This window comes from Anoplolepis gracilipes, chromosome 3, assembly GCF_047496725.1.
Source record: "Anoplolepis gracilipes chromosome 3, ASM4749672v1, whole genome shotgun sequence".
NCBI classification, from domain to species: domain Eukaryota; kingdom Metazoa; phylum Arthropoda; class Insecta; order Hymenoptera; family Formicidae; genus Anoplolepis; species Anoplolepis gracilipes.
The window spans coordinates 17,742,213-17,814,301 of NC_132972.1; the positions used below are offsets into that span (position 1 = coordinate 17,742,213).

The following is a 72,089-nucleotide window of genomic DNA, read 5'->3' on the forward strand; positions in this document are numbered from 1 at the left end:
AACAAGTTCATTGAATGACAATAAAAAAATTTGTTTATCCACAGATTCAATAAAATAATGCAAATATGGATATAATCCATTTATTTTCATGTTCTGAATCTCTTGTCGAGATTACATCAGAAGTCAAACTGACAAAAAAGACATAATTTAAATTATACTTTTAATACCTGTTCTTTTAGGTTTTATATACATGTTATGAAAACTTGAATACGAGTTAAGTCTGAACACGCCACGTAGCGGCAAACAAAAGAACACTATATTATAAAATGTTATAAAATATTATAAAATATTATAAAATTATATTATATTAGTATATTATAAAATAGATCTTTTTTGTCTTGTCGAAAAGATGATCAAAAAGACATCTTTTCGTCGACTAAAATTAATTATGACTTTTAGAAGACTAATATTTTAAAAAATTATTTTTTTTGTAGGTAGAAAAATATTCTTTTAGACATCTTCTAGCTTTGTCAGAAAGATAACTTAAAAAAGACATCTTTTCATCATCTTTTAGTTTTCTGTGCTATCTGGAGATCGTCTTAATAAGTACAGTCTTAATAATGTGTATATATATAATTTTGAATTAAAACATTAATTTTTGTTCTATTTATAGAAACGTAAAATATACGTTTTTTAAACCATGATTTTAAAAATGTTTCTGTTGAAACATTTCTTATTGGTGCTTGACGGTTAAAAAATATTGGATACGTTTAGAAAACGTTTATAAAACGAACATGTGCTACATGGGGTAACCTCAAATATGTTGTTTAGAGTTAGACAAAATTTTGTAATAAGAATTAATAAATGCATAGATGAGAATGGACAACAGTTCGAACATTTAATAAATTTTTAAAAATTGAAAAACTACGAAGTCTTTCATTTAATTTATGATTTTAGTCATTAATTTGAGTACCTTCTATTTTAAAGTTTAAACGTTCATAACGTTTGATGGAAGCATTTTTCAGAAAAATGTTTCAGATAAATGTTGCTTGTTTTTCCTGTAGAATCCAAATATGTAACCATTTATAGGGGGTACCATTTGAAATTATGAAGTTACCTCCCGCCCTCTTAAAAGGGGGGTGGGAGCAACTTGGTATTTATATAGTTAGAAAGATCCCTTGAATACATGAAACTTTGTCACGAACAATTTTTCGATCCGACAAATATTTTCTGAGATATTGCCATGTAACACTACATGGGCCACCCTGTATATGTATATAGCATTCATTTCATATATCTTTATAAATAATACAATTCGTTTTTGGTAATTATTTAGAATAAGGGACCACTTTCCGATGTCAATGACCTTGACATATATTATCAAGCTCATGACTCTGAGTAATTTCCAGTAAGAAATCAATTATTAAAAAGATATCGATTTGATGTCAAATTGACCAAATTAATCTGCAATCGATTTTTACATTAATTCGATCAACTGGTGGGCATAATTTCGATCTTTTATTGATATCCATATTTCGTTAATAATGATGTATTTTTTATTATTTTACTAGATTTTTAATATAAATTTTATTATATAGGATGATCCAGAACTCGCACATTAGCCGTTTTTGAGATCATTTTAAGAAAAAATTTGAATGCCAAAATATGTAAAAAAAATATATATATTATAATAATTTTTAAATAAGAAACATTTAAAGCTGGCCTGAGCGCGTGAATTTAACTTTTATTTAGGCAATCTCGTTAACCAACTGTAAATGCTTTTTGTATAAACATTATTATATACCCTTATAACAATTTGGCATTAGAATTTTCGTCTTAAAATGATCTTCAAAAAAATGTATGATGTGCAAGTTTTACGTGCAAATACTCTGTACATTTTTATAAATTAAAATCTAAGCAAGAAAAAATTAAAATAAATGTTTACAAATGTTTCCAACAAAAAATTAAAGATTAATAAAAATTATATAAAAGAATTTTAACAATTTTTAAAATTACTTATTAAGAAATTCACTGTAGAAAATTTTATTAGAAACAGCGAAAACATTTTATGATTACAAAGAAATCCAATCTAGTTAGAAATGAAACTAGCTAAAATCTAAAATTAGATGTTGTACATAAGATGTTTGCCTCAAAAATAATCTTGATAAATATTTCGTAAACTTATAATTACATATACTTACAATATGTACTTATATGTATACTTATATAAAAGAATTTTAACAAATTTTAAAGTAACTTATTAATTAAAATGTCATTGTAGAAAATTTAATTTAGACATTATAATTATAAAGAAATCTAATCCAGTTAGAAATAAATCTAAAATCAGGTGTAAAATGTTTGCCTCAAAAATAATCTTCAAATATTTCATTAACTTACACTTATATAATTACTTACAATATGTACCTATATTGTAGAAAATTCTACTCGATGTAAAAAGTTTATAAATGAATAAAGAAAAGATAAATAAATGTATGTCAGGAAATAAATGTTTATAAAAATTAAGATTATTCACCACCGCACAAGCGTGTAATAAAACAATGATGTCCTTGGAGTTGATGCTCCAAAATGATGCCACACTGAAATGTCGGATTGGTCGTCTTATAAATAATTAGCACAGTTAATTATACCAGACAGATCTTTTATTTGATAACTATTCAACACAACGCGGATTAAATGATACAAACGTTATCTCTCTTTTAATTCGGTTCGATCACCGTTACAATTGAGAGCCTCGCGATCTTCGTTTGTTAACAAAAGAACACGTCCTAACAGTATCGCGGCTCGAGAGAGAGTGCTCTCACACTCACTTCGATATCTCGCATTAGGTTTCCTTCGGCGCGAAGACAAATTGATGACGATTTATACGTCATCGCGGCGCAGATGCTCGATAACCCAGTCTTGTCGGTATACACCGGGTGTCGCAAATCTTACAGTGCGGCCATGCTGTCCAGTCATTCGTCCCTTGAATGACTCGGTTAATGAAGTACATAATATGAAATACAATTAAAGTTTACGCTATTAATATATAAAATTATTTACAATATTTACATTACCGTAGTTTTTTTTTATTTACAATTATCTGGTTTAACTTTCCAAGTCATTCTCGTCGGCCGCAGAAAATTATCAAATCACATACATGTAAAATTTTTTTTTTTTAATAAATAAATATCAATTTATTACGCAAGTACATACTTGTCTTAGTCATCGTTAGGTATCTTTAATTGGTTTAATCCACGGCTTCAATCTATCAGAAGACAATATGGTGTTGTAGGGTCTCGCCGTTATATTATGGCCAGGGATGTCCTGTACAACATATCGATTTTTATTAAGAACTTTAACAATTCGATACGGACCTTTATATACCGGCTTAAATTTTTTATTTTCACCTATTTTATTTTGGTTATCGCGAAACCATGACGAAGTCATTTTCTTTATACGCTGTCGGAGTTTTATGTTTATTATCATAGATTTTTTTATTATAATTTTGCATTTGTAATGTCGCTTTTTTCGCCAGATCTCGCGAATTCTCACGCTTGTTTTCGAGATTAACCTCAATATTCGCAAGGATTTTAGTTGCCTCTACCACAGAGAAATCTTTATGATTTCTCTGGTGATACCCTAATAAAATTTTAGAAGGCGTATTTTTAATTGAAGCGTGATAGGTATTATTTATCACGTACAGAGCCTTGCCCAGAAAACATTTCCAGTCTCGTGATTCAATTACGAGTTTGCTCAAAGTTGATCTCAAAAATCTATTTACGCGTTCTACAAGTCCGTTGGCCCAAGGGACCGCGACTGCTACCTTATGATGAAGAATGTTGTTTTTGTCGATGAAGTTCTGGAATTCTTTAGAGGTAAAAGTAGTACCTCTGTCCGACACGATGCTATCGGGTGTACCAAATAAATTAAATAATAACTCAAGATTTTCACTAACCTCTTTCGTCGCGGTGGTTCTATTAAGAAATAACCATGTAAAACCAGAAAATGCGTCCACAATTACGTCAAAAATATATTTATATCCATCATCCGTTTCTTTTAAAGGACCGAAATGATCCACATACCATTTTTTGCACGGTGCCGTCGGCATAGTTATAATTTGACACTCGCCTTCTCTCGCATTACTCCCGGTATTATGGGTCAAACAAACGAGACAATTATCAATATGGTCCCTTATTTTTTTACGCATGGATGGGAACCAATAATTTTCCCTGATACCTTGATACGTCTTTTTAATCCCGCAATGGGCCATGTCATCATGGTGCGCTTTTATAATGTTAATGTGCATCGAATCCGGCACAACAAATCGCGATCTATCTGTATCTTTTTTGTATACTAATCCGTCTATAAGCTCGAATTTATCGTTATCTTCATACTCGAGATTATGTGCAATTTCTTTTACCCTTTCATCCTGAAGTTGTTTAAACTCGAGTTCCCGCTCGATCGGAATCGAATCGATATATGCGACCTGCCTACTTAAAGCGTCTACGTGTGGCATTTGACGACCAGAACGATGAATTAATTTGAAACGGTAATTTTGCAAACAAAGAGTCCAACGAGCTATTCTTGGATTTAAATTAACTTTGTTAACCGCATAGACTAAAGCGTTGCAATCTGTCACTATTGTAAAATCAATGCCATAAAGGTAAACATGAAAACGTTCTATCGCACGTACAATCGCGAGCATTTCTAATTCGCAACTGTGATATTTGGATTTCGCTTGATTTGTCGTCTGGCTAAAATATGCAACCGGTAACCATTTATTATCAGTGGTTTTTTGCAATAGAATTGCACCTAGCCCTTGCGCACTCGCGTCCGTGTGCAACTGAGTTTCCGCCCCTGGATTATAAATATTTAAAATCGGGCGCGAACACAATTCATCTTTCAACATTTCAAACGCCTCGATGCACTTATCGTCAAAATTGAATACGACTGTTTTCTTTAAAAGATTATACAAAGATTTAGCCTTAATTGAGTAATCTTTAATAAACTTTCGGAAATATCCAGTCAGTCCCAAAAAGCGTTGTACTTCCAGAATATTTTTCGGCTGATGAAATTCTCTAATTGCTTTTGTATGTCTTGTACTAATCGTAATGGCATTCGGAGAGAGAATATAACCCAAATATTCTAATGAGGTTCTAAGAAACTTACATTTTTTATAATTAAGTTCAAAATTATATCTTTTCAGTGTAATTAACACTTCTTTCAAAACCCCCAAATTTGCTTCTACAATCCGACGGAATTAGAATATCGTCAATATAAACGATTAGTTTTTCCTGTCTTATTAACGGATGTAAAATACTGACTAGTCTTTTTTGGAATTCCGTGGGTGACTCACTAAAACCAAAGGGAAGACGCGTGTATTTAAACTGACCTTCCGTAGTCGCAGACGATAAGTACTTTGTTGAATCTGGATGAACTTTAATATGATGAAACCCATCTTTCAAATCAAGCAATGTAAACACGGATTTACCGCTCAATTTCGCGATGCAATCCTCGATAATTGGAAATGGATATTTTTGTTTCTGGACCCAACTATTAAATGGTCATAAATCCACACACATACGCATTGATCCGTCTTTTTTCTTAACCGAAACTATCCGCGCGCAATACGGAGACGTACTCGGCTTAATAATTTTTCTATGCAACAAATCATCGGTAATTTTATTAATTTGGACTCGCTCTGCCTACGCAAGTCTTCTTGGCGCATACGCATATGGTGAACTGTGTTTGAGATATATCTTAACGGAATAATCGTCATCCATCGGCTGAATTGTCATGTTTTCGATTTGAATAAACAACTTGGTCAAACGTTTTTTAACGGCATTGTCGAAGTCAACAGTAAAATCAAAATCTTGTTTGTCGAGACATCGACTTCGCTACACGCTATCATATTCAACAAAAACTGTGGAAACAGTTCGACTTTATTATTGCAAACATTTTTCTTCGGACGATAAACAGCTGTTATTTCGTGTTTTTCCAAGAAGTCACGACTCAAAATCAAGTCCGTCGACAAATTCTTATCAACCAAAACATGCAAAGAAATCTCAAAAACAATTCCCGGTATTTGTTCAAAACATATTATTGTTTGTGCTAAACCACATATATTTATGGAAAGGTTGTTGATTGCCTTATACGCAACCTTGACTAAAGTCAAATTTGAATTCGTATTAAAAAAAAACGTCAAAAACGTCCGCCCATATAAAAGAAATCGGACTACCCGTATCACAAAGAGCGCTCAAACAATAATTTGTATTATTTAAATTAACGATTTTTACAGAAACATTGTTAATTATGATTTTCCTACCGGAATCCTGCTGCACCACTGCAACCGTCTCTGTTGGACCCTGAGAGGGATGAACTGCAGACACCGCAGCCGCCACCGCCGGAACGACCGTTGAATGCTGCTGCTTCCTCTCCATTAGTTTCGGGCAACTAAAGCGATAGTGGCCCAACTCTTTGCAGTACGCACATGGAAACTTAGGCCTACGATAATTTTTTTTTGCGTGCCCGGGCTTACCACAGCTATCACACCGCTGCTGATGATGTTGATGATGACCAGAACCCGATGATTTTACCGCGATAGCACGTCGTCCCTCCGGCTTTGCCGTGACCGCCGTTATCCGATGCATCTCGTCCAAGAACTGGTCGACTGTTTCGACCCGTAGGGATGCTGCCAAAGCTCTCAATGCCTGGCTATTGATGCCGGACATCAGCATCTGCACTGAGTCTCGTTGAGATAGATTGAGACTGTGCGTCAATGCGAGCTGGTCCATGGTATATTTCTGGAAAGATTCCTTTCCAGCACTCCACTTTCTTGCCTCGATTTTCTGCAAGACCACGTTAAACTGGACGGTGCGATCAAACTTCTTCATGATCGCTTGGCTGAAGCCGGTCCACAACTCCAACATTTCTCCGAGATCGAACCATCGTCTGGCCAGCCCTGCTAATCTGCTTGTAGCTGCGAGGAGAGTCACGTCGTCTGATACCTGGTGTATTCGGGCACTACGATCCACCCATTGCACCCAGAGACGCACATTTTCCTCGTCTGTCCCTTTGAATTCGAGAATTTGTGGGGACAAAAGATTCACCGCATGAGCGGGTGAAGCGACTGCAATAGAACTCTGTGATGGTGAGTTTCTCGGCCCGTCGGCTCGCGCCTCTCGGCCGGAGTCGACGCTCCACGACGATCCCTGATTTCCGTTCATCGCTGTTAGAACTTGAAGCATCTGCTGAAGAAGATGCTGTTGACTGTTCATCTGTGTCTGCATGGTATTTGTGAACTTGGCCATCTGGGCAGCCAGATCACTTGATGCTGCATTAAAATCAGCCGTCGATGGTTGATTCAATGCTTCCGCCGCTTCGGCATTCATTTCGTCCTATTCGAAACTTAGCGAAGGTGCATTCAACTCGAAATAACCCATGATAATATCAATTAATTTTGATTTGTCATTTACTATCTTCAAATGATATTGAGCAGCCTCTTCTTTGAGTTGCTTCAACGTCAATCCGTCCAAGCGAGCTCGATGCATCTTGAGGTGCACACACTATTTCCGATAGCAAGAAGCACGGAAAAACCGTAGCAATTTGTTATAAATCAATGTCTCTAATGCACAAACTATCGCACGAGCGAGACACACAAATCAGATCCCATTTCTGATAAATCTGTAGGAAATTCTACTCGATGTAAAAAGTTTATAAATAAATAAAAAACAATAAATAACAAACGGCCTTAGAGAGCAAACCTGTGTACTGATAAACGAGTTAGGTGATAATTAACAAACCATATAATTAATCGACAAAGTAAAATATTATAATTAATATCAAAAACTTCAACTTTATCATACATATGTCGTGAAATCACCAATAATAAATCTATAATATCACAATTATATATCGCATCAATACCTAACCTTATATTAAACGATAAATGTTTAGAGAGATTAAATTAACAATTAAATATAATTCGAGTGCGTACGTTTCAAGCTCATTTTTAAGTCTTCTTCAGCGCAATAGTAAAAATACAATTTTAATAGAACGAGAATTTATAAAGTATTAGTAATATATAAAAAGTAATTTATAAAAATTAATTAGTAATTTATAAAAAATTTATAAATGTAAGTGTAATGAAGTTGTTAACTTCGTTGTTAAGACCGTCTCCGATGTGTTTTTTAAAAAATTTTTTGGCAGACAACAGAGTCAACATTACAAAAACCACTGACCTTATAATATTGTATGTGAATAGCAATGATCGTTGAAATCTGTAAATAAATGATGTTTTTACTAAAGTAACTTTTGCCATAATAATTACTAATCAGTAACTGATAGGTGCTCACTCACTCTTAACAATATATAGTGACGGTTGGTATTAAATTGTTGACTCGTGTACTGTGGAGTTCACTCGGATAATGTCAGAACACAATAACAAGTTACGTATATATATATTGTGTTCCCACCACTAGATTTTTGGAAGAGCATTAACAATATCATGATAGACACTCGGTAAATTTTCCGTGTCAATTTGTAAATTTAGACAGTTCCTTTGTCTTTTGATGAACAGCATCTCAGAGATAAGCCTCTTGTTATAAAATGGAGCCTTGTCAAGGATTCTAACGTTATCCCAGTCAAAATCATGGTCAAATTCTCTTCTGTGGTTAGTGATTACCGAGGTTGTGTTAGTATTATGATGTATATGTTTTTTATGTTCATTGATTCTAGTTTTTAACTTGCGGGAAGTTTGACCAACGTATGAGGCGTCACAATGTAGACAGTTTATTTTATAAACGACGTTAGTTTTTGATTCAGTAGGAATGATGTCTTTATGAACTCTAATTAATCTATTTATTTTGTTAAGACTAAACTGTGCGATTTTCACTCTCGAATTTTTTGTTATCCTATTAAAAATTCGAGAGTGAAAATCGCAGTTTAATCTTAACAAAATAAATAGATTAATTAGAGCTCATAAAGACATCATTCCTACTGAATCAAAAACTAACGTCGTTTATAAAATAAACTGTCTACATTGTGACGCCTCATACGTTGGTCAAACTTCCCGCAAGTTAAAAACTAGAATCAACGAACATAAAAGACATATACATCATAATACTAATACAAACTCGGTAATTACTAATCATAGGCGGGAGTTTAATCATGAATTTGACTGGGATGATGTTAAAATACTCGATGAGACTCAATTTTATAACAAGAGGCTTATCTCTGAGATGCTGTTCATCAAAAGACAAAGGAACTGTCTAAATTTACAAATTGACACGGAAAATTTACCGAGTGTCTATCATGATATTGTTAATGCTCTTCCAAAAATCTAGTGGTGGGAACACAATATATATATACGTAACTTGTTATTGTGTTCTGACATTATCCGAGTGAACTCCACAGTACACGAGTCAACAATTTACCAACCGTCACTATATATTGTTAAGAGTGAGTGAGCACCTATCAGTTACTGATTAGTGATTATTATGGCAAAAGTTACTTTAGTAAAAACATCACTTATTTATAGATTTCAACGATCATTGCTATTCACATACAATATTATAAGGTCAGTGGTTTTTGTAATGTTGACTCTGTTGTCTGCCAAAAAATTTTTTAAAAAACACACATCGGAGACGGTCTTAACAGCGAAGTTAACAACTTCATTACACTTACATTTATAAATTTTTTATAAATTACTAATTAATTTTTATAAATTACTTTTTATATATTACTAATAATTTATAAATTCTCGTTCTATTAAAATTGTAAATTTGTATTTTTACTATTGTGCTGAAGAAGACTTAAAAATGAGCTTGAAACGTACGCACTCGAATTATATTTAATTGTTAATTTAATCTCTCTAAACATTTATCGTTTAATATAAGGTTAGGTAATGATGCGATAGTGCGATATATAATTGTGATATTATAGATTTATTATTGGTAATTTCACGACATATGTATGATAAAGTTGAAGTTTTTGATATTAATTATAATATATTTTACTTTGTCGATTAATTATATGGTTTGTTAATTATCACCTAACTCGTTTATCAGTACACAGATTTGCTCTCTAAGGGCGTTTGTTATTTATCGTTCTTAATTTATATTTAAGAGAGCACTGATTTCATTTATTTATGTAATTTATAAATAAATAAAGAAAAGATAAATAAATGTTTGTCAGGAAATAAATGTTTATAAAAATTAAGATTGTTCACCACCGCACAAGCGTGTAATAAAACGATGGTGGCCTCGGAGTTGATACTCCAGAATGATGCCACACTGAAATGTCAGGTTGGTCGTCTTATAAATAATTAGCACAGTTAATTATACCAGACAGATCTTTTATTTGATAACTATTCAACACAACGCGGATTAAATAATACAAACGTTATCTCTCTTTTAATTCGGTTCGATCACCGTTACAATTGAGAGCCTCGCGATCTTCGTTTGTTAACAAAAGAACACGTCCTAACAGTATCGCGGCTCGAGAGAGAGTGCTCTCACACTCACGTTGATATCTCGCATTAGGTTCCTTCGGCGCGAAGACAAATTGATGACGATTTATACGTCATCGCGGCGCAGGCGCTCGATAACCCAGTCTTCTCGGTGTACACCGGGTGTCGCAAATCTTACAATATGTAATATTGGTACATATATGTTACTTATGTGTAACACATATAAGAAAATTTCTCTCGTTAATGTATAATAAGTGCATAAATACTAATAATCATAAATTATGCACTCATATTTAAAACAACTATATTTAAAATATTTTTCTTAAATAAAATTGCATTTAAATCACAGCAGCATTATATGACTTAGAACAGGCCTGTGGCCTAGTTTCGTAGAAAGAAATAAAAAGAATTAAACAATAAGCAAAAATCGGCCAAAAAATGCAAAGCAGTTACAAGTTAACTTGAAAAAAAAAATCCGTTTTTATGGTTAAACTGGCTGTATATCTTTTTCTTTCCAATGTAAACTCTAATGATTACTACTAATATAATTACTCAAAATGTTACTATTAATTCAAAATATTACTAATTATTTAGAATAAAGTATTAGTATTATAACAGAAAAGACATTTTTGTACTATAGTAACAAAATAAACAAAAACTTTAAATTTTTTGTCGCCAGTAACGATCAGCAATTTATATAAAGCTGTATTTCAAAATTACTACCAGCCAGAGCAGTGTCAGTTATAATTCACGTTACTTTACGTATACTCAAGTCCCTGGCACTATAGCTATTCTTCCAATACAAAAATATTATCCTCTGAATGTCATCAGTAATATACGTCACTATGCGATGCTGATAGTCAAGTTGATCTATATATGACGGTGTGGCCAGTATCGCTAATTTGAAATTATTTGATTATTGCTTTTATTTATAAAGAAATTCTTTGCAAATTTAATAAATTTATTGTTTACAATCGTTTATATTCTTTTTTAGTTTCACGATGCTTACGTGCGTTGTGCCTATAAGTTGTCCACAAAATAAACCGAGCACTTGACTAGCGGCGGACATTTAGAAGGATAATTTTACGGCTGTGCCAAGGACCTAATACGTATATAATACATTTGCAGCGTTGATAACAATTTTGCGTTGAGCACAGTCTAAGGAAATTCTTTATAGACCCAAAACCGGACTTTTGATTGCCTTTTCTTCGTTAGGCATTGATTGTAGTTATCAGTTTTTTTCTACACACTGCCATTATGTTGTTTACGCCATGGTGCATTTGCAAGTAAAGTATTAGCAACTTTGTCACATATTGTCAAATCTTTTGCTTCAAAGCGTGTCATTAGAGCACCTAAACATTGAAACAAAAAGTATATAAAATAAAAATATAAATAAGTACGACAAAATAAATTACGTGTGCAGTATAATTCTTCATACAAAATAAATCAAAAATAAAAATGACGTGTATTACCTAAGAAACAAAATGGAATATTAACAACAATAAATTCTTACCTTGTACTAGTTCCCATATCTTAAGATTTTTAAATCTTTGTTTTCCTCGTGTACCGTGGAAATTATAATTGCTAGCTAAAGAGTTACTTAAAATTTTTGATAGCAATTTTTTGACAGAATTTTCTATGCTTTTTGGATCAATAAATTTTGCAAAATAAAAGGTCTGGAAATAGAAAATTATTTGTCAAATAAAATAATCATAACTTAAACGTGCACAATAATGTAAACCAGGCCTGTACAACTGAAAAAAACATCAATAATGCTGTTTGCATAGGCAACACGCGATACTAAGAGCATTGGCGGGCACAATTTTCTTTTTTAATAATTTTCTTTTTAAATAAATTGTGTGGTATAAATTGATATAAATTCTGTCTGTAACTTATCTTCTCTTTTGTCATGTTACACTCTTCTCTTCTATATATTATTTTTATCTAAAAATTATCTTTTTTATCTTAAAATTTGATAACCACGGCCACAAGTATTATTTTTAACTGCCCGCAATTACCCGAGCAACTAGTTGTGCAGTTGGCTTTAAAAAAATATTAATTATATATTATTGATCTAAACTTACCGCTGTTATAAATTGTTATTATCTTTAAGAAATTCTTCCATTTGATTCAATTCAAGCTCAGTTTCAACTGGAAAAGATGGGAGACCACTAGGGCGTTTAACAACTTTTTCTTCAGGGAGTAAATAGCGGTGCAGTTTTTCTTGATTCATCATAAAAATATCCACTTTGTTGTTAATTTGTTTTGTAATTTCCATATTTTCATCTAATTTGTAAATACAATTAGCAAGCATAGTTTGTAGTGATGAATCCTCTGAAATTAATCCTAGAAAAAAATGTTATTTTAGAGATATATTATTTATTATTTAAAAAATATACAGGATGATTCAAAAAAACCTGATGTCCTTAAAATAACATTATATTTTTGAGCAAATTCTAAGACGATTTTTCCTTATACAAAATTTTGTCCGAAGCTTAGTTTTTGAGATATAATTAAAAATAGCTAATTACGAGCCGGGTACAACGGGCAGGCAGGGACGGCGCAACGCGGCATGGTCTAATGGCTTCCATAGACGATTAATACTATTGCATAAAATTTTATATTGCACAATATTATTGATTGAAGTTTATTGAGCAATTATTGCATTATCCAATACAATTATTAGACAATATTATTGACCGCCTAGGAGGCTGTAATGTGACGGTTGAAATCGTTAATAACGCGAGTAATCGTTTTACATAATTGACAATAAATTTGCAAGCGGACAAGCAAAAAATGAAGTAATAATTACGGTTTAATTAAATATTTTTACCTTTAAGAAAATCCACGAGTTTATGATCCTTTTGGTGATTTATTCGGCTTGTGAATGACAGCTTCTGAATTTCACTTCACAGTTCACAATTTCATAATAAATATCACTAGAAACATTGTGAAACTGTATTTACTGCAGTACTTCACTATCACTCGCCTAAATATTAAATTCCGCACAGATTGAGAGATCCACGATAAAATACGACCGATTTATTATTATTTACGAAGGTTACGATTATTTGTTTACTCTCTGACTGATCATAGTTCATCTACACTCACAAGATAGCACTAATGTGATCGTCGATAACAAAGGAATTGCACGAAAAAAATCTCGACGCGCATACCGTGACATACCTCGTGGAACAAAAAAAATCGCGTTTAATTTTTTTATTAAAAAATCTATAATAATAATATTGAAATATCTACAATTTAATCTTTTATTAAAATATGTAATAAATCAATAATATAAAAACAGTTTTGTTAATGTATTGTATCTAATATTTATTAAAAAGAAAAATTTACAAAAGGTGTTCGAAATGACCACCGTCCATCGTGACGCAAGCTCTTAATCGTTTTAATATATTAATTTGTACATTTTCCAACATATTTTCATTAATGTTCCAAATTGCTTCATGGAGTTTGGCGTCCAATTCTTCCATGAAGTTTCAGGAAGTTTTCTGTAAACGATTTCTTTACAGTAACCCCATAAAAAATCTAAAGGGTTGAAATCCGGAGATCTTGCCGGCCAACGTATTGGATCATAATGGCCCATCCAACGCTCAGGAAACTGCCGATTCAAATATTGAGTCACAACTCTGGCGTTGTGTGGCCCGGCACCATCTTGTTGAAAAACAAGATTATTCCTTTCGACTAGAAGAACGTCTTCTACAAATTCCGGCATTGTATTTTCCAGGAAGTCGAGATAATTTACGCCATTTAAAACGTCCGGAAGATAAATCGGACCCAATATTTGATGTCCCATAATTCCTGCCCAGACATTCCTCTTCCAACGAGTCTGAAAACTCCTAGGTCGAGTAAGGTGAGGATTTTCATCACTCCAATAGTGACTGTTATGCATATTGAAGATACCTTCTCGTGTGAATAGCGATTCATCACACGAGAAAGAAATCTCGGATCTTTTCATCCACCTTCCTCAAGATATCTTCGCAAAAGATCCTTCTCCGAAGATAGTCTCCTGGTTGTAATTCCTGTACGCGGGTATAATAATATGCGTGTAATTTTTCGTCGTTTAAAATTCTTTGTACAGTAGAATATGATAAATTGTGCTCTCGAGCAATGATTCTAATGCTAGTTTCCGGTTCTTGTTCGACAGCATGAATAACTGTTTCCGTATTTCTTAAATTTCTTGCCTCACGCATTTTTCCAGCATCATGTTTATTTATTAATACGCTACCCGTTTCAAACAATCTTTGAGCTGCTGCTAGTATCACGTTCGGCGACGGATGTCGTGCTCGGTTCGGCGTACCTTCTTGCAGCTGGATGATGCTGCCCTTGACATTCACCGAGTGCCATCAGCATATCATAGTATTCTTGCGTAGTATACAATGCCATTTCTTTCTTGCGTATTTTAATGAAAGGTGAAGATTAACGCAGATATCGATTAATATTGTATTATTTACACAATATGATCGTTGCCTTGCAACCGCAAAATAACGCTCTGTTTTTTTTTGTGGCAAAATTTTTAATGCTCAAACATTGTATGTAATCGGCAAAATTTTAGCAAATAAAAAGGATAAAAAAAATTTGCAAATTTTTTGTCACAATTTTTTTTTTGTATTTTTACATAATCATACCAATTTCATACAATTTCTAAACATTTATTTATTAATATTTTAATAACACATAATCAATAATTAACACATTAGCAATAATTTTAATGCTAGAGTAGTAATGGGGCAGGTATGGCCCGTCAAAACAAACCCCCACCACCGCGCCCTCGGGCACCGCGGGGGGTGTCTGGTGTTTTCCCCCACTACCACCAGGACTGACAGAAAAAAAATTGGCGGTTGGAGAAGGAAGGGTTAGCGCTCAGGTAAGAAAAATTTATTTTTTGAAAAAATTTTCTGGTTTTCTCGGGATTTGAACCTGGATCCTTCGTATTGCTGATCCTGGTCCTGGTATGCTGAGCTAAATAAGAACTTACTAGAGTAAAGGTTAGATAAGGCATTTATGTTATGTAGTGGGGCAGGTATGGCCCGTCAAAACAAATGACGTCACATGGTAGGCGACCGTGTATAACGTCATGCCTGTGAAGATGAAAAAAGGATAATAACACAGGAATATGCAGGTTCTATCAAACGCGACGGTATGACGCAACGAAAGAAATAGTATTATCGGTGGCTTATATTATACTGCGCGCCTATTGTTGAAAGAGGTTGCGGAATATCCTCTTTCAACAATAAAAGTAACGGAACTACTTACATGTAAAATGGGAAAGAGGAGTGGGTGAAAGAAATAGATGATTAAAAATAAAATTGCTCACATTTATTGATGCAGATTTTTACTACAAAAATCAATATTCTTATTACATATAATTAAGGTAATAATTAATTTTTATTAAGTAATAGTACAATGTATTTTTTTATATTTTATTACACAGAGGTTTACATGTTTAAACATTACATGTCGGTATGTTTAATACGGTTTTCGTGAAAGAAAATTTTATTAAATCATCGTACAATCAAGCGATCGTTACGTTCGCAATCTTCGGTAAAAAGAGTAAGAAACTGATTAAGATCGTAACCACTACACATATAATATAAAAATACGCAGCAGTATTGCCCACAAGTTTGAGAAAAAATTCCTTGTAATTGCTGGGTATTCCAATGGTGGATGGTGGAATTTCGCCGCAGTCGGAGTAAAAATCCGGAATACAAAGAGGATAATCCGTAGCTATCGAAGTAAGTACCTGTACCGTATTTATCGAGGAAGAAACCGACCCAATGTTCTCCAGGTCGAGTATGGTTGTCGGTGTTAGCAACGATGGCCGTCGACCTCGTCCACACCCTCAGAACTCTGTCGGCAGAATACACTCCCACATGTCTGGCATCGAGATGATGGAGTGCTTGCAAAATTTCGCGAGAGTTTATTTTTTTCCAACAAAGGCGAACGAACGTACGGTATTATTTGAATAACGTCGGTTTTTACCTTTTTTGATAATGCGATTTTATCAATATCTTTCAGGTTTTCAATGTCGGTTTGCGTAGAAATGTTAGTAATTTTGAACTTGTTTCCATCCAGTAACGTCTTTGATTTCGTCAATTTCGAATCCCTCTTCTTCTTTTTCAATTAGATGTTCGATTTTTTGCAGGTTTTGTTTCTCTATTTCATTACTCGATTTAATATTTTCATTCATGTCACAAAAAACATAATCTTTGCTTTCGATTTCCTCGGCGATTTCGTCGTCTGTGTTCTCGGAGTATATTTCACAATCTTTCTCAGTACTACAACTAACTTGTTCTCAGTACTACAACTATCGAACTCTGCGTAAACAATACAGTTAACGGTCTCGGCGAGAGCTCTCTCGAATTGCACTTCTAATCGCAAACTTCCATGTTTCACAAGATTCCAATAGCCGGCAGAATTAGCGGACAAATCGAGTGTAAGGTCAAAAGCAAATAACGTATATCCCTTGAAATAATCCTCTCTGTTTATAGAATTTCCTTCATTCAAAAAATGGATACCTGTTCCCGAAAAAAGCGATTGATAAGCTTCAACATAAAGCGGTTCTTCAACCGAGAAAACCGACTGTAACGGCCTACTTTGAATTTGCATATCATCGACATACATCGAGAAAAAATTTATACCCCAATTTTTAAAATTAAACGGATTTAATTTTCTATTACCATTAAATGCTTTATTATTGACGAAGCCGACTATTATTCGTTTCGGTAGTTGACCTAATATTGCATTATCTATTGATTCCGCCATTACCCCACTATGAATCGTAAAAGTTTTAACCTCGACTCTCGTAAGTGGATACTTGGCAGTAACTTTACTCAACATTCTAGCGTGTGCGAGTAACACCCCGGCACTTATTTTCGCTCTTCTCACAAGTAAGCTGGCATCCAATATATGAATTTTCGATAAACTGTTACTTTCCATGAGACAAAATGAATCTTTCGAGCGTACGAGTCGTAAGCGTACTTCTACGCCGTTAATTAAAAATTTGTCTTGATTGAAAACGTCGCAATGAAGATGTCCTATAAGATCTAGCGCTCGTTCTCCGTGAATGTATCGAGCTCGTCTCACGAGCGCGGCGTTGCCTTTTGATTCCAATAGATCGTCCATGTCTCCAGGTGTATCCGCGTCCCACAGACTCGAGGTTAGATGGGTACCCAGGTAGCACATATTCGTTTTTATAAACGTTTTCTAAACGTATCCAATATTTTTTAACCGTCAAGCACCAATAAGAAACGCTTCAACAAAAACATTTTTAAAATCATGGTTTAAGAAACGCATTTTTTACGTTTCTATAAATAGAATAAAAATTAATTTTTTCATTCAAAATTATATATACATATATATACACATTATTAAGACTGTACTTATTAAGACGATCTCCAGATAGCACAGAAAATTAAAAGATGATGAAAAGATGTCTTTTTTAAGTTATCTTTCTGACAAAGCTAGAAGATGTCTAAAAGAATATTTTTCTACCTACAAAAAAAATAATTTTTTAAAATATTAGTCTTCTAAAAGTCATAATTAATTTTAGTCGACGAAAAGATGTCTTTTTGATCATCTTTTCGACAAGACAAAAAAGATCTATTTTATAATATACGTGTTCCTTTGTTTGCCGCTACGTGGCGTGTTCAGACTTAACTATAATTCGTATTCAAATTTTCATAACATGTATATATAGCCTAAAAGAACAGGTACTAAAAGTATAATTTAAATTATGTCTTTTTTGTCGGTTTGACTTTTGATGTAATCTCGACAAGAGATTCAGAACATGATAAAAATAGATGGATTATATCCAGATATGCATTATTTTATTGAATTTGTGAATAAACAAATTTTTCACAAATAAAGGAAAGAGACTGTATTTTGACAGTTTCTTAAACGTTTGTTTTTGTTAGAAAATGACGTTTCCCTTAACGTTTTTTAAGTGGACATTTTAACCAATCAGAAACGTTTTTAAAAGCCGGTTGTAAAACGTTTCGCAGAAACATTTGTGAAACGTTTTTGACGAATATGTGCTACTTGGGTAGTTTTTGCGGGTGAAGAGTAATATAACAACGCCTCGATGTACGCGCGGTACGCGTAAGCGTTGTTCGGAGGCGACACGAACTTTTGATTGAAATACACGTCGATCTGATTGAAGATGGAGTGGAGTAAATTATTTACGGGCCCTACTTTGACCTCTGCGGCGGCGGCGGTACCTCCCGTTTGCGGCGCGAGGTCGCCGTTGGTTTCCACGCGCACTCGAAGACTCAGCATGGTATGCGTGAGATCTAAATATTCTTCTCCATGGCCTGGGATGACGAATTCTATCGGCGAGTCGTCCGAGAGAGAACTGACGGGTTTGTAATAGATCCATTGTGAACTTTCGATGCTAGTCTGCGTGGGCGGTAAAGAAAAAAGATCGAGTTCACTTTTTAAACACTCGAATGCGTATGAAGAAAGACATGATTATTTACCGTAAATTTTTTATCAATATCTTTTACCGATATTTTCGTTGTCTACTGTGTTTAGCGTGGTATCGTTTAAAAAAATATGTCGGATACGGTGCGCTTTCTAGAAGTTTTACGACGCTCCGTGGACGAATTAAGTCTTTTCTTTGACTTGCGATTTTTCTTTCTCCCCTTACTTTTTAATGTTTTATTCCTCGTTTTGGTTTTTTTCGGTAATCTTTTCTTATTTGATCGCTGACGTTTACGTGATGACGTTACCGCGGATTTAACAATACGCGCGTTAAGCCCGGCGAAAGGAAACTGTGCTGCGTGCATTTTCGCATCTATCTTATATCCCGAGCCTTTTATCAGACTACTTATTTTTTCTTTAGCTTTTCTCTTAAGATTGTCGCGCGATTCTTTAAAACGGTTTTCGGCCGACAGCTTTAGCGGTATATTATTTTCAATATCACCGATTATATTAACGTCAGCTTGTAAAGCTTCTTTCCCTACTGCACGCGCTCCTCTACTTAGATAAGGTGGTATACGTCTAAATAATCCTCCTAGAAAACTTCCGATTCCATGACCGCGTTGATAAGGTGCGCCGACGAAAACTCTCGGAATTCCACCACCTCTGCTGCTTTGTAAATTGTAATATTCGTAGTAGTCTGTCATGTCGCATTTGAGAACTTAATTTTTATCTTTTTCTCTATGACACCGACGTTCACAATACTAACGGGTTCGCCTAAAGTGTAACGTCACAGTCGATGTTCCGGATTGGAATGCTATTTTTTTCCGAACTGATCTCTTATATCGATTTCAACCCTACTGAAATTTGTTCGTCGTAACAGGATATAATGCAGAGAAGAGAAATATTTCACTTGATTCGTTTCGTACTCGTAATCGTGACCATGCCCCTCGACCGACACTATTCAGAGGAGAGGAGACTGCACATCGCCTGTTATGTAAGATTCGCAAATATCACAATAAACGAATAGTTTATCGGGAATACCGCAAGCCAAACTACGAGGTTCGTAACTAAAGAATCCAAAGTGTCCCTTTTCAAAAGCATAGTATAGTATCGACCTTCCCGCTTAGAAGCATTATAAAGTGCATCCCCTAAACCGAGTATTCGTAGAAGTTTATCGGAAAAGTTTACATAATGATTTAGTTTGCATTTATTTTCATCACACTCGAGGTAAAACTCTATACTACCGGCGGATAACTCCCGTCGATCCAAACGAAAATGCGAATCGGCTCCTTTACATGTCGTATTAATCGCGGCGATAAGTTCGTCCATATTTTTATAAATGCCAGCCCGTATTTCGTCTTCCCTCGAAGTTATCACAGAATCTTTTTCCTCGTTACCTTGAATGTCAACATCGGCGAATGTGAGTATATTCTCACCGCGTTGTATATGAAAAAAAGTATTGGGGAATTGAATTTTGCTGAGCGCGACTTTTCATTCGCTGTGTAACTGTATCGATTGAGGCAATTCCGTAATAAATGACGAGTATTGTCCGGAAAATAACGCATACTGCTATTGCTCGGAAGAACCAGTAGAAATTGGTCCTCCCTCATCTCAAAGATTTGTTAAACTTGAAGCGGGAATCCAACTATCGAACTTGCTAGGATAACGTCAGCTAACTAACAGCTGTTTATTATCACCACGTCCTCTGCTCTTTATTACGCGATCGACGATAAATTCTTCCTCCTGTAAATTTTTTTCAACTCGGGCTAATTCTTGCTCGTAAAAAATATATAAATTTAGCCGTCTATGACCTCGCCGGCTAAATCACTTAGTTCGTACACTCGCGGTTTTCGCCAATCAAGAACCCGATGAATTCGAAATATCTCCTCACTCCACTTCGTCTCGTATCCTTTCTCGAAGGTGATTTTTGCTCTACTGATCCGTACGAGTTCGCCAACGCGATATTTAGCCTTTTGTTTTTTTCGCATTTCTCATTTTTCCAACGAAAAGTTATATTTTCGCGCACAATGCGGGCATTTTCCCGCGTAACGACCGCAGGTTGCATTTTGATATTGGAATGACGCGCGTGATTATAAGCGTGAACGATATCCTGCAAAACATTTATGTAACGTCGTGTATTTTTATGCGTAAAATAACGTCACATATGTTCCTTGAGTGTTCTATTAAAACGCTCCACTATAGCTGCTTTAATATCGGGATTGCGAAAGCAAATGTCTTTTTTTTTTAAGAATTTTTGTACAGGATGCGCAATAAATTCTTTACCTTTGTCGGTCTGTAGGTAAACCGGTAGACGACCATTGCTTCTCGAGAATATACGCTCAAAAGCTCGTATTACACAGATACCTGTTTTGTCACGTAAAGGTTCAACCCATACAAATTTACTAAACACATCGATTACTACAAGTAAATAGGAATAACCGTCATTATAGCTCTTGAGATTACGGAGATCAATCAAATCAGCTTCTCATAAATCATCGATATTTGTCACATATAATGTAAACGAGGAAATTTTCGTCGTACCAGTCGATGCAGCGTGTTCGTGTCTTGCGATTTAAGCCAGTCGAGAACATTGTTGCGACTAAAATTCGGTTTAACGGCTCGCGTTAAATTGTCCACCGCGGAATATCCTGTGTAGGGGTCGTAATACAGTTTTTCGAATCCCGACATTAGAGTCTCATCCAATCGAGTAAACGTTTTTTCCCTTTCGACGGAGAATCTTCGTTATCGTGTGTTAATGTTTCATCGGCGCTGTCTTCGCCGGCGGATACAAATATCGTGTCTGCGTCAGACTCGTTTAATTTACAAGTGTATGATTTTGAGCGCAAAATTTTCTTCGGAGTAAAGCTCCCGCAAGGTAATGGATTTTTAATACGATAAACTCGTAACAAATCGCGATTACCTATGAGATTGGAAGGCGTGTTTATATCATGCAGTAATCGAGCAAACTGAATTCTTCCGGTTGCTTTTACGGTTTTTCTTTCCCGTATCGCGTCGTTTATGAGATCCGAGATATTCGATCCCGTTACGACTACACCGTCTATAGTTACAACTCCGCGTCTATCCCAGCTAATCTTAGATTTCGGGGTGTCTACCAAATATTTCAATAGAGCGCGTACTTTGTCACGATAAGATTTTGGCGCGGAGACAACTATTTGTTTTATCATTTTCACCGATTGAGTGCGTTTTTTTCCGAAACTGCTACTAGCATTACTATTACTAATGTTACCGTCGCTGCTAATTAAAGTTTGCGTTTCCAAAAGTTCATCGTTATCGTCATCATACAAATTTTTCATGTCTTCGTTCTGCTCTTCATCTACCTCGCCATTATTTTTGCGTAAACGTTTTCTCGCAACTCGATCAAAATGAAGATAACGTTGAAGTACTTCCTTATACATTTTCCATCTTTCCCCCTCGTCGCGGAGAGTTGCGAGATTAAGAATACGACACATCTCAGTATCGAGTCGCGATAAAATAGTTCCAGACGTCTGCACCGAATTATTATTTTCGTTAACATTTTCCAGATTTTTTTTTATCGAATTATCTGACGATGATGCGCTGAGTGCTATTTCCGGATGATGTTGATGTTGCATGCGCTGCATTCTCTCGAGATTTTCCGTAGAAATTAAAACCATTTTTTAGCTCTTTCCATTATTCAAATATCATAATCGTTAATACTTTACTTTATATTCTGAAAAAAAAACAGATATAAAAAGTTGTATAATTTTTTCATTTCCCGATAATCCGTGATAATATAACTTCGAGTAAAGGAGCAATAAGATAGGATAAGAATCCTCCCCGTTGTACCAGTAGCTTTCTTCTGCCTCTCCAATTACCTCGTTTTGTCGCGACGCGTCGTAGAATGGTTTTATGCTTGGCTAATCGTCTTTTTTCGTTACTTCCAAGCGGTACGTTTCCTTTGAGCGTATTATAAGCGCATTCTTGTATGCACTTTATTAGTTTATTATCTGTACTGCGTAAGAAAGACACTCTTTGATTTTTTTTCAGATAGCACAAAGTTTTCAAAAGACATGCGTTTCGCTCGCCGATTGATCGTCTAGCAATTTTTATTGCTCCGTCCGACGAATTCCGCGACGTCAGTGACGAAGGATATTTATTCTTTTTTACCATTACGATGTAATAGCGCGACTGGCAAGATGCGTATGTAATCACCTTCCTTTTATATACCCCCTCCTCTATTGCTCGATCTACAAGGTACGTAGACGTAATGCAGTGAATTGTCGGGAAAGATACACGTCCGAAATCGATATTCGTCTGGAGTCGATTGTTTCAAATCAAGCAATAAAAACCCGTGCGGTCTCGAAGTTGCGTCGTAGTATGTTTCTTCCATAAACTTTGGGTCGTCGGGATATACTTGACGTGCTAAATGACAAATTTGGGCACGATCACGCGGATTTTTGAAAACAACTATATAATTCGCGTTGAGAGATATGTCACGCTGTCCACGTCCCTGATGGAACAGATTTTGCGAGATAAGAATAACACTGAGATTCTTATGATGACTTCCTTTTGTAAATAGATCCACGATAGCGTCGCACGATGATGATTCTCTCATAAGATCGTCGATTATTACCAGTTTCGGAGAAAGCGGATCGTTGGAATAATCTTCCGGGTGTGGCAATCCCTTTTGAAATTCGATTATATTTTTTTTCGCGTTTTTCAAAGTATTATTACCGCTAAAGTATCCGCTTCTTCGTGCGCTTTTCTCTTCTACTTCTCTTTCACTCACAGCGTGTTGTAAGCGCTGATACGCATCTTGCCACTCGGCGTAATAAAATAAAATTCTCTCGAATCGTACATCGGACATAATTGATAAACATCGAAGGAAAGTTTCCACGAAAATCGTTTTTCCGCATCCCGTAGGACCGCAGACGATCGACGTCTAAGGATGTTTCCAGCGTACATCCATTTTACAAAATGAGCGATTGCGCATTTACACACAAATTCATAAATGAAATAAGTTCAGCGTCACTCTTACAAATAATAATAAGCTTGTTAAAAATGTGCATGCGCGATAGATTTTTAATGTTAAACGTTGAAATGCAGAGGAATAAGCTTATCCACGCTTCGGAGCCCTCCACCCGCGGCGGTCGCGTGCTCGCGCTAGCGAATATCTTGGTGAGCGTAATGACGCGGTGATAAGCTGTATCTTTAGTAAAAATGCTCTCACTAGCATATATATGCTCGCAATAACAAGTGATTATAAATTTTACTACCGCATATGGTGCTAGAGCTGTGCTAGTAGCGTATCGCGAAAACGTACAAGAAGATCTTCCTTCCGAAAACATCGAGGATACGAACGCAAACGGACCTACACCGAAGAAACGGAAAACTTACAACGTTGCGATAGTAATGCAGAGAGCAACCTTTCTGGGACTGGAAAATATAGTTGGATGTGTAAACGTTCGTTTGAATCAACTAAATTTAATTTCCAACAGTGTCAACGAATGTGCGCGATATCTAATGAACGAAATAGAGATAAATCTTCCTATCAATAGTAACATTAATAGCAGTATTATAAAACTTCTGATCAAGAGTAATAGCAAAGAAATAGAACGTAACGTTCGCATTCAGCTAAAAGATTTATCATTTCTCGATATATACTTTGAAATAACATTTTTAGAAATAACCTTGCTTTACCTCAATCAAATTGTACATATGATAGTAACAAAACGAACATTATAATCATTATCCCAGGAATATTTTCTTCAATTATTCATTTTGTAAAAACTTCTTGAATAATTTTGATTTTATAAAAAAATTTTAAATATAAACGTTACATATTTGTTTATTTTTAAATCTATTGTCGATTTCTTTCACCCACTCCTCTTTCCCATATAAGTAGTTCCGTTACTTTTATTGTTGAAAGAGGATGTTCCGCAACCTCTTTCAACAATAGGCGCGCAGTATAATATAAGCCACCGATAATACTATTTCTTTCGTTGCGTCATACCGTCGCGTTTGATAGAACCTGCATATTCCTGTGTTATTATCCTTTTTTCATCTTCACAGGCATGACGTTATACACGGTCGCCTACCATGTGACGTCATTTGTTTTGACGGGCCATACCTGCCCCACTACATAACATAAATGCCTTATCTAACCTTTACTCTAGTAAGTTCTTATTTAGCTCAGCATACCAGGACCAGGATCAGCAATACGAAGGATCCAGGTTCAAATCCCGAGAAAACCAGAAAATTTTTTCAAAAAATAAATTTTTCTTACCTGAGCGCTAACCCTTCCTTCTCCAACCGCCAATTTTTTTTCTGTCAGTCCTGGTGGTAGTGGGGGAAAACACCAGACACCCCCCGCGGTGCCCGAGGGCGCGGTGGTGGGGGTTTGTTTTGACGGGCCATACCTGCCCCATTACTACTCTAGCATTAAAATTATTGCTAATGTGTTAATTATTGATTATGTGTTATTAAAATATTAATAAATAAATGTTTAGAAATTGTATGAAATTGGTATGATTATGTAAAAATACAAAAAAAAAATTGTGACAAAAAATTTGCAAATTTTTTTTATCCTTTTTATTTGCTAAAATTTTGCCGATTACATACAATGTTTGAGCATTAAAAATTTTGCCACAAAAAAAAACAGAGCGTTATTTTGCGGTTGCAAGGCAACGATCATATTGTGTAAATAATACAATATTAATCGATATCTGCGTTAATCTTCACCTTTCATTAAAATACGCAAGAAAGAAATGGCATTGTATACTACGCAAGAATACTATGATATGCTGATGGCACTCGGTGAATGTCAAGGGCAGCATCATCCAGCTGCAAGAAGGTACGCCGAACCGAGCACGACATCCGTCGCCGAACGTGATACTAGCAGCAGCTCAAAGATTGTTTGAAACGGGTAGCGTATTAATAAATAAACATGATGCTGGAAAAATGCGTGAGGCAAGAAATTTAAGAAATACGGAAACAGTTATTCATGCTGTCGAACAAGAACCGGAAACTAGCATTAGAATCATTGCTCGAGAGCACAATTTATGATATTCTACTGTACAAAGAATTTTAAACGACGAAAAATTACACGCATATTATTATACCCGCGTACAGGAATTACAACCAGGAGACTATCTTCGGAGAAGGATCTTTTGCGAAGATATCTTGAGGAAGGTGGATGAAAAGATCCGAGATTTCTTTCTCGTGTGATGAATCGCTATTCACACGAGAAGGTATCTTCAATATGCATAACAGTCACTATTGGAGTGATGAAAATCCTCACCTTACTCGACCTAGGAGTTTTCAGACTCGTTGGAAGAGGAATGTCTGGGCAGGAATTATGGGACATCAAATATTGGGTCCGATTTATCTTCCGGACGTTTTAAATGGCGTAAATTATCTCGACTTCCTGGAAAATACAATGCCGGAATTTGTAGAAGACGTTCTTCTAGTCGAAAGGAATAATCTTGTTTTTCAACAAGATGGTGCCGGGCCACACAACGCCAGAGTTGTGACTCAATATTTGAATCGGCAGTTTCCTGAGCGTTGGATGGGCCATTATGATCCAATACGTTGGCCGGCAAGATCTCCGGATTTCAACCCTTTAGATTTTTTATGGGGTTACTGTAAAGAAATCGTTTACAGAAAACTTCCTGAAACTTCATGGAAGAATTGGACGCCAAACTCCATGAAGCAATTTGGAACATTAATGAAAATATGTTGGAAAATGTACAAATTAATATATTAAAACGATTTAAGAGCTTGCGTCACGATGGACGGTGGTCATTTCGAACACCTTTTGTAAATTTTTCTTTTTAATAAATATTAGATACAATACATTAACAAAACTGTTTTTATATTATTGATTTATTACATATTTTAATAAAAGATTAAATTGTAGATATTTCAATATTATTATTATAGATTTTTTAATAAAAAAATTAAACGCGATTTTTTTTGTTCCACGAGGTATGTCACGGTATGCGCGTCGAGATTTTTTTCGTGCAATTCCTTTGTTATCGACGATCACATTAGTGCTATCTTGTGAGTGTAGATGAACTATGATCAGTCAGAGAGTAAACAAATAATCGTAACCTTCGTAAATAATAATAAATCGGTCGTATTTTATCGTGGATCTCTCAATCTGTGCGGAATTTAATATTTAGGCGAGTGATAGTGAAGTACTGCAGTAAATACAGTTTCACAATGTTTCTAGTGATATTTATTATGAAATTGTGAACTGTGAAGTGAAATTCAGAAGCTGTCATTCACAAGCCGAATAAATCACCAAAAGGATCATAAACTCGTGGATTTTCTTAAAGGTAAAAATATTTAATTAAACCGTAATTATTACTTCATTTTTTGCTTGTCCGCTTGCAAATTTATTGTCAATTATGTAAAACGATTACTCGCGTTATTAACGATTTCAACCGTCACATTACAGCCTCCTAGGCGGTCAATAATATTGTCTAATAATTGTATTGGATAATGCAATAATTGCTCAATAAACTTCAATCAATAATATTGTGCAATATAAAATTTTATGCAATAGTATTAATCGTCTATGGAAGCCATTAGACCATGCCGCGTTGCGCCGTCCCTGCCTGCCCGTTGTACCCGGCTCGTAATTAGCTATTTTTAATTATATCTCAAAAACTAAGCTTCGGACAAAATTTTGTATAAGGAAAAATCGTCTTAGAATTTGCTCAAGAATATGTTATTTTAAGGACATCAGGTTGTTTTTAATCATCCTGTATATCCAATAATTATTTTAGTAATATATATTTTTCCATATTAAACATTTTGCTTACTTTCATTTCCTTTACGTGTTACTGGCTGTAATAAACTAGGACTTAAGTGAAGCGGTATAACTTTCGCTCCCTGAACTTTTTAATGGAGGAATTATTATTCTTCTCTGGAGTTTTAAATAAATGACAATAAGGTCTGTTGCTATTGTTACAACAATTTGGACTAAGCATTTGTAACGGAGAACGTAAGCTTCTATCTGAAATAATACTCTTATTAACAGATAATTGTTTACACAGTTGGATATTATAAATTTATCTACAGTACCATTCTTCTGTGCAGTTTCCTTTCCTTTTAAAGGAGATAGTATAATTGCTTCTTGTATCTCATATATATTTTGTTCTTGTAGAGTTGCATAGAAGATAAAGCAGCTTTTCCTTCATGTTTATGTAATTTTTCATGTCCATGTTTTTTTAATCTTTCATATAATTGCGTTCTCTTATCTGACTCTTTATTCTTTTCCCTTATATTTCTGAGAATATTTATAGTGTCTGTATGGCTTTGCTTTGAAGATTCTGAGATTTTAATATTTAACGGTAACTTGTTTTATGTGCTGTCTTGTTTTTGACTGCCTTTCTGGTGATAACATGCATGTACTTTTACAAAAAGATGCAGAAATAGAAGGAGGTGACGCTATCTTTTTTGTATTTTTTGAGACATTAGTATATTTTTTGAATTGTTTTTTATTATTTTTTTCAATTGTATTAGATTTTACAGGAGATTTGTTATTGTCTGATTCCTTTTCTGATTCTGATGAATCAAGAAAATAATTTTTCTTTTTCTTTCTCATACCCTTACCAAATTCCTTGTCTGTTTCGTAATTTGAATCATCTATGATTCCCTTACACGAAATTATGGCATTAATGCGTGTATCTATAAAATTAGAAATACAATGTATGGAAAAGCGGAATAAAAAAGAATATAAGACATTATAAATATTTAAGAAAAAATACATAAATATGCTATGATTCCTTTATAAAGAAGCAATAATCACATAAGCAAAGTTTTTGTGTTTTCTGTACTTACCATAAAATTTTCTAATAATTATACGTTCTTCTATCCAATCTAAAGATGCAGGTAATTCTTTTTGGACAAATTTCCCTGCATTACAAGGAGGCCATTTGATTTTTGCTTTCATATTTTCATCTATATCCGTAATCCATTCCGTACGGCCAACATCATAAAATTCATCATTTTCTTGTGTCAGCTCGCGGCCTTTATGAGTTAAAAATTTGAACACAACAAACTGAAAAAAATGTTAAACATACATTAAAATAAAGCCATATACCGTAAAAGAACAAACATATAAAAATGTATATAATTATAAAAATAGCGAACCTAAAAGTATAACATACAGCTGCAATGATGAGAGAAATAATCTTTTTAAAATCTTTTGAACTACTTCAGTAAAGGAATGGTATGCAAAAGAGGAACACATTTTGCATAGAAAGAAAAACTTGATTTTCTTCATTTTCAAGAATTTTGTGGTCCTTTTTCTAAGTCACGATAAGCAGCCTGCTGCAATGGTTTATAACCAGAATGGAATAATCTTTTTATACCTTACAATTTATTTTCAAAAATAAATGCGCTAAAGTTTTCCAGATGGCCATATTGCTGACACTCTTCCTCTAAATGGCACATAGAATGGACATTATAAACTATAAATCTTGCATCATAAATAGCAACAGAATGTTTAATGAAAGTCCTTAACAATTGACCTGCATATTTGCAATGAGATTTTACTAAAACAGGGCTGCTTATAGATAAAGATATAATATATTCCACAATGTAAAAGAAAAAAATTCTTGTAAATGTTTTCATCCAAATAATCTCTTAGTACTAATATTCCATCATACAACAAGAATCTTCTGAACTCTGTAGCTTTATAAAAAGATATTTCTGCAAGAGATCTTGGAGGTCTATTAAAATCTTGAAGACATGAAGGTTTCAATAATATTAATTCCGAAGAAATAGCTGCAATAATATTCCGATGCAATTTCCACGGCCCATTGCACATCTTCCAAGTCAAAAGTAATCTCTTCATAACACCTAGGAAAATCAAATGCATTCCATCAAGACGAAACTGTGATACTAGGCCAGTTCCAATTTTTTTCAATGGTGAGTGACCAGTATGGTGGTGTGGTTGCTCTTGGTTATTGTATGATTCATCTGTCTTCAAAGGCTCGTTAAGCTCAACAAAGGTCATCCTATTATCAATATATTCGCCAATGATTTCACATTTTTTACATGTGCAATATCCTGCGTGATCTCTACAGCATTTAATTTTTGCGCGAGCTGGGGCATCTAAAATATAATGCCTTATAGAAAATGTATATCGAATGCCATTACGTATATATCCATTTTCTTGTAAATATTCAATCTCTCTGATAAATGAATGTAAAAAGTCCTGTATATTAGGATCTTTATTTCTTTTAAATATCAAGATAATAAAGGGTTCATTTTTAGATCATACAAATCTTCCCAGGGCCAAAATCTACTCGAGGAACTTTTGGATATAGGCAGACCATCAATATTAATATCAATCAATTTTATTGAATCGCTCCAGATAATCATTTAAATTCAATGATTGCAATTTACGCATTGATAACATACCTTCATCGCATGCCCATTCTTTTATTTTTATAGCAACACATTGGCCTAGCTCATTTATATGTAGACAATGTATTTGCTCTTTTTCTATATCTGTTCTCATCACTTGAAACCAATTCTTGAACACCTATTCCTTCTGCGCCACTTTCAGTGCAAGTATGAGTAGACTCTGTATCATGAACGCTGGAATTCTCATTGTCAGAGAAATTTTCGATACTCAGTTCACTATTACTAGCATCATGTCTTGATAGTTCATTATTTTCAAGATTATCACTTTTATTATGATTATCTTCATCACTGTTACAATTAAAAACATTCATGTTATTATCTCCGGTAACATCATTATTTTTATTATGATTAGCATTGATAATATAGTATTGATTGACAATATTTTCACTCTCATTCTCACTCTCGTTATTGCTCTCACTTTCACCATATCGTTTATAAAGAACGGACGCTATTCTTTCCAATTTTGTCCTTTTCGCAATTTCTCTCTCTACCCTGCGATTTAATGCTCTCTTAAAAACTCGAAAGTTTCTCTTTAAAAAAAAATAATAATTACAATAATATAAAAGATTTAAAATGATTAAAAAATAATAGTAAAATAATAATTTAAATAGACTGTTAAAGTGTAAAAATAAAATTACATTCTAACAATGTAGAAAGTTAATCACTGTAGTAATCACTACATTTTTTTATAAATATATATTATTACAGTATGGTAAAAGTTGCAATAAAATAGACAATACGAGCAACACAAGTAATACAATTATCAATACATTAGCAATACTTTGCAATAAATAAGCAACACATTTTAGATTCTTTTTTACATAAACAATTAAAATATAAATTAATTAATAATATAAAAGGCTCTATGTATTATAATAAATAACGAATGTTAGGAAAAAGGGCTAAAAGTCATAGCAGGATGTTCGTGCAATGTAAATTTTAAATATTAATAAGAATTAATAAGAATTAATTTTTTTAATACAATTTCATTTTGAGATATATTTGTACCAGAAAATTTTACGTACATTGTTCTCACTTTGGAGAATCAGAATATTCAAATTAAATATAAGGAAATAGGAAGGAGATAAAGAAGGAAAAATAAAAAAAATATATCGAGACGAGTGGCTAAGCCGAGATTTTCTTATTTTTCCTTCTTTATTTCCTTCCTATTTCCATATTTAATTTGTAATATTCTGATTCTCCAAAGTGAGAACAATCTACGAATAATTTTCTGGTACAAATATATTTCAAAATGAGATTGTACTTTAAGACAATTAATTCTTATTAATGTTTAAAAATTACATTGCACGAACATCCTGCTATGGCTGTTAGGCCTTTCTCCTAACACTCATTAATTAAAATATTTTTAAATATTGTATATTCGAGATACTTCAGAAGTATACAAAAATTATGTACATCGTTTTCATATCAAGAAATAGAACGTACAAATTATGAAAAGTTTAATGAGAAGGAAGGAAATGTTATATAACTGTTATATAACATTTGTTATGTTTATGTTACATTGATATTATGTACTTTGAATTGTGCGGGACTCTAAAGCCAGAAACATGTAAATTCCGTAATTTTAACTATAATCGTAAAAATCAACCAATAACGAGCGTCCATTGATGGCGCCCTAGCGGCGTCGCCGTTGAGTCGCCGTCAATGGACGCTCGTTATTGGTTGATTTTTACGATTACAGCTAAAATTACGATTACGGAATTTACGTGTTTCTGGCTTAACCTTTTGCATTGCGATATAATATTATATACGTGTTCCTTTGCTTGCCGCTACGCGGCGCGCTCAGACTAACTCCATATTCAAGTTTTCATAAAATGTAGTTACTCTATCAGCACCCATGTTCAAAAGAATAATAATAATTTGGGAACGGTGTTATGTGTGTTACGGCGCGATGTCGATGTCTTCGAAGACGCTATCTAAAATGCTGAGGAGAGCGGAATCGGATATGGATGCAAGTTTTGATTCTAAAAAGGGGAGCGCAGAGGTGTCGGAGTCTGCTGGAGAGTATTCCAAAGAGGAGTCGGGTAATTCTATCGTGTGGTTCGATGAATTATCCGAGAGGATTACGGACGAGGAATCGGAAAATGTTAGAGGAGACGACGGCGGTGAGTCATCAGATATATCGATGACTGAAGGTGAAAGGGGTACGGGGGAATACGATGGGGAAGGAAAATCTACTTCAGGGTAACTATGAGTAGATGGGAAAAGGGTTTTTAACGGGGTGGAGCAGCGCGAATACTGCGGTGAAGAAAAGGGGGAATCTAAACTGTTGATTTCGTTCTCGGTTATGTCGTCCGATCTATTGTCTCGATTTGCTCGCGAGAATCGGCGGGTCGGCGCGATTTTAGGCACTTTAAATAAAGAATAAGGTTGAATAAAGGGGAAAGGAGACGATGAGAGAAAAAAAGAAAACAAACAAAGAGAAAGAAATTAAACTTACTACTTAGGCAGATTGGCTGCGTTTTAGCTGCTGGTGTAGTTGTGGTCTTACTCGGCGGGTCGTCTTGTTGAGCACTGACTCTAATAGTTTTTGAGACGTAAACGGAACTCCCGTAGTGTAGATGAATTGCTTGAGTCAGCGAGCGACCGAAATGAATCTGATGTACTGTCAACTGATTTTAAATTTTGGAATGATCGTAATGCGCGAGTCTTCCCTTTTTATATTAAATCTTGAGGGCGTGTTAACAATTTGGGCGGGAGTATTTTTGGGATTTTGATGTGTAAAAGCTGTCGTTCGGTGAGATCCTTCTCCTCCTTATTTTTTATTGTTGCTGATTGGTAGGCTCTGTACGGCCTCTTAGGAAATTTGGAGATTCTTCATTTGGTTATTTCCTGGGATTATGCGGCTGTTTTTATCCATTATTTATTTAAGGGATCTTGCTTTCGGTATTTTTCGGTCATTTCTTTGAACATCGATTTCAATGTTTAAGACATTTTTCATTCCGCAGCCCTCTTATGACTGGTCGGGCAATTATTGCTTTATCTTTATAGAAGGTAAAGACGTGGAGCCGACAGTGCGTAGCGGCATTATTTGTTTCTTTCTTAGGATTATGTAGCTGTGTTTGTTGATTTATTCATTTAGAGGATCTCACTATCGATCCTTTCCGGTCGTTTCCTTTGAACATCGATTTCAATGTTTAAAAATATTTTTCGTCGTGCGATCCCTTTTATGATTAGTCGGGCGATTATTGCTTCATTTTCGTGGGAGGAAAAACGTGGAGCCGACAGTGCGTAGCGGCATTATTTGTTTCTTTCTTAAGATTATGCAGCTGTGTTTGTCTGTTTCGTTGTTTAGAGGATTTCGTTATTGATCCCTTCCGGTATTTGTTTAGATATCGTTTTAGTAGGTCTAAAAATTATTTGATAATAACGGTTCTTTTCTATTGCGCGACCCGTTTTTTTTGTGACCGATCGGACGATTATTGTTCATATCGTGGGAGGAAAAACGTGGAGCCGACAGGACGTAACAACAGCAAAAATTTCGATTTAATCGTCAGAATCCTGTTAAACAACAATTATCCATTAAAACTAATTTTAATGTCATCCAGTCACGTTTAAATTCTATTATTAACAATAAGATTCTTATTAGTGACACACCAAATGCTGTGAAACCGGTTTATTTCACGATTCCATATTTACAGGGAATAACAGATAAATTCAGGGGTATAACTAAAAATTCGAGAGTGAAACTCGCATATTATAGCATAAACAAATTAAATAAAATAATTAGAACTCACAAAGACACCATTCCATCTGAATTAAAAACGAACGTCGTATACGTCGTAAAATTAATTGCAACCAATGTGAGGCCTCATATGTTGGTCAAACATCCCGAAAGTTAAAAACTAGAATCACAGAGCATAAAAGACATATACACCACAATACTAACACAAATTCTATAATTACTAATCATAGAAGGGAGCTTAACCATGATTTTGACTGGGATAACGCCAAAATACTTGATGAGATTCCATATTATACTAAAAGGCTAATCTCTGAGATGCTATTTATCAAAAGACAAAAGAAAGGTCTAAATTTACAAATTGATACGGATAATTTACCAGCTGTCTATCACGATATTGTTGGTGCTCTTCCTAAAATTTAGTGATGGGAAAACATTACATATAAACATATAATTTGTAGTATACCTTGACATTTACGATCGAACTCCACAGTACACGAGTCAACAATTTGGTCACCAACCGTCACTAATATTGTTAAAGAGTGAGTGAACTTCATAACAGTTTTTGAACAGTGATCATCAATACATAATTTAATTAATTATATTAAAAACATCACCCATTCTTACAGATATCAACGAACATTGATATTCACACACAATATTATCAGGTCAGTGGTTTCTTTTATTGTTGACTATGTTCGTCTGTAATAAACATCTATCGGAGTAGGTTCACACAACTAAGACAATAGCGTTTTACATTTATACTCATAACACATTAGTAAATATTCTCGTTTTAATTTAAAAATTTTTATATTTGTGATTTAATTTTTGCACTGATGAAGACTCAAAGATTGAGCTCGAAACGTACGCATCCAAATAATTATATTATTGAATTGTAAATTCTTGTTAACATTTGTCGGTTTAATATCTTCGTATGAGTAGAGTTACGTAAATGCGATATAAAGATTCTCTTAACATTTGTAATTTTTGATATGAGGATTGATTTGCGTTATGATAATGCGATATAGAACACCGCTAATAGTAATTTTATTATTGAAGATTATGCGACATATGTAATAATTATTATCATTTTTGATATTATCTATAATATAACTTATTATTGTGTTTTAATTACTATATGAATGTTTAATTAAGACCTAACTCGTTTAACACGACTTAATTTTTGCTCTCTATTGCCGTTTTTAACTTATTTAATAATTTATATTTAAGAGAGCACTGACTTTATTATTTATTGTTTTATTTAACTTTTTAACTTAACTTTTAACTATTTAACTAGTTGCTACCCAACCCTAAATATACACCACAACAGAATGGCGTCGCGGAACGTGCAAATAGGACGTTAGTCGAAATGGCGAGATGCATGTTACAATCCGGATTACCACAATCTCTGTGGGCCGAGGCGGTGAACACTGCGACGTTCATAAGGAATAGATGCCCCACAAAATGTTTAAATGATAAAACACCGTTTGAGGTATGGAAGGATGACAAACCATACGTGGGCTTCTTTCGTATCTTTGGAAGCAAGGTAATTGCACTAAATAAAGGCCCTAAACGCGGAAAATTCATCCAAAAGGGAGATGAATGTGTTTTAATTGGATACTCATGAAGCCAAAGCATACAGATTATGGAAACCAGAAACGAAGACAATAATAAAATCACGCGACGTTAAATTCTACGAAAAGCTTTATTCAGGCAACAATGATTGGAATGGCTCAATTACAACTTCGAATAATCCAAGCAATTTAAGTAAAAAGGAAATAACCAAAACTAAATTGCCTTTACTAAAGCCTCCTCTACAATGGAGTTTTAAAGTCTTAAATATGATCGTACAATCGTTATAAATTATCGCTTGAAAGATTATTTTTGGTTGTAGAATACTAATAGTCGCAGTCGCTCGAGTTGGTTCAATTCCTATCTAGTGACCATGATATTGCGAAAAACCAATCAGAAAAAGGAGTGTCGTGTATAAGAGAATGCTCATGTATAAGGATAGACAGAGAAATACAGAAAGCATCTCTCTGTCTATACCTTATACATGCGTGACACGAAGTAGCAAGAACGAAAATCAGTTCTTTCAATATTCATAGAAAGGCTTTGAAGTTATAAAAAATCGATTTAGATGAATACGATATGCAAAATGAAGATATGCTTATGCCTGAAGATGAAGATGAAAATTTCTTAGACAAAATTCCAGTAGCAGAGCTGGAATATAGTGTACGAGATAAAATTCAAGAAGACTTGGATTTGATTGCACTTGTAGAAGGTAATCCTAAACTTTACATGAAAGGAAAAGCGGGTTACCGCAATACCGCAATACACAAGAAAAAGACATGGCATGGATTTTAATCGGAAAAGCCATGAAATCTCCAATAAGTGGTGAGTTATAATTTTTTGGTGTAGATTATGTGTACAACATTATTTGTCATTTGTAGTCATATTCTATTTTACATTCTCTATAGGACCACAAGCGAAGCACAGATGGGAAACATTGCAAAATATGTATGGTCGTTCAAGGCGAGAAATAATGGCACTTAAAAACCAGCAAGAACTATCAAGTTCAGGAAAAGATGATGTGTCCTATGAGGATTTATTGACACCACAAAGTAGAGCTATTCATCGTTTTATGTCTCGTCTGTATGTTCCACAAAAGTGAGTATTTTGATATTTATATTTAATTCTTTGTTTCCAATTGTGCAACTATTGTTTCGTTAATTCAGGGAAATAATATTATAGGACTGTTACGTTCTATAGACTTCACGATTCTTTCTTTTCGAAAGGAATGCATAAACATTTAGAGATAATGATTCTAAGAATACTTAACGGCGAAATATCAAACCGTGAGAGCTGTCACTTTAGTCACTTTAGTCACACTCCACGAATATTACGTTACGTGGATAATAAAATTTTTAACAAACCTCCGTAAGGCGAGACCAACTCTAAATAAGACAACCAAAGAAGTCTTAGAACTTGAATAAAGTATAAACACTTGAACGGCTCTCTAAACTCCAAAAGAATTTTAAATAAAACAGAGTCACCGTAACTCGAAGCAGTTGTTTAGAACTGCAATCATAAATTTGAAACGGCGACGAAAACTTAAGAAGTATTCGATAAGAGAGCTCGCCTGACGGACCACCTAAAGTGACAGCTGTTTATAATAAATTTTTAAATAGCGATAAGCGACTCTGACGGTACCAAACTCCTCATTGGCTAAACGAAAAAATCTCTTGAACCAATAGAGAAGAAATTTCTGAGACTCGAAGTCGAAAGAAACACCCCCTAAGCATATGAGGGCGTTAATTAAAATTCTAATTCGTCCAATGGAGAGGAGGTACGAATTTTAGTATTTAATGCGAAGAAATATGCCGCGATCACGACTACTGTTCTATATCTCGTCCGGTACGAACTATTTTCTTCGACCTCGCTTCGAAATGCGGAATTGATACTCCATCTCAGTATTTAATCCTTCGGGTGTTAACACTTTCGAGTATTAATACTTTCGAATCCGCGATGTGCGTTTCGGCTCATAATAAACCCAGACTCTTTGTGAAGTGGTTGCGTGCAAATTAAAAGTTCAAAACGATAACCAGTGTCAATCATTGTAAGTGGTTGTGCTATCCAACAGGAAGGATTCGACCGCTAACCAGGGTTCTTGCCAAATTCAGACCGACGCCGCTAAATCCGCTGCCGAGGTCCTCAACAGCTTTTAAAACCGACCAACGCCCTCAACAAGTAGTGAGCCTCTAACAAATAATTTTATATGATTGCTACCCCTCTCAGACTTAAAATCATTGAAACAGTTCTTGGTCTATCAGTAAATAATTTAAGTATTAATATTTTAATTTTTGTTTACCTATGTCCCCTCTTCCTCGCCTCTGCTTTACTCTCATTTTTATTTCTCTCTTTACTACTGTATTTACGTGTACCGATATTCATACGTCCGGTTACTGAATACAGTTAAAGGTAAATTTCTTATTTCTCTCTTTACCACTGTTTTTTCGTGTACCGATATTCGCACATCCGGTTACTGAGTACAGTTAAAGGTAAACTTTTTATTTCTCTCTTTATCACTGTATTTATGTGTATCGATATTCACACGTCTGGTTACTGAGTACAATTAAAAGTAACCTCTTATTTCTCTCTTTATCCGTGGTTTTATGTGTACCGGCATCCACACGCCAAGTTACTAAATTCATTTAAAAGTAATTCTTCTTTTTCTCTTCATAACTGTATTTATGTGTACCGAAGTTATCGCTCAGGTTACTAAAAATAGTTAAAGGAACTTCTATCCCTTCCTCGTTTCCCCTAATACCTACGATAAACCCTTGTTAATTTCTACAGTCGTACTGTTACTACAACCAATCGAACACCTATTACTTTAATACTATTGCATTTATTATCGATAACATTCCATATCATTTTATTCTCGTTTTTCTCATTCTTATTAGTTTTGTAATTTAACATATAAATTAACCAAGAACCGTTTCCCCAAATAAAAATAAAGTATTAACGTTTCCTCGTGGGGGTTTCTTAGTGGATCCTGCCACTCTCAAGAAAATTAAGTCGAGCGCCAGAGTAAAGAAACGGCGTCGTAACCATCGAACAGTCAGAGTCGCGGCTAGGGCTTTAGTAGATAAAAATTTTGTAGTAGATTTTTCAAAAGTAAATGTAGAGTTATTTAATTCACTTATAGCTAAGCAAACAAACTCACAAAATAGCACTGAAACCTCCTATTTTAATAGACATTCCTCCTCCTCCTCCTCCCCCTTCAAGAGACCCGGAACCATCCCGCTCACCTGCCCCTTTTCTTCGCACCTCAGTCGATTCCCCTCCCCCTTCACATCCCGTAGTATCATCCTCTCACGTATACCCCTCCCCACCTCCTCTCGATTTACCGGACCCTTCCAACGAAACTCCCTCTACCTTTGAACCCCCTCCACGTCCACCCTCAGCAGCTTTTACCATCGTCTTGGGTGATTCACCCCCATCTTCCTTCCACAATTTACCTAATTCTCAAGAAGAATCGGATGAAATTTGGGAGACCCTTCGAGGTCGTCGTCAACCTCGAGAAAGAAAACGCAAGTTCCAAAAGGGAACAACCCAATAATTCCCCAAATACCAAGAACCTCCTCGTCTCCCGCCTCTGGATCCTCTCCAATATTTAATCAATAACCTCCCAAGGATCCCGACATCCCCTCCCAGACGGCTGTTGATTAGAAACATTGTACTCCGTCCTTACATACAATCCTGCGGGATCCGTTATCCCTGGTGGTCATAGATATCCCCTCGCCGTTGCAATAGATGCTCTCTGGAAGAAATTTCCCCCTTCCATGATTACTTTTGAGGAATTATAATTCCTTTTCTGCCCATTCCTTTAAAATTTTAAGTATTATTGTATAAATACCAGTCAGGTAATAAGTCCTTTTTTTTAATCTCCACTTCCAATTTATCTGACTGACGTCCCTCCGAATTAATGTAACACCTGCGAATTCCCACACACACACACTCACACACTCAACTCATTAATAAGTTAAATTAATCCAATTATAATGTTAACAAATTTATAAATCTCATATATATATTTTCAATTTATTTTAATAAATGCATAAAATTAAAATCTTAATCGATTATTATAATTTATTAACCCTTTCAAAAATACATTCCCTGACTCCCAGATCGCACAAGGTCCCGTCCCGCGTAACAGGGATTAAATTCCCTTACCGAAAAGGGATCACCGAACGAACGGCCTACTGACCTAGTAAAAGAGACCCTCGAGGTTTTTGACCAGGTCCGGCCTTGCACGGTTCCTTCGAGTCGCAAGCGTTAAGATTTAACGTTTCGACAAGGGTAAGTTCCGTCCTTCCGTTATCTCATTCCTTTTTCCGAGTCTGGACATAACATATCCATAAATTTTGGGGGCTCGTCCGGGATGATTTGTGCGATCTATTAGAACAGGAATGAGTTAAGATATTAGAAGTAAAACTGATAAAGATAAAATAGATACTCTGTATAAGTCTGTTATAGAAAAACAGAATAAACCTAAATCTAAAGCTACGTTACCTTTAACCGAACCTTATACACCTACACCAATTACATATTCAAAAACAACACCTAGACAAATCGATTTTGATTTAGACGAAACTTTATCAGATAGTACTTTAATTGCCGATACTGTTGATACGCTTGAGCCAAACTCTGACGATTCTTCGATTGTTACGGTGACCAAACCAATTAAGGGGATCCAACAGTGAATGTCGAATTTCGACGGGATAGCGTCCTCATTTAAGCGGAACTAAAATTATCGGTAATACCGACTGAATCGATAATACCGATAATTTCAATTCCATCGTTATCGACTAAATCTTTATACATATAATAGCGATTTCTGCTATTGTTTTCAATAATCAGATAACATTTAACATTTTTACTCGTCTTGTACATGTTTATTTAAACATATCTCAGCGAATAGATAATAGAAAAATAGATGTGTATCTGCCTTTATAGCATTTTTCTATCTTTATATATTTCAACACAATTTCGCAATATTACTTATATTAGTTATATGCTTTTCTAAGAAAAATGAAGTTTAACTATATGTGTATATGTGTATATATATATATATATATATATATATATATATACATATACACACACACATATACACCCAGTAAACACAAAGCAATAGTAATGTAACATCAATGTTATAATTTTCCACTCAACAATGTAATTGCAATATAACATGCTTTGTATATAACATTTATATTGTTGCGTGAAAAAATATAACAATGTAATATTACTGTTGTTTTGTGTTTACTAGGCATATAGTCACACTTCATTCTTTTAAAGCAAATAATTAATATAAGAAATATTGTGTTCAAATATATAAAAGCGGATAAAGCAGATACATCTATTTTACTGTTATGTATACGTTTAAATATATTTAAATAAACGTATAAAAAACGATAAATCATCAAAAATGTGATATGTTTTGAATATTAAAAATATGGAATGGGCCCCTCCATCGCCCATTCCCGTGAGAACGCAACCAAAATATTTTATTTATCTTTACGTCTTTCCGATTTCAATTCACGAACAAGATTGAGGCATCTTTTTCTGCAGAGTTTCTGCAAGATAATGATAAATCATTTAGGAAAAGGCAGCAGTTTATTGCTTTCTATGTTAAAAAGATGCTCTCTCATACATTTAACATTGTTCGAGTAACTTTCTTCACAAGGATTGCCTCCTAAGGCTATAGTTGCGGTGAAAGCTGCAGCATAAATTCCACAACTTATGCCATCAGGTTGTGTTTTAATTTTTTCAAAAATAATATCACTTTTATTTATTGTAGGATAACGTAGATGTATATAGTTTTTCTCTTTAGCTACCAACTTGTATGTACAGCCACCTGGCTGTAGACTGTCATATACGTGAAGTTTGATGCCATCAAAGAAAATACATCTCCAGTGATCACTACAATTGCCTCCAATGATTTGTAAGCTTTTCTTACTTTGACTGGCTGCAATCATATGAGGGAACTCCAGATATTGCACACTTTGTGTTTCATAATCTGAAGTTTCTCTAACAATACGCAAAAAACGATCTAATGATTCATCGTTTATTTTGCTATCGATAGGCAAGATATTATTCATTATAACAAAGAGAGGAGCAATCGCATTTAAAATTTTTTCATGTCTTGCTAAATCATCTTTAGTTATATCACGTTTGTGATTTGAATAATTAACTATGATACAATCATCATCTTGATCTGTATCCAAAGCAGTAGCATCAGTAGCAGCAGCAGCAGCAGTAGTAGTAGCAGTAATTGCTGCTTCTGTGGGCAAAATATTAGTTTTATATCTTTTTTTTTCTTGGAGATTTTCGTTTTCTATAATATTTTGCCGAACAGATTTTCGATTAATTAATTGTTTAGCTGCTTCTACTTTAGCTTCTGTGATATAATTTGGATCTCTGATTGGCATATGCCTATTATGGCGACTATCCAATATTTCTGGAAGCATGCATTCGTGATAAAAGCGTGTTAAAAAAGGCAGCATTTGATTTTTCCAGAACGTATTGTCTGTACTAATCTGCACTATTTTAATACTTTTCGGCGTCCAAACAGCAAAAATGCAATATTCTCGCTGTGTTATATTTAATTGACCTTGAACTTGATAAAAATCGGTGATTCCGATTCATTTTATTAGGATCTTTTTTATCAAAAATAGCTTTTAAAGAAGGAAATGTCTCTATGGCTTTTTCTGCTGTTAAATGTTCAGCCGACAAAGGACATTTAATTTCCACAAGACCATTTTCTTCAATAAGTCCGTCAGGAGACGCACCCAAGAATGGATTATTAGTATCGATAAATAATCCGCAACGTTTTATCTCTTTATTTAATTTCATCGCCAGTTATTTCCTTGCTATTTCCTCTTTATCGCGACCATATTTCATAGTCGCATTATCAATAGATGGAGGATATAAAATATTTTTGACAGTCGCAGCAAAAGACGTTGTCGGTCTCATGCGACATACGGTTCCAAAATTAGATGCCGTTAACATTTCACGTCTTAATGACAACCATAATTCGGATTTATTTTGGTCTCTGGTTTCAAGTTCAATTTTTTGCCAATTTTTTCCATTTTCGGACAACTTTTCTAAATTATTTTGTCGAAGTTGTTCGAACATATCGAATGGAAGATCCGGTTTTTGCGATTGCGGACCGTAATAACGATCTGACTCTTGTTTTAATTTTGTCTGCCTTCCCTGTGTTTGTCGAGATTCTCTGGTTTTTGCTTTTATTTGTCGTTTTTCCAAATTCTCGATAATAGGCGGAACAGTTTTACACATGCTTTGATGCAATTGTGTAAGGACTTGTTGCGTATTGTATTGAACTACTGCTCCCGCAACTCTTGCATTGTAAGAGCCTCGTTTACCAAACATAATACGCTTTCCACCTATTTCTTTGTAGATTATCGAATTGAACGATTCTGCAGGATTATTGGTAAAATTTAGCAACAAGCTGTCGGAATAACCACTGAGATATTTGATGGCACCTTCTATTTTTTGATGCAGACCGTATTTTTCTAGAAATGGTACATAATTTATTGTTTCATTACCATTCTCTTTGCGTATATGACCGCGTGCTTCGCATCGCTTAAGTTCACCAAAAACATGGCTAGGAATGTTCAATATATCTGTTTGCAATTCCATAGCCTTATGATGTTGAGATGTTTGTTCCTCTTTTCCCGTAGCTCGGCGGCCTTTTCTATTTCTTTACGCATATTTAAAATATTGTGCTTTACCACATTTCGCAATTTTACAAAACTATGCCGTCTCTGCATGGTTTTTGGCTGAGTCGTCTCTGCCACAGTTTTCAGCTTTTTACATAAATTGCAAAGCAAGTGATTAGTACTTTCTATTTTTTTTACTATCACATTATGTTGAGTGTATGGTCTGTTATCAACAATGGCCTGATATACACTATTGTCACCATCGGCAACAACAGTTTTGTAAATCAGTCCATGCATTTCGAGGCTACATTTGAAACCTTCCACGATCGCATCGCTTTCCATACTTGTGGAGCTTGCGTTGCGATCAAAGTTTTTGTAGCATTTGTGAGCTCTTGGTCAATACCTTTACGCTGTGCTACATCACATAATGTGCAGTACTTATTGCGGATACCGACGAAGAGAATCTTTCCCGCGCGGTAACCAATTATGGCTCCAATACCGGAAAGAGAGTCGTAGGCGGTGCCGTACGATCTCTTCATCCAACTACCATCTGTCACGACTGTTATATACGGAATACCGTTTATACGGTATATATTAACTTCGTTTTTTTCCAGCGCGAGCTGCTTTTCAACTTCGGCAGCCATTTTCATATTTTCAATGGCTGTCTTTTGAAAATCGTCAACCACATTCTCTCTGTATTTGACGTAAGTCGTTTCAGATATGCAAGGAACATTTATGGCTGCACACAGCTCTTCAAGCTGGGCATAACCAATTCCCATTGTACAACAGTGCCTGCTACAACAGCTGTATTAATGTCCAATGTTTCTGATTTTCTGGGTTCTGACCAAATGTTGGCTTTATAATTGCACATTTGGCACTTGAAAAATAATTGCGTCATGAATCCAATGCGACGAGAATTTATGAGTTTCCAATCTTTAAATTGGCACTCTATACCTCGCGCATGATTATTGAATGTTCTGTGGATTTCATTCCACATGAAAGAAATATCGACAATGCGACGGCCTTCAGGCATGCTTTCCTGGATATGATTTATATCCAGAGGGTCATTATCGATAACAAAATAGTTATCTTCGCAATGATCGACATTTTCATTACACATACCTGTATGTGAGGTTGACTCCAGGCACTGTATTGTCTGGGTACTAACGTTCGAATCCGTCACATCAGGAAGTGATTCTGTCGATTTACGAAAATCGATGGATCCGTCGATAGTACCCGTACTAATGTTAGTGCTCTTGGAGTCATCTTCGGTCTTCATTAGCTTCAATAATTGTCGCCTGCAAAAAATAAATTAATATTATGTGAAGTTGATGTAAAAAGATTTATTTTATCACTATTCTTCGAAAAATAAATGTACAGTCTTTTGTTTACAAATATTTATCTAATTGGTACTAAAAATTAATAATTATATATTTTTATAACAAATGCGTTTTCAACATCTTGAAAAAACTGTAATCCTCATGCAAACCGCATTTGATATACAATATTTTTCAACCAGCACACGAATAGATCGTCTCTGGGATAAATAATTTTTAAATATTCAGCACACGGAAATCGCCTCTGGGATAAATAGTTTCAGAGTGTTCATGCAAACCACATCTGATATAAAATATTTTTTCATCCAGCACACGAATAGATCGCCTCTAGGATAAATAACTTTTAAATATCCAGCACACGGAAATCGCCTCTGGGATAAATAATTTTTTAATACCCAGCACACGAAAATCGCCTCTGGGATAAATAGTTTCAGAGTGTTCATGCAAACCACATCTGATATAAAATATTTTTTCATCCAGCACACGAAAGATCGCCTCTGGGATAAATAATTTTTAAATACCCAGCATACGGAAATTGCCTCTGGGATAAATAGTTTCAGAGTGTTCATGCAAACCACATCTGATATAAAATATTTTTTCATCCAGCACACGAAAGATCGCCTCTGGGATAAATAATTTTTAAATACCCAGCATACGGAAATTGCCTCTGGGATAAATAGTTTCAGAGTGTTCATGCAAACCACATCTGATATAAAATATTTTTTCATCCAGCACACGAAAGATCGCCTCTGGGATAAATAATTTTTAAATACCCAGCATACGGAAATTGCCTCTGGGATAAATAGTTTAGAGTGTTCATGCAAACCACATCTGATATAAAATATTTTTTCATCCAGCACACGAATAGATCGCCTCTGGCACTAACTACTATAATATATATATATATTAAATAAATTTTTATTTTAATATTAGATAAACAAAAGACTGTACTTTTATTTTTCAAATATAGTAACTGTTTCACGATTATTTATGCACGCGCGCGTGAGTGTGCACATAAATAATAATAAGAAATAGTGTAATAACGCAAAAGGTATTTTTGCAAAAAATTTCAATTATTCAAAAAAAGAGGCAAAATAAATCAAATTCAGTTAATTTTTTTTTTTTCAAGAATTGGGTATTCAAGACAAAAAATGTACTGCTACAATTATGATTCAAAGAATCGCCAATAATTACATACAGATTTTAGTTCTCTAACTATATTTTTATTAGTTCTTCCTCTAATGTCCCGGAAAAAAAAGTTGGCCATATATGAATTTTGTCAATAACTATCATGTCTTACCAAGTATAGTCATATATGATATTATATGATAATTAAATAAAATCATATGATATCATATATGATTTTATTTAATTATTATATTATCATATATAACTATATTTGGCAAGATATGCTCCGATATTGACAAAATCCATATATGGCCAATTTTATATGGACCTTTTTTTCCCGGGGTGCTATTGAAGAATTTCAAACTATTTAAAAATTTATGTGGACATTTTCCAAAAGTGCATAACTAAAAAAAGGACAATTTTAATTGACATCTGATATAAAAATTATTAATTATTTTTTGAAATTATTAATTTCTGTAATTTGATTTTTAAATAATATTTTTTTTTAAAGTAAAACAATAATTTTTCGTCAAAATATCTTTTCCGAACATTTTATATAAAAATAATGTATAATAGTAGATATATATATATATATAGTGTTAAAAAATTAGACAGAGAAACTTTGAAAAGAAATAAAAGACTATGAAATTTTCTTTTAGTCTAGTATTATTATTGAAGTCACGAAACTTTAATTTTATACTATATAATATTACAACAAAACGTCGTACAGAGAAAACTAGTATATCAAAAAATGTTTATTTTGAAGTCATGTTTTTTCTTTCAAAGTTCATCTAATCTTTCAATAGCTTGTATGTAAAAGAAAGAAAAATAAAAAGAGAGAGAAAAAGAGTATGTATATATTTTTTCATTTGCAAGTATCACTGAACACTGACAATGAAGAGAGAGAGAGAGAGAAGAGAGGAGAAAGGTATATTTTTCTATTGATACTTTTCGAATATTCACTAATGCCAAATATGAATAATATATTGTTTATAATGTGAAAACACTGTATCTCACTCATTCTCTCTTTCTTTTTTTATCTCTGCTTCTCTTAATCGTCTTTTTCTATCTGTTCATTAATTCCTTACGTTATGTCGTATGTGCATAATAAATAAACATCTCTCTCTCTCTCTCTCTCTCTTTTTATGAATATAATAAATAAATAATATATTATTTGTTAGCACGTAGCGAGGGGTATTCAAAAGCGGCTGCCCCGGTGACTACGGCGACGATGACGTCGGTGACGATGGCGAGGACGGCGACGACGGCGAGGAAAAATAAAAATGTGGGTACATCGCCCCAACCAACGTCAAATATACGAAAGGTAATTTAAAAAAATATTTATGCATTATTACATACCAGGGTTGGGAAAATATCAATTAAATTTTTCAAATTCCTTTGAAATCATATAGCTTTTGTTCTGAAATACTTCTTTTTAACTTTGCTTTCTTATATATTGTATATATACAGGGTGTTCCAGAACAACCTTCCGTCCGTAAAATGACGTATTCCTGACGCAATTTTAAGACAATTTTTCCTTTACCAAAATTTGATTTGAAGCGTAATTTTTAAGTTATAAGCAAAAATAGTTAGCAAATCACACGTCGAGTATAGAAGGCAGGCAAGAGCGGCGCGGCGCACTGCGAGCGCGGGCGCAGCTGACCGTCCGACGAGTGATTACCGCCGCATGGTCGCTAACTATTTTATCTTATAACATAAAATTATGCTTTAAATAAAATTTTGGTAAAGAAGAAAATGTCTTATAATTACGTCAGGAATAAGTGTTCCTTAAAATAACGTCGGACGCTGCGATCAGCTGATTGCTACACGCGATGTGTCTCTCAGCTGAGCCGGAAAATTAATATATCGATCGGTCTGACGTCGTCGACGACAATGTCGATGACAATCGAAGGAGCGTCGCCGTCGCGAAGATGGTTATTTCTCTCTTTCTCTCACTCACTCTGTCCCTTTCTTTTACGCACACACTCAGCATACACACATCGCTTGTAGCAATCAGCTGATTGCATCATCCGACGGTCGGCGATCCGGAACAACTTTTGGTCATTAAACGTTATTTTAAGGAACACTTATTCCTGACGTAATTATAAGACATTTTCTTCTTTACCAAAATTTTATTTAAAGCATAATTTTATGTTATAAGATAAAATAGTTAGCGACTCATGCGGCGGTAATCACTCGTCGGACGGTTAGCTGCGCCCGCGCTCGCGGTGCGCCGCGCCGTTCCTGCCTGCCTTCTATACTCGACGTGTGATTTGCTAACTATTTTTGCTTATAACTCAAAAACTACGCTTCAAATCAAATTTTGGTAAAGGAAAAATTGTCTTAGAATTGTGTCAGAAATACGACATTTTACGGACGGAAGGTTGTTCTGGGACACCCTGTATACAGGGTGTCTCATAATTAACGAGCCAACGCTCGTGAGCGAGTAGAACGGGTTAAATGGAATAGAAAAGTCCTGTACCATTTTGCGATTTTCAGAATAATTATTGAGAAATTAATTTACAAAGATCGGCAAATCCAACGTGAGTATCAGCCCGCCGCAAAAAAGATGGCGAGAAAGACGACCCACCGCTAGGTCGGTCGCTAAATAATAATCGCTAATCTATTGTTCTTATCAACGCTTCTCGTCTATGCCCCTGGTAACCGCGAGGCAATGGCGCCTATTTATGCCGCGCGCACTTAGCGACCGTCCTTAGGGCCGTCCTTCTCGCCATCTTTTTTTACGGCAGGCTGATACTCGCGTTGAATTTACCGATCTTTGTAAATTAATTTCTCAATAATTATTCTGAAATTTGCAAAATGGTACAGGACTTTTCTATTCCATTTAACCCGCTCTACCTGCACTCGAGAGGTGATACGGTCATTCTGAGACACCTTGTATATATATATATATACAGGGTGTCTCATAACTAACGAGCCAACGCTCGTGAGCGGATAGAGCGGGTTAAATGGAATAGAAAAGTCCTGTACCATTTTGCGATTTTCGGAATAATTATTGAGAAATTAATTTACAAAGATCGGCAAATCCGGCGCGAGTATCAGGCCGCTGCAAAAAAGATGGCGAGAAGGACGGCCCTAAGGACGGTCGCTAAGCGTGCACGGCGTAAATAGGCGCCATTGCCTTGCGGTTACCAAGGGTATAGACGAGAAGCGTTGATAAAAACAATAGATTAGCGATTATTATTTAGTGATCGGCCTAGCGGTGGGCCGTCTTTCTCGCCATCTTTCTTGTAGCGGGCTGATACTCGTGCCAGATTTGCCGATCTTTGTAAATTAATTTCTCAATAATTATTCTGAAAATCGCAAAATGGTACAGGACTTTTCTATTCCATTTAACCCGCTCTACCTGCACTCGAGAGGTGATACGGTCATTCTGAGACATCCTGTATATACACGTACACATATAAAAATATTAAATATTTTTTTCTTTTCAGCGTATGAACGATGCGGTGCGGCAGGCCGTCAACAAAGAAAGAAGGAGGCACAGAAAATACGTCTCCGGTATGCAAGCACGTACGTACATGCCGGCGACGTATTTACAATCTGGAAACGTCCTCGCGCCGCCCGCACCAGTCGTTCATGTCCTCGCACCGTCCGCACCACCCGGATACGTGTCTGCGCCATCCACACCAGCCGAATATGTGCCTGCGCCATCCGCACCAGCCGGATATGTGCCTGCGCCACCCGCACCAGCCGGATATGTGCCTGCGCCACCCGCACCAGCCGGATATGTGCCTGCGCCATCCGCACCAGCCGGATATGTTCTCGCGCAGCCCGCACCAGCCGGATACGTTCCAGCGCAGCTCGCACCAGCTGGACACGTTCCCGCTCAAGCCGCACCAGCCGGATACGTTCCCGCGCAGTCCGCACCAGCCAGATACGTTCTCGCACACCAGCCTGCACCAGCTGGATACATTCCCGCACCTCCCGCCCCAGGATACCCTTATTATTAATTTTATAAATTTTATTTTCTCTATTTTTCACACACACACATACACATACGCACACACACATTTATATAAAAAATGACCTATAAATAAAAAAATTTAATTCATAAATTTATTTATTTATTCTTCCTTTCCTCTTTCTTTTTCAATTTATATTCCTACATTTATATTCTTTTTTTTCTCTCTGCTAATTCATTATTATATTCTTTTCACGTTATCTTTCATTCGTATGGCTTTTCTTTTTCCTTACATACAAATAATTTATGTATTTCCATTTTATAATTTTCGTGAAATACGCAATGAGTTATTTTCTCTTTCTATTTTGCTATTCTAAATATCTCTACATATAATTGTTTACTTTGATATAAAAATAATTCTTATGACAATTGATTTTATTTATTTATATTATGAAACATGTATATAAAGTGGTATATGAATACTTCACTTTTATGCTATTTTGTATATATGTTTCACAACATATATTTATATATATATATAGTTATGAAATATATATACAAAATAGCATAAAAGTGAAGTATTCATATACCACTTTATATACATGTTTCATAATATAAATAAATAAAATCAATTATACATAATTGATTTTATACATATGACAATATATATATACATTAAGTTATTTTATTGAGGGATGTGAGGAGGCAAAATCTATGTTGCCTAGAGAAGTCGAACCTCAATTTACAAAGATATTGCGAACTAGAATTGTCGGGAAAGCTCGACGTACAATACAAGATCAAGATTTTAATACCGTATCGCAGGTAACCTCATACTTAAAACAGATTTATGGGCCATCGAAAAATGTTTATCAGTTACAAAAGGAATTAGGTTGCATTTATCAAAAAATTGACGAGGATGTAATTACATATGCAAATCGAGTTAAACTTCTCGGTAAACAAATTTTAGAGGGACATAAAGGCCCCGGAAATACTCTACTGGATCAAAATATCAAAAGTTCATTAGAAAGAGACATAAATAAATGCTTTATAAGGGGATTAAAACCTGAAATAGAGCGAAGAATAACGAGAAATCTAGACATATAAAGTACCGTAGCCGACGCTCTAAGGATAGAAAGAGAGCTTCGAGAGATGACCGACTTGCGAAAAGAAACAGGAGATCTCGCTAGCAAAAATAAGACCGTTAGTCTAGCACGAGAGTCGTGTCAAATCTGTTTAAAGGACGGGCATGTGGCTACTAATTGCTGGAAACTTACTCAGTCCCTCCCGCAAAATTATAATAAATCCGGGCTAGGAACTGAGATTTTAATATGTCAAATTTGTAAGAAACGGGAACACAGTGCCGACAAATGCCGTTTAAGAGATCCTCAATCTCGCCAACCTGTAAATGCAATTCAAGAACAGTCAATCATTTGCCAATTATGCTCAAAATCTAATCACGAAGCAAAATCGTGTCAACAAAGTAAAATCGAAAACCAAGGCAATAAAACCACTATAACCCGTCAGTGGTGCGACAAGCCAGGTCATACGGCTAATAATTGTTGGAAAAAACAAAACGCAGAACGTAGAGCGGAAAATAAAAACAAAACTGTCTACCAAATTTGCAATAATTTTGGACACATCGCCAAAGATTGCCGATCTAAAATGAATCAACAAGCGGGATCAAAAGATTCTTCTTTCTGCCGTTATTGTAAGGAACAAAGGCATCTCCGAAGATTGTTAAAAACACCTTACTCATAATCGAAAAAATAATTCGGGAAACTACAACGGTCCCTCGACGTCAGGTGCACCACAAGGGACCGAAAAGGGAACGCACCCGTCCAAACCATAAGCGCTAAATTAGACAGCCCTGAAAGAAAAGTGCGACCTGTCACGATAAATTTAGACAAACACAGTCGCGTGCCTACTATTCAAATCAACATCGAAAATATAATTAATCGTATAACCTTTATGTTAGATACAGAATCCGGACCAAATATAATCAAAGAAAATTTAGTACCTGAAAGAACAGATATTAATTATTTTAACATTTTAAAATTAAATGGTATTAACAAATACCCCGTTTATACACTAGGGGAAATTATATTAATTCTCTTCGGAATACCAGTCGCTTTTCACATCGTATCGAATGACTTTCCGATCTCACAATTCGAAATTTTGGGAAATGATTTTTTCAAACAAACCTCATCTAAAATAGATTACGCACGAGGACATCTGGATGTATCCGGAATCAAAATACCGTTCTTATCGCCAGAAGCGATTATAGTACCTCCGCGCTCCGAATCGTTATTTTATGTAAGAATAGAAAATCCAGAAGTTAACGTAGGATACATACTACGTATAAAAATAATACATGGAATTTATCTAGAAGGTACTATTGTAGAAAACATCTGGAAAAGCGTATTTGAATGTAATAAGTACATTAGATGAAGAAACAGAAGTCCATGTTCCAACTTTACATTTAAATCCATTAAATAATCTATTTAGTGATTACGAACCAAAATACGAGACCTTAAACCAGGAAAAACTAATAAATGGGAGAAAAATATTCGACGACTAAAAAAGCAAAATTAACACGGAAAATAAAACTAATGATGAAGAGCAGATTAATATCATTATCGAAGAAATTGATAGTGAAGACGAAGAGGAAATATTGACCCTAGGGAATGGGAAAGAAAATGAAAATAAAATAAAAACGAACCAAGACAAAAAAGGAGACCCAAGATAATTTAAATGACAGATTTGTGGATAATCCAATCATTCTTGGAGAGGTAAATTTTCCATCCTCTCCTGAAAATTTAAACAATCAAATTGTCCTTGAAGAAGTAAATTTTTCATCCTCTCCTGAAAATTTAAATCCAATCATTCTTGGAGAGGTAAATTTTCCATCCTCTCCTGAAAATTTAAATAATCCAATCATTCTTGGAAATTACCAAACCTCTCCTGAAGATTTAAAAATCCTTGAAGGGAAAAACTGTCAAAGCCCCCAAGAAAAGGAAAATTCTGGGATTTCTGAGGGAAGTTTCCAAACCTCAATAGAAAATCCTAATTCCGTCAATTACAAGGAAAGAAATTGCCAAACCTCACTACCTCTTATTTCCAAAAAAGGGAAAAGTCTTTTACCCTTCCTAAATATTAAATTTCCAAAGATTGGATTACCTGAGAGAAAAAATGATAACGAATCAGAAATCTCTCATATTTCATTAAAAACCCTCTTGACAGAGGCACAAAAATACAACATAAATATTGAAAATTTGATTGGAAAATTTCAAAGCTCTAAACATAAAAGTAAACCTTCATTGAAAATTTTTAAATTATCATTAAAAAGATCTCAAGAAATTCTTGATGGATTTACGCGAAAGGGCAAATCAAAAAATAAAGAAAAACAACAACTTGAAAAAGTAAATTCAAAATATCGCCAATGTTTCATAATGTCTGCGGAGAAAGAGACGGATCGCCCTACAGCGATTTTTGAATTTTTACGCTTAGACCACTTAAATGAAATCGAACGAACAAGCGTAGTAAAATTAATAATGAATAGTTTGGACCGATTTCATATTCCTGGAGAAAAATTAACTGCCACACACGTTTTACAACATCGAATATCTACGATAGACGACCAACCTATAAACACTCGTTAGTATCGATTTCCTCAAATACACAAAGAGAAAATAAATAAGCAGGTAGAAGAACTTCTGTAAGGAAAAATAGTAAAACAATCACAATCACCATATAATACTCCCATATGGATCGTGCCCAAAAAAAAAAAAAAAATTCCAAAGGAAACAAACGATGGAAGATGGTTTCCTATTTTCGAGCGCTAAACGATAAAACTATCGGAGACGCCTTTGCTAATATCATCGATATTTTAGATCAACTGGGAGGAGCTCGATATTTTTCGGTGTGTGATTTAGCATCTGGATTCTATCAAATTAAAATGGATCCCATGGACAGTCATAACAGCTTTCACCTCTCCATTTGGACATTATAAATTTGACAGACGGTTTATACCAAATTTCTCTAAATTAGCTAAACAACTGACAACCTTGTTAAAAAACGACACTCGTTTCGAATGGACTTTAGAACAAGAAGAATCTTTCCATGCCTTAAAACGAAAATTGTGTGAAGAACCTGTTTTACAATATCCGGATTTCTCCAAACCATTCATTTTAACTACAGATGCTTCTGGAATAGCAGTAGGAGGCATATTGTCGCAAGGGGAAATAAATAAAGATCGACCTATAGCATATGCCTCAAGGACACTGACAGATAACGAATTAAAGTATGACACATATGAAAAAGAAGCACTAGCTATTATCTCTTATGTCAAACATTTTCGGATTTATATGGAAGAAAATTTACTATGGTTACTGATCACAAATCTTTAATGTGGTTTAAAAATGCACAAAATGCAAATATGAGAATTCTTCGTTAGAGATTAAAATTAGCAGAATATGACTATGAAGTTGTATATAAAGCAGGAAAAACTAATGTAAACGCGGATGCGCTATCAAGGAATCTTATAGATATCGATGAAGCAGACTGTAAAATTATATGCAATAAAAAATTTTTAAACCCGAATAATTCTGAAGACGCACAAATAATCTCTCAAATGTTGGAGGAAAGCGACGACGAAGAAGAAGACGATGACTTCAAATTATATCTGTCTGATTCTGAAGATGAAGAAAAATTACAGGATGATAATTCAATCAATAATGACATCGATATTTTCCCATCGGAAGAATTAAATTCAGAAATTATATTATATGATCTTCCTCAACAAAATAAAATTCAAACCAGGAGCCAAACTACTAAACAGAATATTGATAAGACTAAAGCAATACATGAAATTCATAACAATCAGGAAGAAATCGAAAAGGTTGGAGAAAAGATCGATCTATTAAATAAAGACCTTGAAACCGAAACGGAAGATGAAGAAGAGTAAGAAAATGTCATTAATAGAAATCTTAAAGAAAGAAAATTTAAATCAAAAATTATAGAAAACAAAATTGTTATAGCCCAATAAGCTATAACCAATATGTGAAATAAGGCGAGAAGCTCCACATACCGTGAATGCGGAGCATTGACCGCGCGAACTAATGACACAACGATCCTCGCGCGGAACGATTGTGAAAACCGGAATACCGTGACGACAATTGCGACAGGGTGCAAGCAAAGAATTCCGACCTTTGGACCTGCTTGCACCCGATGTAGGTTAAACGACCTGTACGAATTTTGCGCAAGTACACAGCACGATAAAAACCCGCCCGCACTTAGACGCGCGGGCAGTCGCGAAATTAAGTTAGTATTATCAAGTGCCGTACCGGACAACCGAAAACTGATCAGCCTAAGTGAATCAACAGTTAGAAAGCGAGTATCCGACAACCAAGCAGGGAAGCGAAGAGAATCGTGTAATCACACCTTGTAAAATTAAAAGACGCTTATTTGCTAAATCCGACTAAGTCATTCTACTTCACATCTTGGAACTCCTCTGGTCCGTTCCTTCCGGCAAATCTCGAACTCGTGTCGCTCAACTAGCAACTGGTGGCAGCGATGGAATGCTGGAACTAGTGGACTACTGCACCTAGGGAGAAAATCACCATAGTGTGACAAGGACAGGCGAGATCCTAGAAGACTACAGCCAGGAAGCTAAAGAAGGACACGAGCCAGTCAACGCCACGACCTACGACAACTCCACAATCAACAACGCAGCGTCGCACGCCGTAGCAGCCGTTGAACCTGCAGCGTCAGCAGCACGACCACGAGCGAGCGCAAAATGCGAGCCGTAATGTTACTGTAAGTCCAAAATTCAATACTATTGTAACACATCGAGCGAATGCGAACCGATTCCCAGAAACTAATTATAAAAATATAGCGTGAATGTCGGCACCAGCGAAACGCGTGACCTTCCACCGACCACGGTTTTTTAGTATATCAACGCGAATATCGAACAGATTCGGTCACGTAACACCCGAACAGATAATCGAAGGAGCGACCCGCGATATTCACGAAAATATGCGAAGAAATTTAGGAGGTCAATCGGACGAGGAACTCGACCACACTATTGATAATCACCCCGACGCGAACGGACCAATTACTGGCCGTAATACCGTCGACCGCGTTTCCGTAAGAAGGACGTATTCACCTTTGTCGTTTGACGAAAGTATATTCGAGCCCGCTGTAGAATCAAACATGGCCCGACAACCGAATGTACCGTCAGCAGAAATAGATAGAGAAATTGAGCGTATGCGAACACAAGCAGGAGGAAATTCCATTGCACGACAAGCAAACGCGGAACCGGCAATAGGTAATAATACGAATAATGAGGTATTCATAGAACTTTTACACAGTTTCCGGGAAATGCAAACGGAAATAAAAGAATTACGGGAACAAGTGCAAGATATGCACATCAATCGCGACGAATTAAACCAAACGCGAAACATACCCCGCGATAATAATCTAGATCTTACGTACGGACGGACAGAGTACGATGTCAGGCATCGACAGAGTATAGCCCCACAGTTCGTGTCACTAAAAGAAGCGCGAACTCTAATTCCGGAATTTGATGGAACTTCGAGAAGTAATTTGAAAGATTTTATAAATTCATACACTTACGCAATGAACACTTAACCTACTGGACGAAGACGCATTACTGCAAGCGATCCTGTACACAAAGTTAAGAGGAAAGGCCAGGCAAGACTTTGAAACACAAGACATACAGTCGTATGATGAGTTAAAACAACAATTTGAGGACTGTTATCAACCAAAACAGAGTACTACCCATTTACAAATAGAATTTAACTCACTGAAACAGAAAACGAACGAGACCGCTCACGCTTTTGGGCAACGCGTAGACCTTGCTATGAAACTATATGAATCAATGATAGAAGGGGAAGAACATTCGCCCATGTTCAAACGCGCAATCCAACGGACGATAAAGAAACAGGCTCTAATTAATTTTGAAACGGGACTACATGATGATATCAAACTATTAGTCCGAGCTCAACGATATACCACACTACAGGAGGCCATAAACGGAGCGAGTTCGGAAGAAAAACTCATCGGCCATACGGGAAAAATTCTCAACTCATTTAATAAAAATAAAGTTGAAGCAAAGTTTTCGCGACAAACTTAGAATTCGAGTTCGCAATGCTTCAAATGCGGTAAAGCTGGACACTTCGGGCCCGATTGTCGAAGTAGCAAATATGTACTTCCCAAGCCAGATAAAACTACGCGAGTAACTGCGATAAGTAAATACTGCAATTGCTGCAAAAAATCCGGACACAACCGAGATGAATGCTGGAGCCTAAAGGGACGACCAGGAACGACGACTAGTAAAATAAAAGAAAATAATAACAAAACACGCGATGAAAGTACGCGCGAAAATAAGAATCCGCATCGTCAGCGAAAGAAAAGCACTGCCTCAACAAATAGCGATAGTGATGACGGACAAGAAGAAACCAGAAGCAAACAGCCGCGACCTGTATCAACATACCGGGTAGCACATTTAAAAAATACCCCGCGCTCACAAAACCCAACCGAACTACTAATAGCAAACTTGCCAATGCGCGAAGCAAAACGCGATAGAGTAAAAATGCTTTATGATTCTGGATCAACGATTTCCTTGATAAAACTTAAACATTTGAAAAATGAAACTCTCATATATGAAAAGCGAATTACGCTTACAGGGATAACAGGACACCAAATACATACATTAGAAAAAATGTACGCTACAATTATATTAGATAAAATCAAAATATAGCATGCCTTCTATGTCGTGAAAGACGTTCCGATTGAATACGACGGAATTTTGGGGATTGACTTCCTACGAAAACACTCCGTGTCTTGTGACTACTAACGCGCGGTACTAAAAATAGGAGATTCCACCGTAAAACTCTACCCATTCAATAAAATCATTTTAAAACCACGTAGCGAAACTATAATAACTGCTACGGAAGGGAGTAGAGTCGGCCTCGTGCAGGCCAAAGAAACCGTACCGGGCGTATACATAGGAAACTGTATGGTAAAAGCTGAAAAACATATATGCCCGATTAGCATTATTAACACCACGGAAAAAGAAGTCGACATATGCACACCCATTGTCACCCTCGAGGAAATCGCACATGATAACGCAGCGGAAGTCAATACGATACAAACACGAAAAAACCAGAATCTTAGTTTACCGCGGCCCGCACACATTTTACAGTTATTGCGAACAGACCATTTAAATACAGAAGAAAAACAGGCTCTTGAAAATATATGCGAACAATACGCGGACGTATTCCATGTGGAGGGAGAACCCCTGACAAGTACAACAGTAAAACACGAAATCAAGACGCGAACTAACTCTTCGCCGGTTAACGTAAAACTATATCGCCTTCCGGAAAAACATAAAGCAGAGGTAGATAAACAAGTGAGAAAAATGTTAGAAGACGATATAATTCAAACAAGCGCTAGTCAATGGAACGCACCTTTATTAGTGGTCCCAAAAAAGGCAGACGCATCCGGGAAACCAAAGCTCCAAATAGTAGTAGATTTTCTCAATGACTTAACAATAGGAGATTCGTTTCCACTACCTAATATAACTGACATATTAGATCAGTTAGGAAACGCAAAATACTTTATCACACTGGACTTGGCATCAGGGTATCACCAGATACCGATGGCTGAGCAAGATAAACAAAAGACAGCATTTTCAACACCCTACGGACATTATGAGTTTAACCGAATGCCGTTCGGGTTAAAAAATGCGCCAGCAACTTTTCAACGACTAATAAATTCCATCCTGACAGGATTGCAAGGGCTCAAATGCCTAGTTTACCTAGATGACATTGTTATATACGGAACAAGCCTGGAGAACCACAACAAGCGACTCAAAGAAGTACTGAAGAGACTAACCGAGAGAATAACCTAAAACTACAACCAGATAAATGCGAATTTCTACGAAAAGAAGTAATTTATCTAGGGCATATAATTTCAGAAAAGGGGATCTCACCAGATCCATCTACTAACTAACGGCCATAAAGAATTTTCCAACGCCGAAAAGAGTGAAAGACATACAATCCTTCATAGGGCTGGCAGGATACTACCGACGATTTATTTAAGATTTTTCGAAAATAGCCAGACCGCTAACTAAGCTAACGAAGAAAACAGAAAAATTCGCGTGGACCACAGAGCAACAGCACGTATTCGATGCTCTCAAGGAAAAATTAATGACGGCACCATTAAAATACCCTGATTTCACAGAGGAATTCAATGTGACCACCGATGCATCTGACCATGCAATCGGAGCGATACTGTTACAGAGAAAGATAGGCAGCGACAAGCCAATCGCTTACGCAAGCAGGGTGCTGAACAACGCTGAATGAAATTATAGTACCACCGAAAAGGAGCTACTAGCCATTGTATGGGCTGTTAAACATTTCTGACCGTACGTACTGACATCTTATAAGTTAGCGGAACAAAATGAGCAGAACAAATTTTAATTAATATTTTTATTTGTTGCTAAAAAGTTGCCAAAGAAAAAAATTTGTTGCTCTTGTAATTTTTTTTAAAAAACGATGTTCCGCTAAAAGAAGATCAAGTTAGCGGAAAAATATACAGGGTGTCCCCGAATGGGCGGATCAACTCTCGTGGGTAGATAGAAAGTGTTAAACTGAAGAGAAAAATCTTATATCATTTTGCTAAATTTGCAATAATTAATATAATATAAATTAATAAAGATTGGCCAATACGTGCCAGGATAAGCGCGCGGCACGAAGAAGCCTCCTACTTGTTATTTGATACTAGGCGCGCGGCGAGACAGTAGGCAGAGCGGTCTACAAAGAACATACAAAGGACGTACAAACGGCGTACTTAAAGAGACACGTACAGTGCGTTCTGCGTTTACGTCTTGCCGCGCGCCTAGTATCAAGTAACAACTGGAAGGTTTCTTCGCGCCGCACGCTTATACTGGCACGGATTGGCCGATCTTTATTAATTTATATTTTATTAATTATTGCGAATTTAGCAAAATGATATAAGATTTTTTTCTTCAGTTTAATACGCTCTATCTACCGACGAGAGTTGATCCGCCAATTCGGGGACACCCTGTATATTAACTAAAAAACTGTATTTAAAAATAATGTGAAAATTTGTTGCTTATTTGTTGCTTGCAAAATAAAGTTAAAAACAACGGAAAACCTATTAGCAGAATAAAATTATAAGAATGAACTATAAGAAAACAATTTTTTGCTAACTTAAATTTGGTGCCAGCATATTATCTGAATTTGTTGCTCTCAAAATATTCAACTTTGGAATTTTTTATTTGCAAAATAAGTGTAAACAATGATTGAAAACCGCTTAGCGTGCAAAGTTATAAGAGTAAACTGCAAGAACAAAATTTGTTACTAACTTAAATTTGGTGCCAACATATTGTTACGTCCTGTCAGCTCCACGTTTTTCTCCCACGAAATAAACAATAATCGTCCGACTAATCATAAAAAGGATCGCGCGACGAAAAATATTTTAAAACATTGAAAACGATGTCAAAAGAAACGACCGGAAAGGACCGATAGTGAGATCCTCTAAATGAATAAATCGACAAACACAGCTGCATAATCCTAAGAAAGAAACAAATAATGCCGCTACGCATTGTCGGCTCCACGTCTTTACCTTCTATAAAGATAAAGCAATAATTGCCCGACCAGTCATAAGAGGGCCGCGGAACGAAAAAATGTTTTAAACATTGAAATCGATGTTCAAAGAAATGACCGAAAAGGATCGATAGCGAGATCCCCTAAATAAATAAATGGATAAAAACAGCTGCATAATCACAGGAGATAATCAAATGAAGAATCTCCAAATTTCCTAAGAGGCCGTACAGAGCTCACCAATCAGCAACAATAAAAAATAAGGAGGAGAAGGATCTCACCGAACGACAGCTTTTTACACGTCAAAATCTCAAAAATACCCCCGTCCAAATTGTTAACACGCCCTCAAGATTTAATATAAAAAGGGAAGACTCGCGCATTACGAACACCAAAAACCCAAAAAATTCAAATCAGTCGATAGTACAACGTTAGATTCATTCGGCACAGTTACTCCCGCTCATTCCTATTTTCGATCGTTCGCTGACAAGGAATTCGTTTCACATATCGGGAGTCTTGATTAAGTTTTGAAAACTATTAGAGTCAGTGCCCAACAACGACCACCTGCCAAGCAAGAGCCACAACTGGGCCACGACCTGACCAGCAGCTAAAAATGCAACAAATCTGCCTAAGTAGTAAGTCCATTTCCCTTCCCTTTCACCGCCGTTCTTTCCCCTTTATTCAACCCTGTTCTTTTATTAAGTGCCTAAAATCGCGCCGACCCGCCGATTCTCGCGAGCCAACCGAGACCATAGATCGGACGACACGACCGTGTGCGAAATCGCGCCGTAACACATATTACATTTTCGTAAATCTTTATTATTTTTTTTTCTTATTATAAACCATTGTAACAAATACCAACCAGAATAAAATCTTTACAATCGCACTCGTTCTCCTTCTTTTCTGGTTGATGACCTCCGTACTTATGTAACACCCGCGACCCACACACACAAACACACACACACTCATACAAATAATTTTAAGGCCGATATCAATATATACATATAATAAGATTATATGTATAACGTTAGGAATTAATTGAATAAATGTTAAATTACATATTAAATGATCAGTAAATTTATTTAACTCCCTCACTCTCTCCACGCGAAAGATCACACTTGACTCCCGTCCCGCGTAAAAGAGATTCTCTTACCAAAAAGGGACCACCGAGAGAGCGTTCGCATAACAGAGTAATAACGACACCCGTCGTTTACCTGTTTGCTAACCTGCAGCTCGCTCGACCGAGTCACTCGTCAATAAGACTTTTGACATCGGAACAGTTCCTGTTACGCCCTTCCTCTGACCCATCCTCTCTACGGGCCTGGACGTAACAATATTATCTGAATTTGTTGCTCTCAAAATATTCAACTTTGGAATTTTTTATTTGCAAAATAAGTGTAAACAATGATTGAAAACTGCTCAGCGTGCAAAGTTATAAGAGTAAACTGCAAGAACAAAATTTGTTGCTAACTTAAGTTTGGTGCAATAAATAAATAAATAAACAGCTTTGTTTAAATATTGCAAACGTCTATTTTATTAAATCTAAAAAAATCGTTTTTTTGGTATAGAATAAAACAAAAAAAATGTGTGTAATATAAAAAATTATTAAAAAAAATAATTAGAATTTATATTTTAATTTATTTTATAATTTATTCAGAACATATATTAATATTTGAGGATTTGTTTTATAACTATCAGGTTTTTTCTTCTTTTTCTGTTAAATCATATAACATCCATGTCTTATTTTGGCGAAGACATAGTGTAATGAAATGGCCCAGTTCACTCGATTTTCGGGTATGACGTGATCTTTTATAATTGATGACCGCTGTAAGTGTGAATGTTTCTTCTCGATTTTCAATTATTGTTTGAAATTTTATGGGTAAATCTTTTAACATAAAATATTTTTCTTGTTCATCTTTATTATAAATTTCTATGAAGATCATTCGAGCTATAAAAATATAAATATTTAACATTTAGTGTTTTAAATTAAATATTTAGTGTTCGATTTATTTTTTAGATATACAAAATTAATTTAATAATTTGAAAATAAATAAGGCTCCAATATTTACAAACATGATGAGATATACTACGCAATGAGAGCCATGCGCGGATGTTGATGCGTAAAGAAACTGCGTAAAGAAACTGCGTAAAGAAATTAATTCTTTTCACGAAAGAATTTATAATTAGTGCACAGAGCACATATTTAGATTCTCATTTTTGAGAACTCTAAAAAATCCCTCTATACCCCCCTAAAGAGATGTAGACGAGAAAAAATATCGGGGCGAAGTCGCTGAATCGGGAATTGACCCGAGTCTTTCGCTTGCCGGACGACTGCTCTTACCACTGAGCTATTCAGCCCCACACTGATACTTCTCTCGTCTATTTGTTTATAAACCTATTGATAGATAAACCGAAGAACGAAAATTAATTTAATTTAAATAGTATTTACCAGCAGCTATAACTTTAGCTATAGTGTTTGAGGAACATATTTGACACGGTTTTAAAGCTCTCGGCGTTAATTCTAAGTAATTTTTAATCACATTATCAAATGGTTTTTGCATTAATTTTATATCTTCTAAAAGTAAAATGTTTATTCTTTTGCGTTGACTAATTGAACAACCATTTAAGCAGAATATTTCTTGTTCAATGTTTGGACAATTAATCAGTGTTTTATTTGTGATATATCCGACGCTACAGTAACAATTTGTAAGATTGATGTTGCCTTGAATACTTGTGTCAAATATATTGGATAAAATTTCAGCACGCAGTCGATATATTTTCGATGTAATACCTGTGTACAAAAGAGATTATTCAATAAAAAAAATTGTTTTCTTTAAAGAATCGATTATCCACTATATTCGCATCTATCATCGTCAAAAAGTCCTATTGTAAAATTGAATATTATTTATGAATAACTTAATTGCTTTAATTTCAATTTTTATCTGTTTAATTGTTTAACTGTTGTAACGAAAAAATTTCATTTAACTTATTAACTTGTAACGGCACGCCGTCACTAACGGTCTCGGGGGCCGAACACTCGCCCCCAAATTCTTGAGACTCGGCGCCTATGAGCGTCCCACCGCGCAAAACCATCATCGCGCACGCCACTGGGATTCCCCTCTCTCTCGAATGAAGTGAAAGAGAGGTAAGGCTCCCGGGTATATAAGCCCGACCGACCGGCGACCAGACACCTGTCCTGATCCTGAATCCGGCCGGGCAAGAGTCTCAGAGTTAAGCTCCGAAGCGAAGCCAGCAGCTAGATTCAAACCTCTCTCCAAGTTCCTGACCGTCGATCCGGAAGAAGGGTGTTCTCTTCCTCTGTCGGGTGTTTTTGGCGACCGACTCCTTGCTCGACCACGCGACCCGGAAGGAAGGTGTTCTCTCCTTCTGCCGGGTGTTCCCGGCGGCCGCAACCTCGACCAACCGTCGATCCGGGAGAAGGGTGCCCTCTTCTCCTACCGGGTGTTCCCGGTGACCGACGATGGCGCGCGCCCGATCGCCGGCCAGCTAGTAAATACCCGCGCTGCAAATCGCCTTGTACGGCGACCCGCTCGCAACCCGCGTCGCCTAGCTTGTAGATACTCGCTCCGTATTGCGAACCCTTCGCGACCTGCGCCGCCTAGCTTGTAGATATTCGCACCGTATTGCGACTCGCTCGCAACCCGCGCCGCCTAGCTTGTAAATAACCAGATGTACCGCTCGCAACTCGCCTAGCTTGTAACAATCCGCGCAACCCACATGTAATACGCACCGCTATAACCCGCGCCGCTAACCGCTTGCATACCACACCCGCTTGCGCTCACACTCACACCCCCACATACTCACATACACAATTACACATGTAAATAGCACACGATCACAACCACATGTAAATACTCCCGCTGAATAAACATTTGTCATTAGAAAACCCGTTCTCGTCAATTGGAGTCTTCCCCCTTCTCCCGAATCCTGGCACCGACGAGCTTGCGCGAGACGTCGGGAAAGGTGCACCATTACAAACTTATTAACGTTGAGTTGGCTCTCTTAATCGTGATTATTTTACAAACATATGGAACAACGAAATTAGCATATAACATTCAATTTTATAACAAAAACTTTGTCAATGATAGGACAAATTTAATATGATAAAGTTAATATGATAAAATGGTATTTTGATTACTATTAATAAAAAAAAATTTAATATATTAAAATCAAACCTGTCTTTAAAATATTGATTATAATTTAAATAATGGAACAGATAATGCTTTCTCTTGTATAAATGTTCGAATATCTGTAATATCGTAACATGCAATCAAAAGACTTTGACATAAACTACCGAATGCACATGTATTCGTTACTACTATTGACTTGCCCTCCAATGTTATTTTTTGTAGATTGAGGCAATTACCATTTCTTAAAAGGGGTATTTTTTTGTTTGATTTCGATTTTAAAATATCCGTTATTTCATCCATCCGTTGACTTAAATATTTACTTACTTTCCGTTTCTTGGATTGATCAGTGACTTTTCCTCTCCAATTTTCTATCTTTCGTAAAGCAGTAATTTCCGGATCTGTTAAACTATTTTCTAAGTCAGAAACGGAATGCTTTTTAATCTTTTTTTTCTTTGGTTGATTATTTCCTATTTCTGTCTCATCAATATTTTCTTTGTCACATATATAAATTTACACATTCGTCGATTTTACTGATTTGCATTGATTGCTTTTTAAATCGTGGTCACTTGTCGGCAATTCTGTATTATTAGAATCGAAAGTTGCTTCATTCAAAGTTTCGGTCAAAATTTGAGGCATATATGGTTTACAATCGACTAGATCCGAATTTGTTGATATATCAATTTGCGTATCAGGAAGTATATTAGTATCTGCTATAATGACGCGTCCAATCAAATATTTAATACGTTCTTCCACAAATTTGTTTACTGTTAAAGTAGATTATTAATAACTAAATTTTTTAATTTGTTGAATTCACTTTCAACTGCAGCATTCGATGCTGGTATACGTCCATAACCAAATTTGTCCGTGTATATATTATTCCATAAAGGAATTGTACCAATATCACGCAATAATTTCACAGCAATATGAGGTGCATAATGTGCATTAGCCCGTGTGCCATTCTGAGAAATACTGTCTTGAATTTCACAATTTATTTCTTCTCCCCATTTTGACCACCAATTTGAAGTTATTTCTGTTTGTTGTTCGTCTTTTTCAAATACTGTGTGTGGGTTGGATTTTTCATTAAACTCTTCCTGATCAATTATCAATTCTTTTCCGGTAATGAGATGTTCCAAAAATTGTTTTTGAATCTCACAATCGGATTTTTCACATGTTCCTTGCAAATTGCCTTCTAATTCACATTGTGATACAATCAAAACCGCTTTCAAAATTTTTCTTGCTTCTTCGCTATTCGACGACACAATACAATCTGTCCAATAACCGCAAGAAAAAAAGTACGAACTGGCCTTAATGCAGATCTTAGGGCATTGGAATATGTTTTCATAAAATGAGCAACATCCATACGAATATAAGACTCTTGTATTGTATTTCGACAAGCATCCGCATATCGTTTAATGGTTGGATAACTGGTCAATTCTTTTATCACAGCAGTTAATAAAGCTCGTGAAGCGTCTGTTACGACTTCTTTGGGATGCGGAGCACCTATTCTGCACTATTCGATTAACCAAAATCTAATAAAAGTCGATGTATGTATTTCAGTCAAAAATTGTGAAACTGAAAATTGACCAGCAACAGAATAACTGCATGATACAAAAAAATGTAATGAATGACGTTCCATTTGGTCTATTGAATCTTGGAACTCTAACACCACTTGCATCAATATATAATGTTATATGTTCGACTTTTAATAGCTTTTTGTAAATCTGGATCTGATGTGAAGTAAAATAGATGACATAAAATGGATCTAGGCCTATATTATGTACAACATTCTTTCTAACAGCTGTAGTTTTTAAAATTTCAAAAGCTTTTATTGGGTCTGCATCGAGATAATCAGAAGCAATTTTTTTATGCTTTGCTTTATGTAATACATTTGCTGTATAAAACAGGGGCGCTTCAGACCCTCCTGGAGACATTAATCGTTTCGCTTCTTCAGCTCTGAAAAGTTCTACACTTTTCTGGCATAATATTTCTCCAACTTTTTTTCGATGAGTACCCCTCAAATTTCGTTTTCCATATTGTCCAGTGCCAGGTGTTAATGTGCATTCTATTTTTACACAGTTGTCATAATTTTTTAATATTCCCCGGAAAATTGCTCCACAGTGACATTTTCCTAAAAAAAATCTTTTCTATTATTTACTTGACCGGTTTTACATCTTTGTCAATTAAAAATAAGCATTTTACTCATTACTTTATGATTATGTTTTTATGTATCTAATAAGATACCTGTGCGCGCGTATACGTGTATAAATATGCGTGTGTTATGTATGCGCAAGATAATTTGAAAATTTAAAACATAATACGCATATGCAGAAAGAAAGAATCAAACTAAATAAGACAATTATGTATTATTTTGCAAACAGTCGCTTGAAATTTAAGACATTAATCAAAGAAAATTGATACGCACGTTATTTTGAAAACAAAAAATAAACAAAAAAAAGATACTTTATATACTTACCATCAATATGACCGTAATCAGCATTCTGTGTTAAATAGTGTCCTTTAAAATTGATTCCACATTGAATTCGTGTTTCGTTCCAAATTTTATGCGCTATTACATCTTCCCATTCTCCACTTTTAAATCGTACACAATTCGTTTCCCTTACACTTTTGTATCCAGTAAAGATTGATATTCTTTTTGCGTTAATGTAATGTAAATGTAAATTTAGTAAATATTTCTTCATTACTTATATTAACAGCGTCGTTTAATAAAGTATTTATGGACTGAATACTTTCATTTTGATTTTTATTGCATAAATCTATTTTAGAAAATTTGATACCTAATAATTCACGCAAATTGTATCTATCACAAGTTACAAATGTATATAACGATATTGTTTTAATTTATCCAGTATTTGACAACTCTTCTGAAATTTTTTGCCAAATTGAAGCACTTTTTGACACTACTTTATTATTTATTATTATATCCTTTTTATATTTCAAAATTGTATTTACTATGAGGTCTTTAGAAACACTTCCTTTTCTTCCTCTATGCATTTTAAATTCTTATTATATAACTACTTTATATATCACAAAATATCACTCGATAGTATCACTACTAATACTAATGCCACTATCAATATCACAAGTAAATTATCTTTTGATTGTCTCACTGAGATTGATGAAATACCGTAGAAATACGTTCAGAACATGCGCGAAATATCAAATCTGTACAAATGTCCTGTTAGGTCGCTTAACTCGTACTGAGATATTCGTTCTCTAATCACTTCTCTTATATAACCTCGATATTTTCTTTTTCTCAGTCGCTGTATTTTCTTTTAAGAAAAGTAATTGTAAGCCGCACTGTTTCATGCGCGGCACTGTTTCATGCGCCGCACTCTTTTTGAACGGACGCCGTGATTTCTATCAGTCGCCACTATTTCCATCAAACGTCGTTATTTTTATCGGACGCCGCGATTTCTTTTGAACGCCGCTACCATATAACCGAATTTTCTGTTAAATGCCGCCTTTTTTCTTACACACACACTCTCTCTCTCTCTCTCTCTCCCTCTCCCTCTCTCTCTCTCTCTCTCTCTCTCTCTCTCTCTCTCTCTCTCTCTCTCTCTCTCTCTCTCTCTCTCTCTCTCTCTCTCTCTCTCTCTCTCTCTCTCTCTCTCTCTCTCTCTCTCTCTCTCTCTCTCTCTCTCTCTCTCTCTCTCTCTCTCTCTCTCTCTCTCTCTCTCTCTCTCTCTCTCTCTCTCTCTCTCGTTTAGCTATTCTACATACACCATTACATTATTATGTATTTGTTGTGATAGATATAATTTACATGAATTATACGTTATTAAATATTCTCTGAAATAAATTTGTGTAATAGAGATAAAAATTAATCCAGAAGTATTCAGTTTATCGATACTTCATTAAACGACGCTGTTAATATAAGCATAAAAAACGTATTATTTAACGTGAAAAAAATATCAATTTTATGAGTTACAAAAGTATATGAAAAACGAATCTGTATACGATTTACAAACGGAGAATGTAAAAATATAATATAGCGTAGAAAATATAAAACATGAATTCAATGTAAAGTCAATTTTAAAGGATATTATTTGATACAGAATGCTAATTAAGGTTGTACTAATAGTAAGTACCTTATTATATAAAATATCTTTTCTTTAAAATAACGCACGTGTTATTTTGAAGAAAAGATACTCTATATAATAATTTTGCCAATTTGTCATTTTCTCTTATATTCTTGAATTTTAAAGGGTATTTGTAAAATGGTACATAATTTCCATATTTAGTTTGATTCTTTCTCTCTGCACATGCGTATTATATTATATCTTGAATTTTTAAATTATCTAGTATACAGGGTGTCCCCGAATTGGCGGATCAACTCTCGTCGGTAGATAGAGCATGTTAAACTGAAGAAAAAAATCTTATATCATTTTGCTAAATTCGCAATAATTAATAAGATATAAATTAATAAAGATCGGCCAATCCGTGCCAGTATAAGCGTGCGGCGCGAAGAAACCTCCCAGTTGTTACTTGATACTAGGCGCGCGGCAAGACGTAAACGCAGAACGCACTGTACGTGTCTCTTTAAGTACGCCCTTTGTACGTCCTTTGTATGTCCTTTGTAGACCGCTCCGCCTACTGTCTCGCCGCGCGCCTAGTATCAAGTAACAAGTAGGAGGCTTCTTCGTGCCGCGCGCTTATCCTGGTACGTATTGGCCGATCTTTATTAATTTATATCTCATTAATTATTGCGAATTTAGTAAAATGATATAAGATTTTTCTCTTCAGTTTAACACGTTCTATCTACCCACGAGAGTTGATCCGCTAATTCGGGGACACCCTGTATAAATTTTTTGATAAGAGAATCGAATCTCTTTTACGTGGGACGGGACCAAGTGTGATCTTTCGCGTGGAGGGAGTTAAATAAGTTTACCGATCATTTAATTTTTAGATTAACATTTATTCAATTAATTCTTAACGTTATACATATGATCTTATTAATATCGGCCTTAAAATTATTTGTATGAGTGTGTGTGTGTGTGTGTGTGTGTGTGTGGATCGCGGGTGTTACATAAGTACGGAGGTCATCAACCAGAAAAGAAGGGGAACAAGTGCGATTTTAAAGATTTTATTCTGGTTGGTATTTGTTACAATAGTTTATATAAAAAAAAAAAAATAATTATTAATTTACGAAAGTGCAGTATGTGTTACGGCGTGATTTCGACGTCCTCGAAGACGTTATCTATCAGGTTGAGGAGAGCGGAATCAGACATAGATGCAAGCTTCGATTCTAAAGAGGGGAGCGCAAAGGTGTCAGGATCTGCTGGAGAGTACTCCAAAGAGGAGTCGGCTAATTCTATCGTTTGGTTCGACGAATTATCTGAGAGGATCATGGACGAAGAATCAGAAAAGGTTGGGGGAGACGACGGCGGTGAGTCATCGGATATATCGATGACCGAAGGTAAAAGGGGTACGAGGGAATATAATGGAGAAGGAAAATCTATTTCAGGGTAAGAATGAGTAGATGGGAAAAGGATTTTTAACGGGCTGGAGCAGCGCGAATACTGCGGTGAAGAAAAGGGGGAATCTAAACTGTTGATTTCGTTCTCGGTTATGTCGTCCGATCTATTGACTCGATTTGCTCACGAGAATCGGCGGGTCGGCACGATTTTAGGCACTTTAAATAAAGAACAGGGTTGAATAAAGGGAAAAGAAACGACGGTAAAAGAGAGAAGGAAAATAGACTTACTACTTAGGCAGGCTTCACTGTTTTTCAGCTGCTGGTTGTGGCCCAATTGTGGTTTTTACTCGGCGGGTGGTCGTTGTTGGGCACTGACTCTAATAGTTTTCAAAACTTAATCAAGACTCCCGATATGTGAAACGAATTCCTTGGGTCAGCGAACGACCGAAATAAGTATGAGTGAGAGTAACTGTACCGAATGAATCTAACGCTGTACTATCGACTGATTTGAATCTTGTGTGTCTGTAATGCGCGAGTCTTCCCTTTTTATATTAAATCTTGAGGGCGTGTTACCAATTTTGGGCGGGGGTATTTTTGAGATTTTGACGTGTAAAAAGCTGTCGTTCGGTGAGATCCTTCTCCTCCTTATTTTTGATTGTTGCTGATTGGTGAGCTCTGTACGGCCTCTTAGGAAATTTGGAGATTCTTCATTTGGTTATCTCCTGGGATTATGCAGCTGTTTTTATCCATTTATTTATTTAGGGGATCTCGCTATCGATCCTTTTCGGTCATTTTTTTGAACATCGATTTCAATGTTTAAAACATTTTTTCGTTCCGCAGCCCTTTTATGACTGGTCGGGCAATTATTGCTTCATCTTTATAGGAAGTAAAGACGTGGAGTCGACAGTACTTAGCGGCATTATTTGTTTCTTTCTTAAGATTATGCAGCTGTGTTTATCTATTTATTCATTTAGAGGATCTCACTATCGGTCCTTTCCGGTCGTTTCTTTGGACATAGTTTTCACTGTTTAAAATATTTTTCGTCGCGCGATCCTTTTCATGATTAGTCGGGCGATTATTGCTTCATCTTTATAGGAGGTAAAGACGTGGAGCCGACAGTACGTAGCGGCATTATTTGTTTCTTTCTTAAGATTATGCAGTTGTGTTTGTTCTGTTTCGTTGTTTTAGAGGATTTCGTTATTGATCCCTTCCGGTATTTGTTTAGATATCGTTTTTAGTAGGTCTAAACATTATTTGATAATAACGGTTCTTTTCTATTGCGCGACCCGTTTTTTGTGACCGATCGGACGATTATTGTTTCATTTTCGTGGGAGGAAAAACGTGGAGCCGACAGAACGTAACAATTTTGAGAGCAACAAATTCAGATAATATGCTGGCACCAAATTTAAGTTATCAACAAATTTTGTTCTTGCATTTCACTCTTATAACTTTGCACGCTGAGCGGTTTTCAATCATTGTTTACACTTATTTTGCAAATAAAAAATTCCAAAGTTGAATATTTCAAGAGCAACAAATTCAAATAATATTCAGGCACCAAATTTAACTTAGCAACAAATTGTTTTCTTATAGTTCATTCTTACAATTTTATTCTGCTAATAGGTTTTCCGTTGTTTTTAACTTTATTTTGCAAGCAACAAATTAGCAACAAATTTTCACATTATTTCTAAATACAGTTTTTTAGTTAATATATATTGTTCCGCTTAATCTTCTTTTAGCGGAACATCGTTTTTTAAACAAAATTACAGAGCAACAAATTTTTTTCTTTAGCAACTTTTTAGCAACAAATAAGCAACAAATAAAAATATTAATTAAAATTTGTTCTGCTCATTTTGTTCCGCTAACTTATAAGATGTCGTGTACGGAACGAAATTTAAAATTATTACGGACCACAAACCATTGATATGGTTACTCCGTGTAAATGATCTCGGATCAAGATTAATCCGATGGCGACTAAAATTAGAAGAGTATGATTACGAAATCATACACAAGGCTGGACGAGCGAACGCGAACGCCGACGCGCTGAGCCGAAACGTGAAACCAGAAGTCTATAAGACAGACAGAAAAGAAGAGATACTCGTAATGAATAGCGAGGAAAGAGATAAAGAAAAAGACGAAGAAGATAGCAACGATACTACACGTATTTATAACGAAGAAGAAAAGAAACAGATATTATATGAATATCACGACGCTCCCACAGGTGGACACCAAGGGATAGAAAGAACAAT

The 72,089-nt window shown here is 35.4% G+C and overlaps 1 protein-coding gene and 4 pseudogenes across 1 annotated transcript; 1 reads left to right on the plus strand and 4 right to left on the minus strand.

Annotated features, from left to right (window-relative positions):
• Positions 1-3,027: 3,027 nt before the first annotated feature.
• Positions 3,028-6,750, minus strand: LOC140664049 (uncharacterized). The gene is made up of 2 exons (XM_072888769.1): positions 6,266-6,750; positions 3,028-3,264 (listed from the first exon to the last, which is right to left on the minus strand). The coding sequence occupies exons 1-2, from the start codon at positions 6,732-6,734 to the stop codon at positions 3,248-3,250; spliced, it is 486 nt and encodes a 161-aa protein (XP_072744870.1). The 5' UTR covers positions 6,735-6,750; the 3' UTR covers positions 3,028-3,247.
• A 12,858-nt stretch (positions 6,751-19,608) lies between these two features.
• Positions 19,609-20,457, minus strand: LOC140664097 (uncharacterized; annotated as a pseudogene).
• Positions 20,458-28,866: 8,409 nt separating this feature from the next.
• LOC140663638 (uncharacterized) lies at positions 28,867-32,128 on the minus strand (annotated as a pseudogene).
• Positions 32,129-41,131: 9,003 nt separating this feature from the next.
• On the minus strand, positions 41,132-44,442 carry LOC140663531 (uncharacterized; annotated as a pseudogene).
• A 4,902-nt stretch (positions 44,443-49,344) lies between these two features.
• Positions 49,345-51,458, plus strand: LOC140663532 (uncharacterized; annotated as a pseudogene).
• Positions 51,459-72,089: the final 20,631 nt, after the last annotated feature.

Coding starts and splice junctions, on each gene's coding strand:
- LOC140664049 (XM_072888769.1), bottom strand. CDS start 6,734: ATGGACCAGCTCGCATTGACGCACAGTCTCAATCTATCTCAACGAGAC.